We start from the raw sequence: 72,089 nt of genomic DNA on the forward strand, positions 1-72,089 counted from the left end.
TTCTGGAGATTCGTAATTTTAGGAAGCTTGGCAACCCCTTTCCATGAAAGTGTTTCTCGCCAGTTACTGCTTAGGGCTACATCAAGAGGAAACAAAACGTAGAGATAGAACGTGAAACTACTTTATTGTGTCAAGTTTCAAGAAGCTAGCACAAACCCTGTTGGATTTAGAGTTCCAAATACATCTATCAATATAGGAGAAAACAGAGTGAAACCTAAAAATTCAAAGTGTTATTGGAAACGAACGCTTCAACATAGAAGAACGAAATTTGGGGAACCAAGTCGCCTTAGTGTACTGATCATTACCTGAAAGTATCATCCAGTTTGGGTGAAAAAATATTTGCTGAGATTTCTGGAGATTCGTAATTTTAGGAAGCTTGGCAACCCCTTTCCATGAAAGTGTTTCTCGCCAGTCACTGCTTAAGGCTACATCAAGAGGAAACAAAACATAGAGATAGAACGTGAAACTACTTTATTGTGTCAAGTTTCAAGAACGTAGCACAAACCGTGTTGGATTTAGAGTTCCAAACACATCTATCAATATAGGAGAAAACAGAGTGAAACCTAAAAATTCAAACTGTTACTGGAAACGAACGCTTCAACATAGAAGAACGAAATTTGGGGAACCAAGTCGCCTTAGTGTACTGATCATTACCTGAAAGTATCATCCAGTTTGGGTGAAAAAATATTTGCTGAGATTTCTGGAGATTCGTAATTTTGGGAAGCCTGGCAACCCCTTTCCATGAAAGTGTTTCTCGCCAGTCACTGCATTGGGCTACATCAAGAGGAAACAAAACATAGAGATAGAATGTGAAACTACTTTATTGTGTCATGTTTCAAGAAGCCAGCACAAACCGTGTTGGATTTAGAGTTCCAAATACATCTATCAATATAGGAGAAAACAGAGTGAAACCTAAAAATTCAAAGTGTTACTGGAAACGAACCCTTCAACATAGAAGAACGAAATTTGGGGAACCAAGTCGCCTTAGTGTACTGATCATTACCTGAAAGTATCATCCAGTTTGGGTGAAAAAATATTTGCTGAGATTTCTGGAGATTCGTAATTTTAGGAAGCTTGGCAACCCCTTTCCATGAAAGTGTTTCTCGCCAGTAACTGCTTAGGGCTACATCAAGAGGAAACAAAACGTAGAGATAGAACTTGAAACTACTTTATTGTGTCAAGTTTCAAGAAGCTAGCACAAACCCTGTTGGATTTAGAGTTCCAAATACATCTATCAATGTAGGAGAAAACAGAGTGAAACCTAAAAATTCAAACTGTTACTGGAAACGAACGCTTCAACATAGAAGAACGAAATTTGGGGAACCAAGTCGCCTTAGTGTACTGATCATTACCTGAAAGTATCATCCAGTTTGGGTGAAAAAATATTTGCTGAGATTTCTGGAGATTCGTAATTTTGGGAAGCCTGGCAACCCCTTTCCATGAAAGTGTTTCTCGCCAGTCACTGCATTGGGCTACATCAAGAGGAAACAAAACATAGAGATAGAACGTGAAACTACTTTATTGTGTCATGTTTCAAGAAGCTAGCACAAACCGTGTTGGATTTAGAGTTCCAAATACATCTATCAATATAGGAGAAAACAGAGTGAAACCTAAAAATTCAAACTGTTACTGGAAACGAACGCTTCAACATAGAAGAACGAAATTTGGGGAACCAAGTCGCCTTAGTGTACTGATCATTACCTGAAAGTATCATCCAGTTTGGGTGAAAAAATATTTGCTGAGATTTCTGGAGATTCGTAATTTTGGGAAGCCTGGCAACCCCTTTCCATGAAAGTGTTTCTCGCCAGTCACTGCATTGGGCTACATCAAGAGGAAACAAAACATAGAGATAGAACGTGAAACTACTTTATTGTGTCATGTTTCAAGAAGCTAGCACAAACCCTGTTGGATTTAGAGTTCCAAATACATCTATCAATATAGGAGAAAACAGAGTGAAACCTAAAAATTCAAACTGTTACTGGAAACGAACGCTTCAACATAGAAGAACGAAATTTGGGGAACCAAGTCGCCTTAGTGTACTGATCATTACCTGAAAGTATCATCCAGTTTGGGTGAAAAAATATTTGCTGAGATTTCTGGAGATTCGTAATTTTAGGAAGCTTGGCAACCCCTTTCCATGAAAGTGTTTCCCGCCAGTAACTGCTTAGGGCTACATCAAGAGGAAACAAAACGTAGAGATAGAACGTGAAACTACTTTATTGTGTCAAGTTTCAAGAAGCTAGCACAAACCCTGTTGGATTTAGAGTTCCAAATACATCTATCAATATAGGAGAAAACAGAGTGAAACCTAAAAATTCAAACTGTTACTGGAAACGAACGCTTCAACATAGAAGAACGAAATTTGGGGAACCAAGTCGCCTTAGTGTACTGATCATTACCTGAAAGTATCATCCAGTTTGGGTGAAAAAATATTTGCTGAGATTTCTGGAGATTCGTAATTTTGGGAAGCCTGGCAACCCCTTTCCATGAAAGTGTTTCTCGCCAGTCACTGCATTGGGCTACATCAAGAGGAAACAAAACATAGAGATAGAACGTGAAACTACTTTATTGTGTCATGTTTCAAGAAGCTAGCACAAACCGTGTTGGATTTAGAGTTCCAAATACATCTATCAATATAGGAGAAAACAGAGTGAAACCTAAAAATTCAAACTGTTACTGGAAACGAACGCTTCAACATAGAAGAACGAAATTTGGGGAACCAAGTCGCCTTAGTGTACTGATCATTACCTGAAAGTATCATCCAGTTTGGGTGAAAAAATATTTGCTGAGATTTCTGGAGATTCGTAATTTTGGGAAGCCTGGCAACCCCTTTCCATGAAAGTGTTTCTCGCCAGTCACTGCATTGGGCTACATCAAGAGGAAACAAAACATAGAGATAGAACGTGAAACTACTTTATTGTGTCATGTTTCAAGAAGCCAGCACAAACCGTGTTGGATTTAGAGTTCCAAATACATCTATCAATATAGGAGAAAACAGAGTGAAACCTAAAAATTCAAACTGTTACTGGAAACGAACGCTTCAACATAGAAGAACGAAATTTGGGGAACCAAGTCGCATTAGTGTACTGATCATTTCCTGAAAGTATCATCCAGTTTGGGTGAAAAAATATTTGCTGAGATTTCTGGAGATTCGTAATTTTAGGAAGCTTGGCAACCCCTTTCCATGAAAGTGTTTCCCGCCAGTAACTGCTTAGGGCTACATCAAGAGGAAACAAAATGTAGAGATAGAACGTGAAACTACTTTATTGTGTCAAGTTTCAAGAAGCTAGCACAAACCGTGTTGGATTTAGTGTTCCAAATACATCTATCAATATAGGAGAAAACAGAGTGAAACCTAAAAATTCAAACTGTTACTGGAAACGAACGCTTCAACATAGAAGAACGAAATTTGGGGAACCAAGTCGCCTTAGTGTACTGATCATTACCTGAAAGTATCATCCAGTTTGGGTGAAAAAATATTTGCTGAGATTTCTGGAGATTCGTAATTTTAGGAAGCTTGGCAACCCCTTTCCATGAAAGTGTTTCCCGCCAGTCACTGCTTAAGGCTACATCAAGAGGAAACAAAACATAGAGATAGAACGTGAAACTACTTTATTGTGTCAAGTTTCAAGAAGCTAGCACAAACCGTGTTGGATTTAGAGTTCCAAATACATCTATCAATATAGGAGAAAACAGAGTGAAACCTAAAAATTCAAACTGTTACTGGAAACGAACGCTTCAACATAGAAGAACGAAATTTGGGGAACCAAGTCGCCTTAGTGTACTGATCATTACCTGAAAGTATCATCCAGTTTGGGTGAAAAAATATTTGCTGAGATTTCTGGAGATTCGTAATTTTTGGAAGCCTGGCAACCCCTTTCCATGAAAGTGTTTCTCGCCAGTCACTGCTTAGGGCTACATCAAGAGGAAACAAAACATAGAGATAGAACGTGAAACTACTTTATTGTGTCAAGTTTCAAGAAGCTAGCACAAACCGTGTTGGATTTAGAGTTCCAAATACATCTATCAATATAGGAGAAAACAGAGTGAAACCTAAAAATTCAAAGTGTTACTGCAAACGAACGCTTCAACATAGAAGAACGAAATTTGGGGAACCAAGTCGCCTTAGTGTACTGATCATTACCTGAAAGTATCATTAAGTTTGGGTGAAAAAATATTTGCTGAGATTTCTGGAGATTCGTAATTTTAGGAAGCTTGGCAACCCCTTTCCATGAAAGTGTTTCTCGCCAGTTACTGCTTAGGGCTACATCAAGAGGAAACAAAACGTAGAGATAGAACGTGAAACTACTTTATTGTGTCAAGTTTCAAGAAGCTAGCACAAACCCTGTTGGATTTAGAGTTCCAAATACATCTATCAATATAGGAGAAAACAGAGTGAAACCTAAAAATTCAAAGTGTTACTGGAAACGAACGCTTCAACATAGAAGAACGAAATTTGGGGAACCAAGTCGCCTTAGTGTACTGATCATTACCTGAAAGTATCATCCAGTTTGGGTGAAAAAAATATTTGCTGAGATTTCTGGAGATTCGTAATTTTAGGAAGCTTGGCAACCCCTTTCCATGAAAGTGTTTCTCGCCAGTCACTGCTTAAGGCTACATCAAGAGGAAACAAAACATAGAGATAGAACGTGAAACTACTTTATTGTGTCAAGTTTCAAGAACGTAGCACAAACCGTGTTGGATTTAGAGTTCCAAACACATCTATCAATATAGGAGAAAACAGAGTGAAACCTAAAAATTCAAACTGTTACTGGAAACGAACGCTTCAACATAGAAGAACGAAATTTGGGGAACCAAGTCGCCTTAGTGTACTGATCATTACCTGAAAGTATCATCCAGTTTGGGTGAAAAAATATTTGCTGAGATTTCTGGAGATTCGTAATTTTGGGAAGCCTGGCAACCCCTTTCCATGAAAGTGTTTCCCGCCAGTCACTGCTTAGGGCTACATCAAGAGGAAACAAAACATAGAGATAGAACGTGAAACTACTTTATTGTGTCAAGTTTCAAGAAGCTAGCACAAACCGTGTTGGATTTAGAGTTCCAAATACATCTATCAATATAGGAGAAAACAGAGTGAAACCTAAAAATTCAAAGTGTTACTGCAAACGAACGCTTCAACATAGAAGAACGAAATTTGGGGAACCAAGTCGCCTTAGTGTACTGATCATTACCTGAAAGTATCATCCAGTTTGGGTGAAAAAATATTTGCTGAGATTTCTGGAGATTCGTAATTTTAGGAAGCTTGGCAACCCCTTTCCATGAAAGTGTTTCTCGCCAGTTACTGCTTAGGGCTACATCAAGAGGAAACAAAACGTAGAGATAGAACGTGAAACTACTTTATTGTGTCAAGTTTCAAGAAGCTAGCACAAACACTGTTGGATTTAGAGTTCCAAATACATCTATCAATATAGGAGAAAACAGAGTGAAACCTAAAAATTCAAAGTGTTACTGGAAACGAACGCTTCAACATAGAAGAACGAAATTTGGGGAACCAAGTCGCCTTAGTGTACTGATCATTACCTGAAAGTATCATCCAGTTTGGGTGAAAAAATATTTGCTGAGATTTCTGGAGATTCGTAATTTTAGGAAGCTTGGCAACCCCTTTCCATGAAAGTGTTTCTCGCAGTCACTGCTTAAGGCTACATCAAGAGGAAACAAAACGTAGAGATAGAACGTGAAACTACTTTATTGTGTCAAGTTTCAAGAACCTAGCACAAACCGTGTTGGATTTAGAGTTCCAAACACATCTATCAATATAGGAGAAAACAGAGTGAAACCTAAAAATTCAAACTGTTACTGGAAACGAACGCTTCAACATAGAAGAACGAAATTTGGGGAACCAAGTCGCCTTAGTGTTCTGATCATTACCTGAAAGTATCATCCAGTTTGGGTGAAAAAATATTTGCTGAGATTTCTGGAGATTCGTAATTTTGGGAAGCCTGGCAACCCCTTTCCATGAAAGTGTTTCTCGCCAGTCACTGCATTGGGCTACATCAAGAGGAAACAAAACGTAGAGATAGAACGTGAAACTACTTTATTGTGTCATGTTTCAAGAAGCTAGCACAAACCGTGTTGGATTTAGAGTTCCAAATACATCTATCAATATAGGAGAAAACAGAGTGAAACCTAAAAATTCAAACTGTTACTGGAAACGAACGCTTCAACATAGAAGAACGAAATTTGGGGAACCAAGTCGCCTTAGTGTACTGATCATTACCTGAAAGTATCATCCAGTTTGGGTGAAAAAATATTTGCTGAGATTTCTGGAGATTCGTAATTTTGGGAAGCCTGGCAACCCCTTTCCATGAAAGTGTTTCTCGCCAGTCACTGCATTGGGCTACATCAAGAGGAAACAAAACATAGAGATAGAACGTGAAACTAATTTATTGTGTCATGTTTCAAGAAGCCAGCACAAACCGTGTTGGATTTAGAGTTCCAAATACATCTATCAATATAGGAGAAAACAGAGTGAAACCTAAAAATTCAAACTGTTACTGCAAACGAACGCTTCAACATAGAAGAACGAAATTTGGGGAACCAAGTCGCCTTAGTGTACTGATCATTACCTGAAAGTATCATCCAGTTTGGGTGAAAAAATATTTGCTGAGATTTCTGGAGATTCGTAATTTTAGGAAGCTTGGCAACCCCTTTCCATGAAAGTGTTTCCCGCCAGTAACTGCTTAGGGCTACATCAAGAGGAAACAAAACGTAGAGATAGAACGTGAAACTACTTTATTGTGTCAAGTTTCAAGAAGCTAGCACAAACCCTGTTGGATTTAGAGTTCCAAATACATCTATCAATATAGGAGAAAACAGAGTGAAACCTAAAAATTCAAACTGTTACTGGAAACGAACGCTTCAACATAGAAGAACGAAATTTGGGGAACCAAGTCGCCTTAGTGTACTGATCATTACCTGAAAGTATCATCCAGTTTGGGTGAAAAAATATTTGCTGAGATTTCTGGAGATTCGTAATTTTGGGAAGCCTGGCAACCCCTTTCCATGAAAGTGTTTCCCGCCAGTCACTGCTTAGGGCTACATCAAGAGGAAACAAAACATAGAGATAGAACGTGAAACTACTTTATTGTGTCAAGTTTCAAGAAGCTAGCACAAACCGTGTTGGATTTAGAGTTCCAAATACATCTATCAATATAGGAGAAAACAGAGTGAAACCTAAAAATTCAAAGTGTTACTGCAAACGAACGCTTCAACATAGAAGAACGAAATTTGGGGAACCAAGTCGCCTTAGTGTACTGATCATTACCTGAAAGTATCATTCAGTTTGGGTGAAAAAATATTTGCTGAGATTTCTGGAGATTCGTAATTTTAGGAAGCTTGGCAACCCCTTTCCATGAAAGTGTTTCTCGCCAGTTACTGCTTAGGGCTACATCAAGAGGAAACAAAACGTAGAGATAGAACGTGAAACTACTTTATTGTGTCAAGTTTCAAGAAGCTAGCATAAACACTGTTGGATTTAGAGTTCCAAATACATCTATCAATATAGGAGAAAACAGAGTGAAACCTAAAAATTCAAAGTGTTACTGGAAACGAACGCTTCAACATAGAAGAACGAAATTTGGGGAACCAAGTCGCCTTAGTGTACTGATCATTACCTGAAAGTATCATCCAGTTTGGGTGAAAAAATATTTGCTGAGATTTCTGGAGATTCGTAATTTTAGGAAGCTTGGCAACCCCTTTCCATGAAAGTGTTTCTCGCAGTCACTGCTTAAGGCTACATCAAGAGGAAACAAAACGTAGAGATAGAACGTGAAACTACTTTATTGTGTCAAGTTTCAAGAACCTAGCACAAACCGTGTTGGATTTAGAGTTCCAAACACATCTATCAATATAGGAGAAAACAGAGTGAAACCTAAAAATTCAAACTGTTACTGGAAACGAACGCTTCAACATAGAAGAACGAAATTTGGGGAACCAAGTCGCCTTAGTGTACTGATCATTACCTGAAAGTATCATCCAGTTTGGGTGAAAAAATATTTGCTGAGATTTCTGGAGATTCCTAATTTTGGGAAGCCTGGCAACCCCTTTCCATGAAAGTGTTTCTCGCCAGTCACTGCATTGGGCTACATCAAGAGGAAACAAAACATAGAGATAGAACGTGAAACTACTTTATTGTGTCATGTTTCAAGAAGCCAGCACAAACCGTGTTGGATTTAGAGTTCCAAATACATCTATCAATATAGGAGAAAACAGAGTGAAACCTAAAAATTCAAACTGTTACTGCAAACGAACGCTTCAACATAGAAGAACGAAATTTGGGGAACCAAGTCGCCTTAGTGTACTGATCATTACCTGAAAGTATCATCCAGTTTTGGTGAAAAAATATTTGCTGAGATTTCTGGAGATTCGTAATTTTAGGAAGCTTGGCAACCCCTTTCCATGAAAGTGTTTCCCGCCAGTAACTGCTTAGGGCTACATCAAGAGGAAACAAAACGTAGAGATAGAACGTGAAACTACTTTATTGTGTCAAGTTTCAAGAAGCTATAACAAACCGTGTTGGATTTAGTGTTCCAAATACATCTATCAATATAGGAGAAAACAGAGTGAAACCTAAAAATTCAAACTGTTACTGGAAACGAACGCTTCAACATAGAAGAACGAAATTTGGGGAACCAAGTCGCCTTAGTGTACTGATCATTACCTGAAAGTATCATCCAGTTTGGGTGAAAAAATATTTGCTGAGATTTCTGGAGATTCGTAATTTTAGGAAGCTTGGCAACCCCTTTCCATGAAAGTGTTTCTCGCCAGTCACTGCTTAAGGCTACATCAAGAGGAAACAAAACATAGAGATAGAACGTGAAACTACTTTATTGTGTCAAGTTTCAAGAACGTAGCACAAACCGTGTTGGATTTAGAGTTCCAAATACATCTATCAATATAGGAGAAAACAGAGTGAAACCTAAAAATTCAAACTGTTACTGGAAACGAACGCTTCAACATAGAAGAACGAAATTTGGGGAACCAAGTCGCCTTAGTGTACTGATCATTACCTGAAAGTATCATCCAGTTTGGGTGAAAAAATATTTGCTGAGATTTCTGGAGATTCGTAATTTTGGGAAGCCTGGCAACGCCTTTCCATGAAAGTGTTTCTCGCCAGTCACTGCTTAGGGCTACATCAAGAGGAAACAAAACATAGAGATAGAACGTGAAACTACTTTATTGTGTCAAGTTTCAAGAAGCTAGCACAAACCGTGTTGGATTTAGAGTTCCAAATACATCTATCAATATAGGAGAAAACAGAGTGAAACCTAAAAATTCAAAGTGTTACTGCAAACGAACGCTTCAACATAGAAGAACGAAATTTGGGGAACCAAGTCGCCTTAGTGTACTGATCATTACCTGAAAGTATCATTCAGTTTGGGTGAAAAAATATTTGCTGAGATTTCTGGAGATTCGTAATTTTAGGAAGCTTGGCAACCCCTTTCCATGAAAGTGTTTCTCGCCAGTTACTGCTTAGGGCTACATCAAGAGGAAACAAAACGTAGAGATAGAACGTGAAACTACTTTATTGTGTCAAGTTTCAAGAAGCTAGCACAAACCCTGTTGGATTTAGAGTTCCAAATACATCTATCAATATAGGAGAAAACAGAGTGAAACCTAAAAATTCAAACTGTTACTGGAAACGAACGCTTCAACATAGAAGAACGAAATTTGGGGAACCAAGTCGCCTTAGTGTACTGATCATTACCTGAAAGTATCATCCAGTTTGGGTGAAAAAATATTTGCTGAGATTTCTGGAGATTCGTAATTTTAGGAAGCTTGGCAACCCCTTTCCATGAAAGTGTTTCTCGCCAGTCACTGCTTAAGGCTACATCAAGAGGAAACAAAACATAGAGATAGAACGTGAAACTACTTTATTGTGTCAAGTTTCAAGAACCTAGCACAAACCGTGTTGGATTTAGAGTTCCAAACACATCTATCAATATAGGAGAAAACAGAGTGAAACCTAAAAATTCAAACTGTTACTGGAAACGAACGCTTCAACATAGAAGAACGAAATTTGGGGAACCAAGTCGCCTTAGTGTACTGATCATTACCTGAAAGTATCATCCAGTTTGGGTGAAAAAATATTTGCTGAGATTTCTGGAGATTCGTAATTTTGGGAAGCCTGGCATCCCCTTTCCATGAAAGTGTTTCTCGCCAGTCACTGCATTGGGCTACATCAAGAGGAAACAAAACATAGAGATAGAACGTGAAACTACTTTATTGTGTCATGTTTCAAGAAGCTAGCACAAACCGTGTTGGATTTAGAGTTCCAAATACATCTATCAATATAGGAGAAAACAGAGTGAAACCTAAAAATTCAAACTGTTACTGGAAACGAACGCTTCAACATAGAAGAACGAAATTTGGGGAACCAAGTCGCCTTGGTGTACTGATCATTACCTGAAAGTATCATCCAGTTTGGGTGAAAAAATATTTGCTGAGATTTCTGGAGATTCGTAATTTTAGGAAGCTTGGCAACCCCTTTCCATGAAAGTGTTTCTCGCCAGTCACTGCTTAAGGCTACATCAAGAGGAAACAAAACATAGAGATAGAACGTGAAACTACTTTATTGTGTCAAGTTTCAAGAAGCTAGCACAAACCGTGTTGGATTTAGAGTTCCAAATACATCTATCAATATAGGAGAAAACAGAGTGAAACCTAAAAATTCAAACTGTTACTGGAAACGAACGCTTCAACATAGAAGAACGAAATTTGGGGAACCAAGTCGCCTTAGTGTACTGATCATTACCTGAAAGTATCATCCAGTTTGGGTGACAAAATATTTGCTGAGATTTCTGGAGATTCGTAATTTTGGGAAGCCTGGCATCCCCTTTCCATGAAAGTGTTTCTCGCCAGTCACTGCATTGGGCTACATCAAGAGGAAACAAAACATAGAGATAGAACGTGAAACTACTTTATTGTGTCATGTTTCAAGAAGCTAGCACAAACCGTGTTGGATTTAGAGTTCCAAATACATCTATCAATATAGGAGAAAACAGAGTGAAACCTAAAAATTCAAACTGTTACTGCAAACGAACGCTTCAAAATAGAAGAACGAAATTTGGGGAACCAAGTCGCCTTAGTGTACTGATCATTACCTGAAAGTATCATTCAGTTTGGGTGAAAAAATATTTGCTGAGATTTCTGGAGATTCGTAATTTTAGGAAGCTTGGCAACCCCTTTCCATGAAAGTGTTTCTCGCCAGTTACTGCTTAGGGCTACATCAAGAGGAAACAAAACGTAGAGATAGAACGTGAAACTACTTTATTGTGTCAAGTTTCAAGAAGCTAGCACAAACCCTGTTGGATTTAGAGTTCCAAATACATCTATCAATATAGGAGAAAACAGAGTGAAACCTAAAAATTCAAACTGTTACTGGAAACGAACGCTTCAACATAGAAGAACGAAATTTGGGGAACCAAGTCGCCTTAGTGTACTGATCATTACCTGAAAGTATCATCCAGTTTGGGTGAAAAAATATTTGCTGAGATTTCTGGAGATTCGTAATTTTGGGAAGCCTGGCATCCCCTTTCCATGAAAGTGTTTCTCGCCAGTCACTGCATTGGGCTACATCAAGAGGAAACAAAACATAGAGATAGAACGTGAAACTACTTTATTGTGTCATGTTTCAAGAAGCTAGCACAAACCGTGTTGGATTTAGAGTTCCAAATACATCTATCAATATAGGAGAAAACAGAGTGAAACCTAAAAATTCAAACTGTTACTGGAAACGAACGCTTCAACATAGAAGAACGAAATTTGGGGAACCAAGTCGCCTTAGTGTACTGATCATTACCTGAAAGTATCATCCAGTTTGGGTGAAAAAATATTTGCTGAGATTTCTGGAGATTCGTAATTTTAGGAAGCTTGGCAACCCCTTTCCAAGAAAGTGTTTCTCGCCAGTCACTGCTTAAGGCTACATCAAGAGGAAACAAAACATAGAGATAGAACGTGAAACTACTTTATTGTGTCAAGTTTCAAGAAGCTAGCACAAACCGTGTTGGATTTAGTGTTCCAAATACATCTATCAATATAGGAGAAAACAGAGTGAAACCTAAAAATTCAAACTGTTACTGGAAACGAACGCTTCAACATAGAAGAACGAAATTTGGGGAACCAAGTCGCCTTAGTGTACTGATCATTACCTGAAAGTATCATCCAGTTTGGGTGAAAAAATATTTGCTGAGATTTCTGGAGATTCGTAATTTTGGGAAGCCTGGCAACGCCTTTCCATGAAAGTGTTTCTCGCCAGTCACTGCTTAGGGCTACATCAAGAGGAAACAAAACATAGAGATAGAACGTGAAACTACTTTATTGTGTCAAGTTTCAAGAAGCTAGCACAAACCGTGTTGGATTTAGAGTTCCAAATACATCTATCAATATAGGAGAAAACAGAGTGAAACCTAAAAATTCAAAGTGTTACTGCAAACGAACGCTTCAACATAGAAGAACGAAATTTGGGGAACCAAGTCGCCTTAGTGTACTGATCATTACCTGAAAGTATCATTCAGTTTGGGTGAAAAAATATTTGCTGAGATTTCTGGAGATTCGTAATTTTAGGAAGCTTGGCAACCCCTTTCCATGAAAGTGTTTCTCGCCAGTTACTGCTTAGGGCTACATCAAGAGGAAACAAAACGTAGAGATAGAACGTGAAACTACTTTATTGTGTCAAGTTTCAAGAAGCTAGCACAAACCCTGTTGGATTTAGAGTTCCAAATACATCTATCAATATAGGAGAAAACAGAGTGAAACCTAAAAATTCAAAGTGTTACTGGAAACGAACGCTTCAACATAGAAGAACGAAATTTGGGGAACCAAGTCGCCTTAGTGTACTGATCATTACCTGAAAGTATCATCCAGTTTGGGTGAAAAAATATTTGCTGAGATTTCTGGAGATTCGTAATTTTAGGAAGCTTGGCAACCCCTTTCCATGAAAGTGTTTCTCGCCAGTCACTGCTTAAGGCTACATCAAGAGGAAACAAAACATAGAGATAGAACGTGAAACTACTTTATTGTGTCAAGTTTCAAGAACCTAGCACAAACCGTGTTGGATTTAGAGTTCCAAACACATCTATCAATATAGGAGAAAACAGAGTGAAACCTAAAAATTCAAACTGTTACTGGAAACGAACGCTTCAACATAGAAGAACGAAATTTGGGGAACCAAGTCGCCTTAGTGTACTGATCATTACCTGAAAGTATCATCCAGTTTGGGTGACAAAATATTTGCTGAGATTTCTGGAGATTCGTAATTTTGGGAAGCCTGGCATCCCCTTTCCATGAAAGTGTTTCTCGCCAGTCACTGCATTGGGCTACATCAAGAGGAAACAAAACATAGAGATAGAACGTGAAACTACTTTATTGTGTCATGTTTCAAGAAGCTAGCACAAACCGTGTTGGATTTAGAGTTCCAAATACATCTATCAATATAGGAGAAAACAGAGTGAAACCTAAAAATTCAAACTGTTACTGCAAACGAACGCTTCAACATAGAAGAACGAAATTTGGGGAACCAAGTCGCCTTAGTGTACTGATCATTACCTCAAAGTATCATTCAGTTTGGGTGAAAAAATATTTGCTGAGATTTCTGGAGATTCGTAATTTTAGGAAGCTTGGCAACCCCTTTCCATGAAAGTGTTTCTCGCCAGTTACTGCTTAGGGCTACATCAAGAGGAAACAAAACGTAGAGATAGAACGTGAAACTACTTTATTGTGTCAAGTTTCAAGAAGCTAGCACAAACCCTGTTGGATTTAGAGTTCCAAATACATCTATCAATATAGGAGAAAACAGAGTGAAACCTAAAAATTCAAAGTGTTACTGGAAACGAACGCTTCAACATAGAAGAACGAAATTTGGGGAACCAAGTCGCCTTAGTGTACTGATCATTACCTGAAAGTATCATCCAGTTTGGGTGAAAAAATATTTGCTGAGATTTCTGGAGATTCGTAATTTTAGGAAGCTTGGCAACCCCTTTCCATGAAAGTGTTTCTCGCCAGTCACTGCTTAAGGCTACATCAAGAGGAAACAAAACATAGAGATAGAACGTGAAACTACTTTATTGTGTCAAGTTTCAAGAACCTAGCACAAACCGTGTTGGATTTAGAGTTCCAAACACATCTATCAATATAGGAGAAAACAGAGTGAAACCTAAAAATTCAAACTGTTACTGGAAACGAACGCTTCAACATAGAAGAACGAAATTTGGGGAACCAAGTCGCCTTAGTGTACTGATCATTACCTGAAAGTATCATCCAGTTTGGGTGAAAAAATATTTGCTGAGATTTCTGGAGATTCGTAATTTTGGGAAGCCTGGCATCCCCTTTCCATGAAAGTGTTTCTCGCCAGTCACTGCATTGGGCTACATCAAGAGGAAACAAAACATAGAGATAGAACGTGAAACTACTTTATTGTGTCATGTTTCAAGAAGCTAGCACAAACCGTGTTGGATTTAGAGTTCCAAATACATCTATCAATATAGGAGAAAACAGAGTGAAACCTAAAAATTCAAAGTGTTACTGCAAACGAACGCTTCAACATAGAAGAACGAAATTTGGGGAACCAAGTCGCCTTAGTGTACTGATCATTACCTGAAAGTATCATTCAGTTTGGGTGAAAAAATATTTGCTGAGATTTCTGGAGATTCGTAATTTTAGGAAGCTTGGCAACCCCTTTCCATGAAAGTGTTTCTCGCCAGTTACTGCTTAGGGCTACATCAAGAGGAAACAAAACGTAGAGATAGAACGTGAAACTACTTTATTGTGTCAAGTTTCAAGAAGCTAGCACAAACCCTGTTGGATTTAGAGTTCCAAATACATCTATCAATATAGGAGAAAACAGAGTGAAACCTAAAAATTCAAAGTGTTACTGGAAACGAACGCTTCAACATAGAAGAACGAAATTTGGGGAACCAAGTCGCCTTAGTGTACTGATCATTACCTGAAAGTATCATCCAGTTTGGGTGAAAAAATATTTGCTGAGATTTCTGGAGATTCGTAATTTTAGGAAGCTTGGCAACCCCTTTCCATGAAAGTGTTTCTCGCCAGTCACTGCTTAAGGCTACATCAAGAGGAAACAAAACATAGAGACAGAACGTGAAACTACTTTATTGTGTCAAGTTTCAAGAACCTAGCACAAACCGTGTTGGATTTAGAGTTCCAAACACATCTATCAATATAGGAGAAAACAGAGTGAAACCTAAAAATTCAAACTGTTACTGGAAACGAACGCTTCAACATAGAAGAACGAAATTTGGGGAACCAAGTCGCCTTAGTGTACTGATCATTACCTGAAAGTATCATCCAGTTTGGGTGAAAAAATATTTGCTGAGATTTCTGGAGATTCGTAATTTTGGGAAGCCTGGCATCCCCTTTCCATGAAAGTGTTTCTCGCCAGTCACTGCATTGGGCTACATCAAGAGGAAACAAAACATAGAGATAGAACGTGAAACTACTTTATTGTGTCATGTTTCAAGAAGCTAGCACAAACCGTGTTGGATTTAGAGTTCCAAATACATCTATCAATATAGGAGAAAACAGAGTGAAACCTAAAAATTCAAACTGTTACTGGAAACGAACGCTTCAACATAGAAGAACGAAATTTGGGGAACCAAGTCGCCTTAGTGTACTGATCATTACTGAAAGTATCATCCAGTTTGGGTGAAAAAATATTTGCTGAGATTTCTGGAGATTCGTAATTTTAGGAAGCTTGGCAACCCCTTTCCATGAAAGTGTTTCTCGCCAGTCACTGCTTAAGGCTACATCAAGAGGAAACAAAACATAGAGATAGAACGTGAAACTACTTTATTGTGTCAAGTTTCAAGAAGCTAGCACAAACCGTGTTGGATTTAGAGTTCCAAATACATCTATCAATATAGGAGAAAACAGAGTGAAACCTAAAAATTCAAACTGTTACTGGAAACGAACGCTTCAACATAGAAGAACGAAATTTGGGGAACCAAGTCGCCTTAGTGTACTGATCATTACCTGAAAGTATCATCCAGTTTGGGTGAAAAAATATTTGCTGAGATTTCTGGAGATTCGTAATTTTGGGAAGCCTGGCAACCCCTTTCCATGAAAGTGTTTCTCGCCAGTCACTGCTTAGGGCTACATCAAGAGGAAACAAAACATAGAGATAGAACGTGAAACTACTTTATTGTGTCAAGTTTCAAGAAGCTAGCACAAACCGTGTTGGATTTAGAGTTCCAAATACATCTATCAATATAGGAGAAAACAGAGTGAAACCTAAAAATTCAAAGTGTTACTGCAAACGAACGCTTCAACATAGAAGAACGAAATTTGGGGAACCAAGTCGCCTTAGTGTACTGATCATTACCTGAAAGTATCATTCAGTTTGCGTGAAAAAATATTTGCTGAGATTTCTGGAGATTCGTAATTTTAGGAAGCTTGGCAACCCCTTTCCATGAAAGTGTTTCTCGCCAGTTACTGCTTAGGGCTACATCAAGAGGAAACAAAACGTAGAGATAGAACGTGAAACTACTTTATTGTGTCAAGTTTCAAGAAGCTAGCACAAACCCTGTTGGATTTAGAGTTCCAAATACATCTATCAATATAGGAGAAAACAGAGTGAAACCTAAAAATTCAAAGTGTTACTGGAAACGAACGCTTCAACATAGAAGAACGAAATTTGGGGAACCAAGTCGCCTTAGTGTACTGATCATTACCTGAAAGTATCATCCAGTTTGGGTGAAAAAATATTTGCTGAGATTTCTGGAGATTCGTAATTTTAGGAAGCTTGGCAACCCCTTTCCATGAAAGTGTTTCTCGCCAGTCACTGCTTAAGGCTACATCAAGAGGAAACAAAACATAGAGATAGAACGTGAAACTACTTTATTGTGTCAAGTTTCAAGAACGTAGCACAAACCGTGTTGGATTTAGATTTCCAAACACATCTATCAATATAGGAGAAAACAGAGTGAAACCTAAAAATTCAAACTGTTACTGGAAACGAACGCTTCAACATAGAAGAACGAAATTTGGGGAACCAAGTCGCCTTAGTGTACTGATCATTACCTGAAAGTATCATCCAGTTTGGGTGAAAAAATATTTGCTGAGATTTCTGGAGATTCGTAATTTTGGGAAGCTTGGCAACCCCTTTCCATGAAAGTGTTTCTCGCCAGTCACTCCATTGGGCTACATCAAGAGGAAACAAAACATAGAGATAGAATGTGAAACTACTTTATTGTGTCATGTTTCAAGAAGCCAGCACAAACCGTGTTGGATTTAGAGTTCCAAATACATCTATCAATATAGGAGAAAACAGAGTGAAACCTAAAAATTCAAAGTGTTACTGGAAACGAACGCTTCAACATAGAAGAACAAAATTTGGGGAACCAAGTCGCCTTAGTGTACTGATCATTACCTGAAAGTATCATCCAGTTTGGGTGAAAAAATATTTGCTGAGATATCTGGAGATTCGTAATTTTAGGAAGCTTGGCAACCCCTTTCCATGAAAGTTTTTCCCGCCAGTAACTGCTTAGGGCTACATCAAGAGGAAACAAAACGTAGAGATAGAACGTGAAACTACTTTATTGTGTCAAGTTTCAAGAAGCTAGCACAAACCCTGTTGGATTTAGAGTTCCAAATACATCTATCAATATAGGAGAAAACAGAGTGAAACCTAAAAATTCAAACTGTTACTGGAAACGAACGCTTCAACATAGAAGAACGAAATTTGGGGAACTAAGTCGCCTTAGTGTACTGATCATTACCTGAAAGTATCATCCAGTTTGGGTGAAAAAATATTTGCTGAGATTTCTGGAGATTCGTAATTTTGGGAAGCCTGGCAACCCCTTTACATGAAAGTGTTTCCCGCCAGTCACTGCTTAGGGCTACATCAAGAGGAAACAAAACATAGAGATAGAACGTGAAACTACTTTATTGTGTCAATTTTCAAGAAGCTAGCACAAACCGTGTTGGATTTAGAGTTCCAAATACATCTATCAATATAGGAGAAAACAGAGTGAAACCTAAAAATTCAAAGTGTTACTGCAAACGAACGCTTCAACATAGAAGAACGAAATTTGGGGAACCAAGTCGCCTTAGTGTACTGATCATTACCTGAAAGTATCATTCAGTTTGGGTGAAAAAATATTTGCTGAGATTTCTGGAGATTCGTAATTTTAGGAAGCTTGGCAACCCCTTTCCATGAAAGTGTTTCTCGCCAGTTACTGCTTAGGGCTACATCAAGAGGAAACAAAACGTAGAGATAGAACGTGAAACTACTTTATTGTGTCAAGTTTCAAGAAGCTAGCACAAACACTGTTGGATTTAGAGTTCCAAATACATCTATCAATATAGGAGAAAACAGAGTGAAACCTAAAAATTCAAAGTGTTACTGGAAACGAACGCTTCAACATAAAAGAACGAAATTTGGGGAACCAAGTCGCCTTAGTGTACTGATCATTACCTGAAAGTATCATCCAGTTTGGGTGAAAAAATATTTGCTGAGATTTCTGGAGATTCGTAATTTTAGGAAGCTTGGCAACCCCTTTCCATGAAAGTGTTTCTCGCCAGTCACTGCTTAAGGCTACATCAAGAGGAAACAAAACATAGAGATAGAACGTGAAAGTACTTTATTGTGTCAAGTTTCAAGAACCTAGCACAAACCGTGTTGGATTTAGAGTTCCAAACACATCTATCAATATAGGAGAAAACAGAGTGAAACCTAAAAATTCAAACTGTTACTGGAAACGAACGCTTCAACATAGAAGAACGAAATTTGGGGAACCAAGTCGCCTTAGTGTACTGATCATTGCCTGAAAGTATCATCCAGTTTGGGTGAAAAAATATTTGCTGAGATTTCTGGAGATTCGTAATTTTGGGAAGCCTGGCAACCCCTTTCCATGAAAGTGTTTCTCGCCAGTCACTGCATTGGGCTACATCAAGAGGAAACAAAACGTAGAGATAGAACGTGAAACTACTTTATTGTGTCATGTTTCAAGAAGCTAGCACAAACCGTGTTGGATTTAGAGTTCCAAATACATCTATCAATATAGGAGAAAACAGAGTGAAACCTAAAAATTCAAACTGTTACTGGAAACGAACGCTTCAACATAGAAGAACGAAATTTGGGGAACCAAGTCGCCTTAGTGTACTGATCATTACCTGAAAGTATCATCCAGTTTGGGTGAAAAAATATTTGCTGAGATTTCTGGAGATTCGTAATTTTGGGAAGCCTGGCAACCCCTTTCCATGAAAGTGTTTCTCGCCAGTCACTGCTTAGGGCTACATCAAGAGGAAACAAAACATAGAGATAGAACGTGAAACTACTTTATTGTGTCAAGTTTCAAGAAGCTAGCACAAACCGTGTTGGATTTAGAGTTCCAAATACATCTATCAATATAGGAGAAAACAGAGTGAAACCTAAAAATTCAAAGTGTTACTGCAAACGAACGCTTCAACATAGAAGAATGAAATTTGGGGAACCAAGTCGCCTTAGTGTACTGATCATTACCTGAAAGTATCATTCAGTTTGGGTGAAAAAATATTTGCTGAGATTTCTGGAGATTCGTAATTTTAGGAAGCTTGGCAACCCCTTTCCATGAAACTGTTTCTCGCCAGTTACTGCTTAGGGCTACATCAAGAGGAAACAAAACGTAGAGATAGAACGTGAAACTACTTTATTGTGTCAAGTTTCAAGAAGCTTGCACAAACCCTGTTGGATTTAGAGTTCCAAATACATCTATCAATATAGGAGAAAACAGAGTGAAACCTAAAAATTCAAACTGTTACTGGAAACGAACGCTTCAACATAGAAGAACGAAATTTGGGGAACCAAGTCGCCTTAGTGTACTGATCATTACCTGAAAGTATCATCCAGTTTGGGTGAAAAAATATTTGCTGAGATTTCTGGAGATTCGTAATTTTGGGAAGCTTGGCAACCCCTTTCCATGAAAGTGTTTCTCGCCAGTCACTGCATTGGGCTACATCAAGAGGAAACAAAACATAGAGATAGAATGTGAAACTACTTTATTGTGTCATGTTTCAAGAAGCCAGCACAAACCGTGTTGGATTTAGATTTCCAAATACATCTATCAATATAGGAGAAAACAGAGTGAAACCTAAAAATTCAAAGTGTTACTGGAAACGAACGCTTCAACATAGAAGAACAAAATTTGGGGAACCAAGTCGCCTTAGTGTACTGATCATTACCTGAAAGTATCATCCAGTTTGGGTGAAAAAATATTTGCTGAGATTTCTGGAGATTCGTAATTTTAGGAAGCTTGGCAACCCCTTTCCATGAAAGTGTTTCCCGCCAGTAACTGCTTAGGGCTACATCAAGAGGAAACAAAACATAGAGATAGAACGTGAAACTACTTTATTGTGTCAAGTTTCAAGAAGCTAGCACAAACCCTGTTGGATTTAGAGTTCCAAATACATCTATCAATATAGGAGAAAACAGAGTGAAACCTAAAAATTCAAAGTGTTACTGGAAACGAACGCTTCAACATAGAAGAACGAAATTTGGGGAACCAAGTCGCCTTAGTGTACTGATCATTACCTGAAAGTATCATCCAGTTTGGGTGAAAAAATATTTGCTGAGATTTCTGGAGATTCGTAATTTTAGGAAGCTTGGCAACCCCTTTCCATGAAAGTGTTTCCCGCCAGTAACTGCTTAGGGCTACATCAAGAGGAAACAAAACGTAGAGATAGAACGTGAAACTACTTTATTGTGTCAAGTTTCAAGAAGCTAGCACAAACCCTGTTGGATTTAGAGTTCCAAATACATCTATCAATATAGGAGAAAACAGAGTGAAACCTAAAAATTCAAACTGTTACTGGAAACGAACGCTTCAACATAGAAGAACGAAATTTGGGGAACCAAGTCGCCTTTGTGTACTGATCATTACCTGAAAGTATCATCCAGTTTGGGTGAAAAAATATTTGCTGAGATTTCTGGAGATTCGTAATTTTGGGAAGCCTGGCAACCCCTTTCCATGAAAGTGTTTCCCGCCAGTCACTGCTTAGGGCTACATCAAGAGGAAACAAAACGTAGAGATAGAACGTGAAACTACTTTATTGTGTCAAGTTTCAAGAAGCTAGCACAAACCCTGTTGGATTTAGAGTTCCAAATACATCTATCAATATAGGAGAAAACAGAGTGAAACCTAAAAATTCAAACTGTTACTGGAAACGAACGCTTCAACATAGAAGAACGAAATTTGGGGAACCAAGTCGCCTTAGTGTACTGATCATTACCTGAAAGTATCATTCAGTTTGGGTGAAAAAATATTTGCTGAGATTTCTGGAGATTCGTAATTTTAGGAAGCTTGGCAACCCCTTTCCATGAAAGTGTTTCTCGCCAGTTACTGCTTAGGGCTACATCAAGAGGAAACAAAACGTAGAGATAGAACGTGAAACTACTTTATTGTGTCAAGTTTCAAGAAGCTAGCACAAACACTGTTGGATTTAGAGTTCCAAATACATCTATCAATATAGGAGAAAACAGAGTGAAACCTAAAAATTCAAAGTGTTACTGGAAACGAACGCTTCAACATAGAAGAACGAAATTTGGGGAACCAAGTCGCCTTAGTGTACTGATCATTACCTGAAAGTATCATCCAGTTTGGGTGAAAAAATATTTGCTGAGATTTCTGGAGATTCGTAATTTTAGGAAGCTTGGCAACCCCTTTCCATGAAAGTGTTTCTCGCCAGTCACTGCTTAAGGCTACATCAAGAGGAAACAAAACATAGGGATAGAACGTGAAACTACTTTATTGTGTCAAGTTTCATGAACCTAGCACAAACCGTCTTGGATTTAGAGTTCCAAACACATCTATCAATATAGGAGAAAACAGAGTGAAACCTAAAAATTCAAACTGTTACTGGAAACGAACGCTTCAACATAGAAGAACGAAATTTGGGGAACCAAGTCGCCTTAGTGTACTGATCATTACCTGAAAGTATCATCCAGTTTGGGTGAGAGATACAACGTGAAACTACTTTATTGTGTCATGTTTCAAGAAGCCAGCACAAACCGTGTTGGATTTAGAGTTCCAAATACATCTATCAATATAGGAGAAAACAGAGTGAAACCTAAAAATTCAAACTGTTACTGGAAACGAACGCTTCAACATAGAAGAACGAAATTTGGGGAACCAAGTCGCCTTAGTGTACTGATCATTACCTGAAATTATCATCCAGTTTGGGTGAAAAAATATTTGCTGAGATTTCTGGAGATTCGTAATTTTAGGAAGCTTGGCAACCCCTTTCCATGAAAGTGTTTCCCGCCAGTAACTGCTTAGGGCTACATCAAGAGGAAACAAAACGTAGAGATAGAATGTGAAACTACTTTATTGTGTCAAGTTTCAAGAAGCTAGCACAAACCGTGTTGGATTTAGAGTTCCAAATACATCTATCAATATAGGAGAAAACAGAGTGAAACCTAAAAATTCAAACTGTTACTGGAAACGAACGCTTCAACATAGAAGAACGAAATTTGGGGAACCAAGTCGCCTTAGTGTACTGATCATTACCTGAAAGTATCATCCAGTTTGGGTGAAAAAATATTTGCTGAGATTTCTGGAGATTCGTAATTTTGGGAAGCCTGGCAACCCCTTTCCATGAAAGTGTTTCTCGCCAGTCACTGCTTAGGGCTACATCAAGAGGAAACAAAACATAGAGATAGAACGTGAAACTACTTTATTGTGTCAAGTTTCAAGAAGCTAGCACAAACCGTGTTGGATTTAGAGTTCCAAATATATCTATCAATATAGGAGAAAACGGAGTGAAACCTAAAAATTCAAACTGTTACTGGAAACGAACGCTTCAACATAGAAGAACGAAATTTGGGGAACCAAGTCGCCTTAGTGTACTGATCATTACCTGAAAGTATCATCCAGTTTGGGTGAAAAAATATTTGCTGAGATTTCTGGAGATTCGTAATTTTGGGAAGCCTGGCAACCCCTTTCCATGAAAGTGTTTCTCGCCAGTCACTGCATTGGGCTACATCAAGAGGAAACAAAACATAGAGATAGAACGTGAAACTACTTTATTGTGTCATGTTTCAAGAAGCCAGCACAAACCGTGTTGGATTTAGAGTTCCAAATACATCTATCAATATAGGAGAAAACAGAGTGAAACCTAAAAATTCAAACTGTTACTGGAAACGAACGCTTCAACATAGAAGAACGAAATTTGGGGAACCAAGTCGCCTTAGTGTACTGATCATTACCTGAAAGTATCATCCAGTTTGGATGAAAAAATATTTGCTGAGATTTCTGGAGATTCGTAATTTTAGGAAGCTTGGCAACCCCTTTCCATGAAAGTGTTTCCCGCCAGTAACTGCTTAGGGCTACATCAAGAGGAAACAAAACATAGAGATAGAACGTGAAACTACTTTATTGTGTCAAGTTTCAAGAAGCTAGCACAAACCGTGTTGGATTTAGAGTTCCAAATACATCTATCAATATAGGAGAAAACAGAGTGAAACCTAAAAATTCAAAGTGTTACTGCAAACGAACGCTTCAACATAGAAGAACGAAATTTGGGGAACCAAGTCACCTTAGTGTACTGATCATTACCTGAAAGTATCATCCAGTTTGGGTGAAAAAATATTTGCTGAGATTTCTGGAGATTCGTAATTTTAGGAAGCTTGGCAACCCCTTTCCATGAAAGTGTTTCTCGCCAGTCACTGCTTAAGGCTACATCAAGAGGAAACAAAACATAGAGATAGAACGTGAAACTACTTTATTGTGTCAAGTTTCAAGAAGCTAGCACAAACCGTGTTGGATTTAGAGTTCCAAATACATCTATCAATATAGGAGAAAACAGAGTGAAACCTAAAAATTCAAACTGTTACTGGAAACGAACGCTTCAACATAGAAGAACGAAATTTGGGGAACCAAGTCGCCTTAGTGTACTGATCATTACCTGAAAGTATCATCCAGTTTGGGTGAAAAAATATTTGCTGAGATTTCTGGAGATTCGTAATTTTGGGAAGCCTGGCAACCCCTTTCCATGAAAGTGTTTCTCGCCAGTCACTGCTTAGGGCTACATCAAGAGGAAACAAAACATAGAGATAGAACGTGAAACTACTTTATTGTGTCAAGTTTCAAGAAGCTAGCACAAACCGTGTTGGATTTAGAGTTCCAAATACATCTATCAATATAGGAGAAAACAGAGTGAAACCTAAAAATTCAAAGTGTTACTGGAAACGAACGCTTCAACATAAAAGAACGAAATTTGGGGAACCAAGTCGCCTTAGTGTACTGATCATTACCTGAAAGTATCATCCAGTTTGGGTGAAAAAATATTTGCTGAGATTTCTGGAGATTCGTAATTTTAGGAAGCTTGGCAACCCCTTTCCATGAAAGTGTTTCTCGCCAGTCACTGCTTAAGGCTACATCAAGAGGAAACAAAACATAGAGATAGAACGTGAAACTACTTTATTGTGTCAAGTTTCAAGAACCTAGCACAAACCGTGTTGGATTTAGAGTTCCAAACACATCTATCAATATAGGAGAAAACAGAGTGAAACCTAAAAATTCAAACTGTTACTGGAAACGAACGCTTCAACATAGAAGAACGAAATTTGGGGAACCAAGTCGCCTTAGTGTACTGATCATTGCCTGAAAGTATCATCCAGTTTGGGTGAAAAAATATTTGCTGAGATTTCTGGAGATTCGTAATTTTGGGAAGCCTGGCAACCCCTTTCCATGAAAGTGTTTCTCGCCAGTCACTGCATTGGGCTACATCAAGAGGAAACAAAACGTAGAGATAGAACGTGAAACTACTTTATTGTGTCATGTTTCAAGAAGCTAGCACAAACCGTGTTGGATTTAGAGTTCCAAATACATCTATCAATATAGGAGAAAACAGAGTGAAACCTAAAAATTCAAACTGTTACTGGAAACGAACGCTTCAACATAGAAGAACGAAATTTGGGGAACCAAGTCGCCTTAGTGTACTGATCATTACCTGAAAGTATCATCCAGTTTGGGTGAAAAAAAATTTGCTGAGATTTCTGGAGATTCGTAATTTTGGGAAGCCTGGCAACCCCTTTCCATGAAAGTGTTTCTCGCCAGTCACTGCATTGGGCTACATCAAGAGGAAACAAAACGTAGAGATAGAACGTGAAACTACTTTATTGTGTCAAGTTTCAAGAAGCTAGCACAAACCGTGTTGGATTTAGTGTTCCAAATACATCTATCAATATAGGAGAAAACAGAATGAAACCTAAAAATTCAAACTGTTACTGGAAACGAACGCTTCAACATAGAAGAACGAAATTTGGGGAACCAAGTCGCCTTAGTGTACTGATCATTACCTGAAAGTATCATCCAGTTTGGGTGAAAAAATATTTGCTGAGATTTCTGGAGATTCGTAATTTTGGGAAGCCTGGCAACCCCTTTCCATGAAAGTGTTTCTCGCCAGTCACTGCTTAGGGCTACATCAAGAGGAAACAAAACATAGAGATAGAACGTGAAACTACTTTATTGTGTCAAGTTTCAAGAAGCTAGCACAAACCGTGTTGGATTTAGAGTTCCAAATACATCTATCAATATAGGAGAAAACAGAGTGAAACCTAAAAATTCAAAGTGTTACTGCAAACGAACGCTTCAACATAGAAGAACGAAATTTGGGGAACCAAGTCGCCTTAGTGTACTGATCATTACCTGAAAGTATCATTCAGTTTGGGTGAAAAAATATTTGCTGAGATTTCTGGAGATTCGTAATTTTAGGAAGCTTGGCAACCCCTTTCCATGAAAGTGTTTCTCGCCAGTTACTGCTTAGGGCTACATCAAGAGGAAACAAAACGTAGAGATAGAACGTGAAACTACTTTATTGTGTCAAGTTTCAAGAAGCTTGCACAAACCCTGTTGGATTTAGAGTTCCAAATACATCTATCAATATAGGAGAAAACAGAGTGAAACCTAAAAATTCAAAGTGTTACTGGAAACGAACGCTTCAACATAGAAGAACGAAATTTGGGGAACCAAGTCGCCTTAGTGTACTGATCATTACCTGAAAGTATCATCCAGTTTGGGTGAAAAAATATTTGCTGAGATTTCTGGAGATTCGTAATTTTGGGAAGCTTGGCAACCCCTTTCCATGAAAGTGTTTCTCGCCAGTCACTGCATTGGGCTACATCAAGAGGAAACAAAACATAGAGATAGAATGTGAAACTACTTTATTGTGTCATGTTTCAAGAAGCCAGCACAAACCGTGTTGGATTTAGATTTCCAAATACATCTATCAATATAGGAGAAAACAGAGTGAAACCTAAAAATTCAAAGTGTTACTGGAAACGAACGCTTCAACATAGAAGAACAAAATTTGGGGAACCAAGTCGCCTTAGTGTACTGATCATTACCTGAAAGTATCATCCAGTTTGGGTGAAAAAATATTTGCTGAGATTTCTGGAGATTCGTAATTTTAGGAAGCTTGGCAACCCCTTTCCATGAAAGTGTTTCCCGCCAGTAACTGCTTAGGGCTACATCAAGAGGAAACAAAACATAGAGATAGAACGTGAAACTACTTTATTGTGTCAAGTTTCAAGAAGCTAGCACAAACCCTGTTGGATTTAGAGTTCCAAATACATCTATCAATATAGGAGAAAACAGAGTGAAACCTAAAAATTCAAACTGTTACTGGAAACGAACGCTTCAACATAGAAGAACGAAATTTGGGGAACCAAGTCGCCTTAGTGTACTGATCATTACCTGAAAGTATCATCCAGTTTGGGTGAAAAAATATTTGCTGAGATTTCTGGAGATTCGTAATTTTGGGAAGCCTGGCAACCCCTTTCCATGAAAGTGTTTCTCGCCAGTCACTGCATTGGGCTACATCAAGAGGAAACAAAACATAGAGATAGAACGTGAAACTACTTTATTGTGTCATGTTTCAAGAAGCCAGCACAAACCGTGTTGGATTTAGAGTTCCAAATACATCTATCAATATAGGAGAAAACAGAGTGAAACCTAAAAATTCAAACTGTTACTGGAAACGAACGCTTCAACATAGAAGAACGAAATTTGGGGAACCAAGTCGCCTTAGTGTACTGATCATTACCTGAAAGTATCATCCAGTTTGGGTGAAAAAATATTTGCTGAGATTTCTAGAGATTCGTAATTTTAGGAAGCTTGGCAACCCCTTTCCATGAAAGTGTTTCCCGCCAGTAACTGCTTAGGGCTACATCAAGAGGAAACAAAACGTAGAGATAGAACGTGAAACTACTTTATTGTGTCAAGTTTCAAGAAGCTAGCACAAACCGTGTTGGATTTAGAGTTCCAAATACATCTATCAATATAGGAGAAAACAGAGTGAAACCTAAAAATTCAAACTGTTACTGGAAACGAACGCTTCAACATAGAAGAACGAAATTTGGGGAACCAAGTCGCCTTAGTGTACTGATCATTACCTGAAAGTATCATCCAGTTTGGGTGAAAAAATATTTGCTGAGATTTCTGGAGATTCGTAATTTTGGGAAGCCTGGCAACCCCTTTCCATGAAAGTGTTTCTCGCCAGTCACTGCTTAGGGCTACATCAAGAGGAAACAAAACATAGAGATAGAACGTGAAACTACTTTATTGTGTCAAGTTTCAAGAAGCTAGCACAAACCGTGTTGGATTTAGAGTTCCAAATACATCTATCAATATAGGAGAAAACAGAGTGAAACCTAAAAATTCAAACTGTTACTGGAAACGAACGCTTCAACATAGAAGAACGAAATTTGGGGAACCAAGTCGCCTTAGTGTACTGATCATTACCTGAAAGTATCATCCAGTTTGGGTGAAAAAATATTTGCTGAGATTTCTGGAGATTCGTAATTTTGGGAAGCCTGGCAACCCCTTTCCATGAAAGTGTTTCTCGCCAGTCACTGCATTGGGCTACATCAAGAGGAAACAAAACATAGAGATAGAACGTGAAACTACTTTATTGTGTCATGTTTCAAGAAGCCAGCACAAACCGTGTTGGATTTAGAGTTCCAAATACATCTATCAATATAGGAGAAAACAGAGTGAAACCTAAAAATTCAAACTGTTACTGGAAACGAACGCTTCAACATAGAAGAACGAAATTTGGGGAACCAAGTCGCCTTAGTGTACTGATCATTACCTGAAAGTATCATCCAGTTTGGGTGAAAAAATATTTGCTGAGATTTCTGGAGATTCGTAATTTTAGGAAGCTTGGCAACCCCTTTCCATGAAAGTGTTTCCCGCCAGTAACTGCTTAGGGCTACATCAAGAGGAAACAAAACATAGAGATAGAACGTGAAACTACTTTATTGTGTCAAGTTTCAAGAAGCTAGCACAAACCGTGTTGGATTTAGAGTTCCAAATACATCTATCAATATAGGAGAAAACAGAGTGAAACCTAAAAATTCAAAGTGTTACTGCAAACGAACGCTTCAACATAGAAGAACGAAATTTGGGGAACCAAGTCGCCTTAGTGTACTGATCATTACCTGAAAGTATCATCCAGTTTGGGTGAAAAAATATTTGCTGAGATTTCTGGAGATTCGTAATTTTAGGAAGCTTGGCAACCCCTTTCCATGAAAGTGTTTCTCGCCAGTCACTGCTTAAGGCTACATCAAGAGGAAACAAAACATAGAGATAGAACGTGAAACTACTTTATTGTGTCAAGTTTCAAGAAGCTAGCACAAACCGTGTTGGATTTAGAGTTCCAAATACATCTATCAATATAGGAGAAAACAGAGTGAAACCTAAAAATTCAAACTGTTACTGGAAACGAACGCTTCAACATAGAAGAACGAAATTTGGGGAACCAAGTCGCCTTAGTGTACTGATCATTACCTGAAAGTATCATCCAGTTTGGGTGAAAAAATATTTGCTGAGATTTCTGGAGATTCGTAATTTTGGGAAGCCTGGCAACCCCTTTCCATGAAAGTGTTTCTCGCCAGTCACTGCTTAGGGCTACATCAAGAGGAAACAAAACATAGAGATAGAACGTGAAACTACTTTATTGTGTCAAGTTTCAAGAAGCTAGCACAAACCGTGTTGGATTTAGAGTTCCAAATACATCTATCAATATAGGAGAAAACAGAGTGAAACCTAAAAATTCAAACTGTTACTGGAAACGAACGCTTCAACATAGAAGAACGAAATTTGGGGAACCAAGTCGCCTTAGTGTACTGATCATTACCTGAAAGTATCATTCAGTTTGGGTGAAAAAATATTTGCTGAGATTTCTGGAGATTCGTAATTTTAGGAAGCTTTGCAACCCCTTTCCATGAAAGTGTTTCTCGCCAGTCACTGCATTGGGCTACATCAAGAGGAAACAAAACATAGAGATAGAACGTGAAACTACTTTATTGTGTCACGTTTCAAGAAGCTAGCACAAACCGTGTTGGATTTAGAGTTCCAAATACATCTATCAATATATGAGAAAACAGAGTGAAACCTAAAAATTCAAACTGTTACTGGAAACGAACGCTTCAACATAGAAGAACGAAATTTGGGGAACCAAGTCGCCTTAGTGTACTGATCATTACCTGAAAGTATCATCCAGTTTGGGTGAAAAAATATTTGCTGAGATTTCTGGAGATTCGTAATTTTGGGAAGCCTGGCAACCCCTTTCCATGAAAGTGTTTCTCGCCAGTCACTGCATTGGGCTACATCAAGAGGAAACAAAACATAGAGATAGAACGTGAAACTACTTTATTGTGTCATGTTTCAAGAAGCCAGCACAAACCGTGTTGGATTTAGAGTTCCAAATACATCTATCAATATAGGAGAAAACAGAGTGAAACCTAAAAATTCAAACTGTTACTGCAAACGAACGCTTCAACATAGAAGAACGAAATTTGGGGAACCAAGTCGCCTTAGTGTACTGATCATTACCTGAAAGTATCATCCAGTTTGGGTGAAAAAATATTTGCTGAGATTTCTGGAGATTCGTAATTTTAGGAAGCTTGGCAACCCCTTTCCATGAAAGTGTTTCCCGCCAGTAACTGCTTAGGGCTACATCAAGAGGAAACAAAACGCAGAGATAGAACGTGAAACTACTTTATTGTGTCAAGTTTCAAGAAGCTAGCACAAACCGTGTTGGATTTAGAGTTCCAAATACATCTATCAATATAGGAGAAAACAGAGTGAAACCTAAAAATTCAAACTGTTACTGGAAACGAACGCTTCAACATAGAAGAACGAAATTTGGGGAACCAAGTCGCCTTAGTGTACTGATCATTACCTGAAAGTATCATCCAGTTTGGGTGAAAAAATATTTGCTGAGATTTCTGGAGATTCGTAATTTTAGGAAGCTTGGCAACCCCTTTCCATGAAAGTGTTTCTCGCCAGTCACTGCTTAAGGCTACATCAAGAGGAAACAAAACATAGAGATAGAACGTGAAACTACTTTATTGTGTCAAGTTTCAAGAAGCTAGCACAAACCGTGTTGGATTTAGAGTTCCAAATACATCTATCAATATAGGAGAAAACAGAGTGAAACCTAAAAATTCAAACTGTTACTGGAAACGAACGCTTCAACATAGAACGAAATTTGGGGAACCAAGTCGCCTTAGTGTACTGATCATTACCTGAAAGTATCATCCAGTTTGGGTGAAAAAATATTTGCTGAGATTTCTGGAGATTCGTAATTTTGGGAAGCCTGGCAACCCCTTTCCATGAAAGTGTTTCTCGCCAGTCACTGCTTAGGGCTACATCAAGAGGAAACAAAACATAGAGATAGAACGTGAAACTACTTTATTGTGTCAAGTTTCAAGAAGCTAGCACAAACCGTGTTGGATTTAGAGTTCCAAATACATCTATCAATATAGGAGAAAACAGAGTGAAACCTAAAAATTCAAACTGTTACTGGAAACGAACGCTTCAACATAGAAGAACGAAATTTGGGGAACCAAGTCGCCTTAGTGTACTGATCATTACCTGAAAGTATCATCCAGTTTGGGTGAAAAAATATTTGCTGAGATTTCTGGAGATTCGTAATTTTGGGAAGCCTGGCAACCCCTTTCCATGAAAGTGTTTCTCGCCAGTCACTGCATTGGGCTACATCAAGAGGAAACAAAACATAGAGATAGAACGTGAAACTACTTTATTGTGTCATGTTTCAAGAAGCCAGCACAAACCGTGTTGGATTTAGAGTTCCAAATACATCTATCAATATAGGAGAAAACAGAGTGAAACCTAAAAATTCAAACTGTTACTGCAAACGAACGCTTCAACATAGAAGAACGAAATTTGGGGAACCAAGTCGCCTTAGTGTACTGATCATTACCTGAAAGTATCATCCAGTTTGGGTGAAAAAATATTTGCTGAGATTTCTGGAGATTCGTAATTTTAGGAAGCTTGGCAACCCCTTTCCATGAAAGTGTTTCCCGCCAGTAACTGCTTAGGGCTACATCAAGAGGAAACAAAACGTAGAGATAGAACGTGAAACTACTTTATTGTGTCAAGTTTCAAGAAGCTAGCACAAACCGTGTTGGATTTAGAGTTCCAAATACATCTATCAATATAGGAGAAAACAGAGTGAAACCTAAAAATTCAAACTGTTACTGGAAACGAACGCTTCAACATAGAAGAACGAAATTTGGGGAACGAAGTCGCCTTAGTGTACTGATCATTACCTGAAAGTATCATCCAGTTTGGGTGAAAAAATATTTGCTGAGATTTCTGGAGATTCGTAATTTTGGGAAGCCTGGCAACCCCTTTCCATGAAAGTGTTTCTCGCCAGTCACTGCTTAGGGCTACATCAAGAGGAAACAAAACATAGAGATAGAACGTGAAACTACTTTATTGTGTCAAGTTTCAAGAAGCTAGCACAAACCGTGTTGGATTTAGAGTTCCAAATACATCTATCAATATAGGAGAAAACAGAGTGAAACCTAAAAATTCAAACTGTTACTGGAAACGAACGCTTCAACATAGAAGAACGAAATTTGGGGAACCAAGTCGCCTTAGTGTACTGATCATTACCTGAAAGTATCATCCAGTTTGGGTGAAAAAATATTTGCTGAGATTTCTGGAGATTCGTAATTTTAGGAAGCTTGGCAACCCCTTTCCATGAAAGTGTTTCCCGCCAGTAACTGCTTAGGGCTACATCAAGAGGAAACAAAACGTAGAGATAGAACGTGAAACTACTTTATTGTGTCAAGTTTCAAGAAGCTAGCACAAACCCTGTTGGATTTAGAGTTCCAAATACATCTATCAATATAGGAGAAAACAGAGTGAAACCTAAAAATTCAAACTGTTACTGGAAACGAACGCTTCAACATAGAAGAACGAAATTTGGGGAACCAAGTCGCCTTAGTGTACTGATCATTACCTGAAAGTATCATCCAGTTTGGGTGAAAAAATATTTGCTGAGATTTCTGGAGATTCGTAATTTTGGGAAGCCTGGCAACACCTTTCCATGAAAGTGTTTCTCGCCAGTCACTGCTTAGGGCTACATCAAGAGGAAACAAAACATAGAGATAGAACGTGAAACTACTTTATTGTGTCAAGTTTCAAGAAGCTAGCACAAACCGTGTTGGATTTAGAGTTCCAAATACATCTATCAATATAGGAGAAAACAGAGTGAAACCTAAAAATTCAAAGTGTTACTGCAAACGAACGCTTCAACATAGAAGAACGAAATTTGGGGAACCAAGTCGCCTTAGTGTACTGATCATTACCTGAAAGTATCATTCAGTTTGGGTGAAAAAATATTTGCTGAGATTTCTGGAGATTCGTAATTTTAGGAAGCTTGGCAACCCCTTTCCATGAAAGTGTTTCTCGCCAGTTACTGCTTAGGGCTACATCAAGAGGAAACAAAACGTAGAGATAGAACGTGAAACTACTTTATTGTGTCAAGTTTCAAGAAGCTAGCACAAACCATGTTGGATTTAGAGTTCCGAATACATCTATCAATATAGGAGAAAACAGAGTGAAACCTAAAAATTCAAAGTGTTACTGGAAACGAACGCTTCAACATAGAAGAACGAAATTTGGGGAACCAAGTCGCCTTAGTGTACTGATCATTACCTGAAAGTATCATCCAGTTTGGGTGAAAAAATGTTTGCTGAGATTTCTGGAGATTCGTAATTTTAGGAAGCTTGGCAACCCCTTTCCATGAAAGTGTTTCTCGCCAGTCACTGCTTAAGGCTACATCAAGAGGAAACAAAACATAGAGATAGAACGTGAAACTACTTTATTGTGTCAAGTTTCAAGAAGCTAGCACAAACCGTGTTGGATTTAGAGTTCCAAATACATCTATCAATATAGGAGAAAACAGAGTGAAACCTAAAAATTCAAACTGTTACTGGAAACGAACGCTTCAACATAGAAGAACGAAATTTGGGGAACCAAGTCGCCTTAGTGTACTGATCATTACCTGAAAGTATCATCCAGTTTGGGTGAAAAAATATTTGCTGAGATTTCTGGAGATTCGTAATTTTAGGAAGCTTGGCAACCCCTTTCCATGAAAGTGTTTCCCGCCAGTAACTGCTTAGGGCTACATCAAGAGGAAACAAAACGCAGAGATAGAACGTGAAACTACTTTATTGTGTCAAGTTTCAAGAAGCTAGCACAAACCGTGTTGGATTTAGAGTTCCAAATACATCTATCAATATAGGAGAAAACAGAGTGAAACCTAAAAATTCAAACTGTTACTGGAAACGAACGCTTCAACATAGAAGAACGAAATTTGGGGAACCAAGTCGCATTAGTGTACTGATCATTACCTGAAAGTACCATCCAGTTTGGGTGAAAAAATATTTGCTGAGATTTCTGGAGATTCGTAATTTTGGGAAGCCTGGCAACCCCTTTCCATAAAAGTGTTTCTCGCCAGTCACTGCTTAGGGCTACATCAAGAGGAAACAAAACGTAGAGATAGAACGTGAAACTACTTTATTGTGTCAAGTTTCAAGAAGCTAGCACAAACCCTGTTGGATTTAGAGTTCCAAATACATCTATCAATATAGGAGAAAACAGAGTGAAACCTAAAAATTCAAACTGTTACTGGAAATGAACGCTTCAACATAGAAGAACGAAATTTGGGGAACCAAGACGCCTTAGTGTACTGATCATTACCTGAAAGTATCATCCAGTTTGGGTGAAAAAATATTTGCTGAGATTTCTGGAGATTCGTAATTTTAGGAAGCTTGGCAACCCCTTTCCATGAAAGTGTTTCTCGCCAGTCACTGCTTAAGGCTACATCAAGAGGAAACAAAACATAGAGATAGAACGTGAAACTACTTTATTGTGTCAAGTTTCAAGAAGCTAGCACAAACCGTGTTGGATTTAGAGTTCCAAATACATCTATCAATATAGGAGAAAACAGAGTGAAACCTAAAAATTCAAACTGTTACTGGAAACGAACGCTTCAACATAGAACGAAATTTGGGGAACCAAGTCGCCTTAGTGTACTGATCATTACCTGAAAGTATCATCCAGTTTGGGTGAAAAAATATTTGCTGAGATTTCTGGAGATTCGTAATTTTGGGAAGCCTGGCAACCCCTTTCCATGAAAGTGTTTCTCGCCAGTCACTGCTTAGGGCTACATCAAGAGGAAACAAAACATAGAGATAGAACGTGAAACTACTTTATTGTGTCATGTTTCAAGAAGCCAGCACAAACCGTGTTGGATTTAGAGTTCCAAATACATCTATCAATATAGGAGAAAACAGAGTGAAACCTAAAAATTCAAACTGTTACTGCAAACGAACGCTTCAACATAGAAGAACGAAATTTGGGGAACCAAGTCGCCTTAGTGTACTGATCATTACCTGAAAGTATCATCCAGTTTGGGTGAAAAAATATTTGCTGAGATTTCTGGAGATTCGTAATTTTGGGAAGCCTGGCAACCCCTTTCCATGAAAGTGTTTCTCGCCAGTCACTGCATTGGGCTACATCAAGAGGAAACAAAACATAGAGATAGAACGTGAAACTACTTTATTGTGTCATGTTTCAAGAAGCCAGCACAAACCGTGTTGGATTTAGAGTTCCAAATACATCTATCAATATAGGAGAAAACAGAGTGAAACCTAAAAATTCAAACTGTTACTGCAAACGAACGCTTCAACATAGAAGAACGAAATTTGGGGAACCAAGTCGCCTTAGTGTACTGATCATTACCTGAAAGTATCATCCAGTTTGGGTGAAAAAATATTTGCTGAGATTTCTGGAGATTCGTAATTTTAGGAAGCTTGGCAACCCCTTTCCATGAAAGTGTTTCCCGCCAGTAACTGCTTAGGGCTACATCAAGAGGAAACAAAACGTAGAGATAGAACGTGAAACTACTTTATTGTGTCAAGTTTCAAGAAGCTAGCACAAACCGTGTTGGATTTAGAGTTCCAAATACATCTATCAATATAGGAGAAAACAGAGTGAAACCTAAAAATTCAAACTGTTACTGGAAACGAACGCTTCAACATAGAAGAACGAAATTTGGGGAACGAAGTCGCCTTAGTGTACTGATCATTACCTGAAAGTATCATCCAGTTTGGGTGAAAAAATATTTGCTGAGATTTCTGGAGATTCGTAATTTTGGGAAGCCTGGCAACCCCTTTCCATGAAAGTGTTTCTCGCCAGTCACTGCTTAGGGCTACATCAAGAGGAAACAAAACATAGAGATAGAACGTGAAACTACTTTATTTTGTCAAGTTTCAAGAAGCTAGCACAAACCGTGTTGGATTTAGAGTTCCAAATACATCTATCAATATAGGAGAAAACAGAGTGAAACCTAAAAATTCAAACTGTTACTGGAAACGAACGCTTCAACATAGAAGAACGAAATTTGGGGAACCAAGTCGCCTTAGTGTACTGATCATTACCTGAAAGTATCATCCAGTTTGGGTGAAAAAATATTTGCTGAGATTTCTGGAGATTCGTAATTTTAGGAAGCTTGGCAACCCCTTTCCATGAAAGTGTTTCCCGCCAGTAACTGCTTAGGGCTACATCAAGAGGAAACAAAACGTAGAGATAGAACGTGAAACTACTTTATTGTGTCAAGTTTCAAGAAGCTAGCACAAACCCTGTTGGATTTAGAGTTCCAAATACATCTATCAATATAGGAGAAAACAGAGTGAAACCTAAAAATTCAAACTGTTACTGGAAACGAACGCTTCAACATAGAAGAACGAAATTTGGGGAACCAAGTCGCCTTAGTGTACTGATCATTACCTGAAAGTATCATTCAGTTTGGGTGAAAAAATATTTGCTGAGATTTCTGGAGATTCGTAATTTTGGGAAGCCTGGCAACACCTTTCCATGAAAGTGTTTCTCGCCAGTCACTGCTTAGGGCTACATCAAGAGGAAACAAAACATAGAGATAGAACGTGAAACTACTTTATTGTGTCAAGTTTCAAGAAGCTAGCACAAACCGTGTTGGATTTAGAGTTCCAAATACATCTATCAATATAGGAGAAAACAGAGTGAAACCTAAAAATTCAAAGTGTTACTGCAAACGAACGCTTCAACATAGAAGAACGAAATTTGGGGAACCAAGTCGCCTTAGTGTACTGATCATTACCTGAAAGTATCATTCAGTTTGGGTGAAAAAATATTTGCTGAGATTTCTGGAGATTCGTAATTTTAGGAAGCTTGGCAACCCCTTTCCATGAAAGTGTTTCTCGCCAGTTACTGCTTAGGGCTACATCAAGAGGAAACAAAACGTAGAGATAGAACGTGAAACTACTTTATTGTGTCAAGATTCAAGAAGCTAGCACAAACCATGTTGGATTTAGAGTTCCGAATACATCTATCAATATAGGAGAAAACAGAGTGAAACCTAAAAATTCAAAGTGTTACTGGAAACGAACGCTTCAACGTAGAAGAACGAAATTTGGGGAACCAAGTCGCCTTAGTGTACTGATCATTACCTGAAAGTATCATCCAGTTTGGGTGAAAAAATATTTGCTGAGATTTCTGGAGATTCGTAATTTTAGGAAGCTTGGCAACCCCTTTCCATGAAAGTGTTTCTCGCCAGTCACTGCTTAAGGCTACATCAAGAGGAAACAAAACATAGAGATAGAACGTGAAACTACTTTATTGTGTCAAGTTTCAAGAAGCTAGCACAAACCGTGTTGGATTTAGAGTTCCAAATACATCTATCAATATAGGAGAAAACAGAGTGAAACCTAAAAATTCAAACTGTTACTGGAAACGAACGCTTCAACATAGAAGAACGAAATTTGGGGAACCAAGTCGCCTTAGTGTACTGATCATTACCTGAAAGTATCATCCAGTTTGGGTGAAAAAATATTTGCTGAGATTTCTGGAGATTCGTAATTTTGGGAAGCCTGGCAACCCCTTTCCATGAAAGTGTTTCTCGCCAGTCACTGCTTAGGGCTACATCAAGAGGAAACAAAACATAGAGATAGAACGTGAAACTACTTTATTGTGTCAAGTTTCAAGAAGCTAGCACAAACCGTGTTGGATTTAGAGTTCCAAATACATCTATCAATATAGGAGAAAACAGAGTGAAACCTAAAAATTCAAACTGTTACTGGAAACGAACGCTTCAACATAGAAGAACGAAATTTGGGGAACCAAGTCGCCTTAGTGTACTGATCATTACCTGAAAGTATCATCCAGTTTGGGTGAAAAAATATTTGCTGAGATTTCTGGAGATTCGTAATTTTGGGAAGCCTGGCAACCCCTTTCCATGAAAGTGTTTCTCGCCAGTCACTGCATTGGGCTACATCAAGAGGAAACAAAACATAGAGATAGAACGTGAAACTGCTTTATTGTGTCATGTTTCAAGAAGCCAGCACAAACCGTGTTGGATTTAGAGTTCCAAATACATCTATCAATATAGGAGAAAACAGAGTGAAACCTAAAAATTCAAACTGTTACTGCAAACGAACGCTTCAACATAGAAGAACGAAATTTGGGGAACCAAGTCGCCTTAGTGTACTGATCATTACCTGAAAGTATCATCCAGTTTGGGTGAAAAAATATTTGCTGAGATTTCTGGAGATTCGTAATTTTAGGAAGCTTGGCAACCCCTTTCCATGAAAGTGTTTCCCGCCAGTAACTGCTTAGGGCTACATCAAGAGGAAACAAAACGTAGAGATAGAACGTGAAACTACTTTATTGTGTCAAGTTTCAAGAAGCTAGCACAAACCGTGTTGGATTTAGAGTTCCAAATACATCTATCAATATAGGAGAAAACAGAGTGAAACCTAAAAATTCAAACTGTTACTGGAAACGAACGCTTCAACATAGAAGAACGAAATTTGGGGAACGAAGTCGCCTTAGTGTACTGATCATTACCTGAAAGTATCATCCAGTTTGGGTGAAAAAATATTTGCTGAGATTTCTGGAGATTCGTAATTTTGGGAAGCCTGGCAACCCCTTTCCATGAAAGTGTTTCTCGCCAGTCACTGCTTAGGGCTACATCAAGAGGAAACAAAACATAGAGATAGAACGTGAAACTACTTTATTGTGTCAAGTTTCAAGAAGCTAGCACAAACCGTGTTGGATTTAGAGTTCCAAATACATCTATCAATATAGGAGAAAACAGAGTGAAACCTAAAAATTCAAACTGTTACTGGAAACGAACGCTTCAACATAGAAGAACGAAATTTGGGGAACCAAGTCGCCTTAGTGTACTGATCATTACCTGAAAGTATCATCCAGTTTGGGTGAAAAAATATTTGCTGAGATTTCTGGAGATTCGTAATTTTAGGAAGCTTGGCAACCCCTTTCCATGAAAGTGTTTCCCGCCAGTAACTGCTTAGGGCTACATCAAGAGGAAACAAAACGTAGAGATAGAACGTGAAACTACTTTATTGTGTCAAGTTTCAAGAAGCTAGCACAAACCCTGTTGGATTTAGAGTTCCAAATACATCTATCAATATAGGAGAAAACAGAGTGAAACCTAAAAATTCAAACTGTTACTGGAAACGAACGCTTCAACATAGAAGAACGAAATTTGGGGAACCAAGTCGCCTTAGTGTACTGATCATTACCTGAAAGTATCATCCAGTTTGGGTGAAAAAATATTTGCTGAGATTTCTGGAGATTCGTAATTTTGGGAAGCCTGGCAACACCTTTCCATTAAAGTGTTTCTCGCCAGTCACTGCTTAGGGCTACATCAAGAGGAAACAAAACATAGAGATAGAACGTGAAACTACTTTATTGTGTCAAGTTTCAAGAAGCTAGCACAAACCGTGTTGGATTTAGAGTTCCAAATACATCTATCAATATAGGAGAAAACAGAGTGAAACCTAAAAATTCAAAGTGTTACTGCAAACGAACGCTTCAACATAGAAGAACGAAATTTGGGGAACCAAGTCGCCTTAGTGTACTGATCATTACCTGAAAGTATCATTCAGTTTGGGTGAAAAAATATTTGCTGAGATTTCTGGAGATTCGTAATTTTAGGAAGCTTGGCAACCCCTTTCCATGAAAGTGTTTCTCGCCAGTTACTGCTTAGGGCTACATCAAGAGGAAACAAAACGTAGAGATAGAACGTGAAACTACTTTATTGTGTCAAGTTTCAAGAAGCTAGCACAAACCATGTTGGATTTAGAGTTCCGAATACATCTATCAATATAGGAGAAAACAGAGTGAAACCTAAAAATTCAAAGTGTTACTGGAAACGAACGCTTCAACATAGAAGAACGAAATTTGGGGAACCAAGTCGCCTTAGTGTACTGATCATTACCTGAAAGTATCATCCAGTTTGGGTGAAAAAATATTTGCTGAGATTTCTGGAGATTCGTAATTTTAGGAAGCTTGGCAACCCCTTTCCATGAAAGTGTTTCCCGCCAGTAACTGCTTAGGGCTACATCAAGAGGAAACAAAACGCAGAGATAGAACGTGAAACTACTTTATTGTGTCAAGTTTCAAGAAGCTAGCACAAACCGTGTTGGATTTAGAGTTCCAAATACATCTATCAATATAGGAGAAAACAGAGTGAAACCTAAAAATTCAAACTGTTACTGGAAACGAACGCTTCAACATAGAAGAACGAAATTTGGGGAACCAAGTCGCATTAGTGTACTGATCATTACCTGAAAGTACCATCCAGTTTGGGTGAAAAAATATTTGCTGAGATTTCTGGAGATTCGTAATTTTGGGAAGCCTGGCAACCCCTTTCCATAAAAGTGTTTCTCGCCAGTCACTGCTTAGGGCTACATCAAGAGGAAACAAAACGTAGAGATAGAACGTGAAACTACTTTATTGTGTCAAGTTTCAAGAAGCTAGCACAAACCCTGTTGGATTTAGAGTTCCAAATACATCTATCAATATAGGAGAAAACAGAGTGAAACCTAAAAATTCAAACTGTTACTGGAAACGAACGCTTCAACATAGAAGAAGGAAATTTGGGGAACCAAGTCGCCTTAGTGTACTGATCATTACCTGAAAGTATCATCCAGTTTGGGTGAAAAAATATTTGCTGAGATTTCTGGAGATTCGTAATTTTAGGAAGCTTGGCAACCCCTTTCCATGAAAGTGTTTCTCGCCAGTCACTGCTTAAGGCTACATCAAGAGGAAACAAAACATAGAGATAGAACGTGAAACTACTTTATTGTGTCAAGTTTCAAGAAGCTAGCACAAACCGTGTTGGATTTAGAGTTCCAAATACATCTATCAATATAGGAGAAAACAGAGTGAAACCTAAAAATTCAAACTGTTACTGGAAACGAACGCTTCAACATAGAAGAACGAAATTTGGGGAACCAAGTCGCCTTAGTGTACTGATCATTACCTGAAAGTATCATCCAGTTTGGGTGAAAAAATATTTGCTGAGATTTCTGGAGATTCGTAATTTTGGGAAGCCTGGCAACCCCTTTCCATGAAAGTGTTTCTCGCCAGTCACTGCTTAGGGCTACATCAAGAGGAAACAAAACATAGAGATAGAACGTGAAACTACTTTATTGTGTCAAGTTTCAAGAAGCTAGCACAAACCGTGTTGGATTTAGAGTTCCAAATACATCTATCAATATAGGAGAAAACAGAGTGAAACCTAAAAATTCAAAGTGTTACTGCAAAGGAACGCTTCAACATAGAAGAACGAAATTTGGGGAACCAAGTCGCCTTAGTGTACTGATCATTACCTGAAAGTATCATTCAGTTTGGGTGAAAAAATATTTGCTGAGATTTCTGGAGATTCGTAATTTTAGGAAGCTTGGCAACCCCTTTCCATGAAAGTGTTTCTCGCCAGTTACTGCTTAGGGCTACATCAAGAGGAAACAAAACGTAGAGATAGAACGTGAAACTACTTTATTGTGTCAAGTTTCAAGAAGCTAGCACAAACCATGTTGGATTTAGAGTTCCGAATACATCTATCAATATAGGAGAAAACAGAGTGAAACCTAAAAATTCAAAGTGTTACTGGAAACGAACGCTTCAACATAGAAGAACGAAATTTGGGGAACCAAGTCGCCTTAGTGTACTGATCATTACCTGAAAGTATCATCCAGTTTGGGTGAAAAAATATTTGCTGAGATTTCTGGAGATTCGTAATTTTAGGAAGCTTGGCAACCCCTTTCCATGAAAGTGTTTCCCGCCAGTAACTGCTTAGGGCTACATCAAGAGGAAACAAAACGCAGAGATAGAACGTGAAACTACTTTATTGTGTCAAGTTTCAAGAAGCTAGCACAAACCGTGTTGGATTTAGAGTTCCAAATACATCTATCAATATAGGAGAAAACAGAGTGAAACCTAAAAATTCAAACTGTTACTGGAAACGAACGCTTCAACATAGAAGAACGAAATTTGGGGAACCAAGTCGCATTAGTGTACTGATCATTACCTGAAAGTACCATCCAGTTTGGGTGAAAAAATATTTGCTGAGATTTCTGGAGATTCGTAATTTTGGGAAGCCTGGCAACCCCTTTCCATAAAAGTGTTTCTCGCCAGTCACTGCTTAGGGCTACATCAAGAGGAAACAAAACGTAGAGATAGAACGTGAAACTACTTTATTGTGTCAAGTTTCAAGAAGCTAGCACAAACCCTGTTGGATTTAGAGTTCCAAATACATCTATCAATATAGGAGAAAACAGAGTGAAACCTAAAAATTCAAACTGTTACTGGAAACGAACGCTTCAACATAGAAGAAGGAAATTTGGGGAACCAAGTCGCCTTAGTGTACTGATCATTACCTGAAAGTATCATCCAGTTTGGGTGAAAAAATATTTGCTGAGATTTCTGGAGATTCGTAATTTTAGGAAGCTTGGCAACCCCTTTCCATGAAAGTGTTTCTCGCCAGTCACTGCTTAAGGCTACATCAAGAGGAAACAAAACATAGAGATAGAACGTGAAACTACTTTATTGTGTCAAGTTTCAAGAAGCTAGCACAAACCGTGTTGGATTTAGAGTTCCAAATACATCTATCAATATAGGAGAAAACAGAGTGAAACCTAAAAATTCAAACTGTTACTGGAAACGAACGCTTCAACATAGAAGAACGAAATTTGGGGAACCAAGTCGCCTTAGTGTACTGATCATTACCTGAAAGTATCATCCAGTTTGGGTGAAAAAATATTTGCTGAGATTTCTGGAGATTCGTAATTTTGGGAAGCCTGGCAACCCCTTTCCATGAAAGTGTTTCTCGCCAGTCACTGCTTAGGGCTACATCAAGAGGAAACAAAACATAGAGATAGAACGTGAAACTACTTTATTGTGTCAAGTTTCAAGAAGCTAGCACAAACCGTGTTGGATTTAGAGTTCCAAATACATCTATCAATATAGGAGAAAACAGAGTGAAACCTAAAAATTCAAACTGTTACTGGAAACGAACGCTTCAACATAGAAGAACGAAATTTGGGGAACCAAGTCGCCTTAGTGTACTGATCATTACCTGAAAGTATCATCCAGTTTGGGTGAAAAAATATTTGCTGAGATTTCTGGAGATTCGTAATTTTGGGAAGCCTGGCAACCCCTTTCCATGAAAGTGTTTCTCGCCAGTCACTGCATTGGGCTACATCAAGAGGAAACAAAACATAGAGATAGAACGTGAAACTACTTTATTGTGTCATGTTTCAAGAAGCCAGCACAAACCGTGTTGGATTTAGAGTTCCAAATACATCTATCAATATAGGAGAAAACAGAGTGAAACCTAAAAATTCAAACTGTTACTGCAAACGAACGCTTCAACATAGAAGAACGAAATTTGGGGAACCAAGTCGCCTTAGTGTACTGATCATTACCTGAAAGTATCATCCAGTTTGGGTGAAAAAATATTTGCTGAGATTTCTGGAGATTCGTAATTTTAGGAAGCTTGGCAACCCCTTTCCATGAAAGTGTTTCCCGCCAGTAACTGCTTAGGGCTACATCAAGAGGAAACAAAACGTAGAGATAGAACGTGAAACTACTTTATTGTGTCAAGTTTCAAGAAGCTAGCACAAACCGTGTTGGATTTAGAGTTCCAAATACATCTATCAATATAGGAGAAAACAGAGTGAAACCTAAAAATTCAAACTGTTACTGGAAACGAACGCTTCAACATAGAAGAACGAAATTTGGGGAACGAAGTCGCCTTAGTGTACTGATCATTACCTGAAAGTATCATCCAGTTTGGGTGAAAAAATATTTGCTGAGATTTCTGGAGATTCGTAATTTTGGGAAGCCTGGCAACCCCTTTCCATGAAAGTGTTTCTCGCCAGTCACTGCTTAGGGCTACATCAAGAGGAAACAAAACATAGAGATAGAACGTGAAACTACTTTATTGTGTCAAGTTTCAAGAAGCTAGCACAAACCGTGTTGGATTTAGAGTTCCAAATACATCTATCAATATAGGAGAAAACAGAGTGAAACCTAAAAATTCAAACTGTTACTGGAAACGAACGCTTCAACATAGAAGAACGAAATTTGGGGAACCAAGTCGCCTTAGTGTACTGATCATTACCTGAAAGTATCATCCAGTTTGGGTGAAAAAATATTTGCTGAGATTTCTGGAGATTCGTAATTTTAGGAAGCTTGGCAACCCCTTTCCATGAAAGTGTTTCCCGCCAGTAACTGCTTAGGGCTACATCAAGAGGAAACAAAACGTAGAGATAGAACGTGAAACTACTTTATTGTGTCAAGTTTCAAGAAGCTAGCACAAACCGTGTTGGATTTAGAGTTCCAAATACATCTATCAATATAGGAGAAAACAGAGTGAAACCTAAAAATTCAAACTGTTACTGGAAACGAACGCTTCAACATAGAAGAACGAAATTTGGGGAACGAAGTCGCCTTAGTGTACTGATCATTACCAGAAAGTATCATCCAGTTTGGGTGAAAAAATATTTGCTGAGATTTCTGGAGATTCGTAATTTTGGGAAGCCTGGCAACACCTTTCCATGAAAGTGTTTCTCGCCAGTCACTGCTTAGGGCTACATCAAGAGGAAACAAAACATAGAGATAGAACGTGAAACTACTTTATTGTGTCAAGTTTCAAGAACCTAGCACAAACCGTGTTGGATTTAGAGTTCCAAATACATCTATCAATATAGGAGAAAACAGAGTGAAACCTAAAAATTCAAAGTGTTACTGGAAACGAACGCTTCAACATAGAAGAACGAAATTTGGGGAACCAAGTCGCCTTAGTGTACTGATCATTACCTGAAAGTATCATTCAGTTTGGGTGAAAAAATATTTGCTGAGATTTCTGGAGATTCGTAATTTTAGGAAGCTTGGCAACCCCTTTCCATGAAAGTGTTTCTCGCCAGTTACTGCTTAGGGCTACATCAAGAGGAAACAAAACGTAGAGATAGAACGTGAAACTACTTTATTGTGTCAAGTTTCAAGAAGCTAGCACAAACCATGTTGGATTTAGAGTTCCGAATACATCTATCAATATAGGAGAAAACAGAGTGAAACCTAAAAATTCAAAGTGTTACTGGAAACGAACGCTTCAACATAGAAGAACGAAATTTGGGGAACCAAGTCGCCTTAGTGTACTGATCATTACCTGAAAGTATCATCCAGTTTGGGTGAAAAAATATTTGCTGAGATTTCTGGAGATTCGTAATTTTAGGAAGCTTGGCAACCCCTTTCCATGAAAGTGTTTCTCGCCAGTCACTGCTTAAGGCTACATCAAGAGGAAACAAAACATAGAGATAGAACGTGAAACTACTTTATTGTGTCAAGTTTCAAGAACCTAGCACAAACCGTGTTGGATTTAGAGTTCCAAACACATCTATCAATATAGGAGAAAACAGAGTGAAACCTAAAAATTCAAACTGTTACTGGAAACGAACGCTTCAACATAGAAGAACGAAATTTGGGGAACCAAGTCGCCTTAGTGTACTGATCATTACCTGAAAGTATCATCCAGTTTGGGTGAAAAAATATTTGCTGAGATTTCTGGAGATTCGTAATTTTGGGAAGCCTGGCAACCCCTTTCCATGAAAGTGTTTCTCGCCAGTCACTGCATTGGGCTACATCAAGAGGAAACAAAACATAGAGATAGAACGTGAAACTACTTTATTGTGTCATGTTTCAAGAAGCTAGCACAAACCGTGTTGGATTTAGAGTTCCAAATACATCTATCAATATAGGAGAAAACAGAGTGAAACCTAAAAATTCAAAGTGTTACTGGAAACGAACGCTTCAACATAGAAGAACGAAATTTGGGGAACCAAGTCGCCTTAGTGTACTGATCATTACCTGAAAGTATCATCCAGTTTGGGTGAAAAAATATTTGCTGAGATTTCTGGAGATTCGTAATTTTAGGAAGCTTGGCAACCCCTTTCCATGAAAGTGTTTCTCGCCAGTCACTGCTTAAGGCTACATCAAGAGGAAACAAAACATAGAGATAGAACGTGAAACTACTTTATTGTGTCAAGTTTCAAGAACCTAGCACAAACCGTGTTGGATTTAGAGTTCCAAACACATCTATCAATATAGGAGAAAACAGAGTGAAACCTAAAAATTCAAACTGTTACTGGAAACGAACGCTTCAACATAGAAGAACGAAATTTGGGGAACCAAGTCGCCTTAGTGTACTGATCATTACCTGAAAGTATCATCCAGTTTGGGTGAAAAAATATTTGCTGAGATTTCTGGAGATTCGTAATTTTGGGAAGCCTGGCAACCCCTTTCCATGAAAGTGTTTCTCGCCAGTCACTGCATTGGGCTACATCAAGAGGAAACAAAACATAGAGATAGAACGTGAAACTACTTTATTGTGTCATGTTTCAAGAAGCTAGCACAAACCGTGTTGGATTTAGAGTTCCAAATACATCTATCAATATAGGAGAAAACAGAGTGAAACCTAAAAATTCAAACTGTTACTGGAAACGAACGCTTCAACATAGAAGAACGAAATTTGGGGAACCAAGTCGCCTTAGTGTACTGATCATTACCTGAAAGTATCATCCAGTTTGGGTGAAAAAATATTTGCTGAGATTTCTGGAGATTCGTAATTTTGGGAAGCCTGGCAACCCCTTTCCATGAAAGTGTTTCTCGCCAGTCACTGCTTAGGGCTACATCAAGAGGAAACAAAACATAGAGATAGAACGTGAAACTACTTTATTGTGTCAAGTTTCAAGAAGCTAGCACAAACCGTGTTGGATTTAGAGTTCCAAATACATCTATCAATATAGGAGAAAACAGAGTGAAACCTAAAAATTCAAACTGTTACTGGAAACGAACGCTTCAACATAGAAGAACGAAATTTGGGGAACCAAGTCGCCTTAGTGTACTGATCATTACCTGAAAGTATCATCCAGTTTGGGTGAAAAAATATTTGCTGAGATTTCTGGAGATTCGTAATTTTGGGAAGCCTGGCAACCCCTTTCCATGAAAGTGTTTCTCGCCAGTCACTGCATTGGGCTACATCAAGAGGAAACAAAACATAGAGATAGAACGTGAAACTACTTTATTGTGTCATGTTTCAAGAAGCCAGCACAAACCGTGTTGGATTTAGAGTTCCAAATACATCTATCAATATAGGAGAAAACAGAGTGAAACCTAAAAATTCAAACTGTTACTGCAAACGAACGCTTCAACATAGAAGAACGAAATTTGGGGAACCAAGTCGCCTTAGTGTACTGATCATTACCTGAAAGTATCATCCAGTTTGGGTGAAAAAATATTTGCTGAGATTTCTGGAGATTCGTAATTTTAGGAAGCTTGGCAACCCCTTTCCATGAAAGTGTTTCCCGCCAGTAACTGCTTAGGGCTACATCAAGAGGAAACAAAACGTAGAGATAGAACGTGAAACTACTTTATTGTGTCAAGTTTCAAGAAGCTAGCACAAACCGTGTTGGATTTAGAGTTCCAAATACATCTATCAATATAGGAGAAAACAGAGTGAAACCTAAAAATTCAAACTGTTACTGGAAACGAACGCTTCAACATAGAAGAACGAAATTTGGGGAACGAAGTCGCCTTAGTGTACTGATCATTACCTGAAAGTATCATCCAGTTTGGGTGAAAAAATATTTGCTGAGATTTCTGGAGATTCGTAATTTTGGGAAGCCTGGCAACCCCTTTCCATGAAAGTGTTTCTCGCCAGTCACTGCTTAGGGCTACATCAAGAGGAAACAAAACATAGAGATAGAACGTGAAACTACTTTATTGTGTCAAGTTTCAAGAAGCTAGCACAAACCGTGTTGGATTTAGAGTTCCAAATACATCTATCAATATAGGAGAAAACAGAGTGAAACCTAAAAATTCAAACTGTTACTGGAAACGAACGCTTCAACATAGAAGAACGAAATTTGGGGAACCAAGTCGCCTTAGTGTACTGATCATTACCTGAAAGTATCATCCAGTTTGGGTGAAAAAATATTTGCTGAGATTTCTGGAGATTCGTAATTTTAGGAAGCTTGGCAACCCCTTTCCATGAAAGTGTTTCCCGCCAGTAACTGCTTAGGGCTACATCAAGAGGAAACAAAACGTAGAGATAGAACGTGAAACTACTTTATTGTGTCAAGTTTCAAGAAGCTAGCACAAACCCTGTTGGATTTAGAGTTCCAAATACATCTATCAATATAGGAGAAAACAGAGTGAAACCTAAAAATTCAAACTGTTACTGGAAACGAACGCTTCAACATAGAAGAACGAAATTTGGGGAACCAAGTCGCCTTAGTGTACTGATCATTACCTGAAAGTATCATCCAGTTTGGGTGAAAAAATATTTGCTGAGATTTCTGGAGATTCGTAATTTTGGGAAGCCTGGCAACACCTTTCCATGAAAGTGTTTCTCGCCAGTCACTGCTTAGGGCTACATCAAGAGGAAACAAAACATAGAGATAGAACGTGAAACTACTTTATTGTGTCAAGTTTCAAGAAGCTAGCACAAACCGTGTTGGATTTAGAGTTCCAAATACATCTATCAATATAGGAGAAAACAGAGTGAAACCTAAAAATTCAAAGTGTTACTGGAAACCAACGCTTCAACATAGAAGAACGAAATTTGGGGAACCAAGTCGCCTTAGTGTACTGATCATTACCTGAAAGTATCATTCAGTTTGGGTGAAAAAATATTTGCTGAGATTTCTGGAGATTCGTAATTTTAGGAAGCTTGGAAACCCCTTTCCATGAAAGTGTTTCTCGCCAGTTACTGCTTAGGGCTACATCAAGAGGAAACAAAACGTAGAGATAGAACGTGAAACTACTTTATTGTGTCAAGTTTCAAGAAGCTAGCACAAACCATGTTGGATTTAGAGTTCCGAATACATCTATCAATATAGGAGAAAACAGAGTGAAACCTAAAAATTCAAAGTGTTACTGGAAACGAACGCTTCAACATAGAAGAACGAAATTTGGGGAACCAAGTCGCCTTAGTGTACTGATCATTACCTGAAAGTATCATCCAGTTTGGGTGAAAAAATATTTGCTGAGATTTCTGGAGATTCGTAATTTTAGGAAGCTTGGCAACCCCTTTCCATGAAAGTGTTTCTCGCCAGTCACTGCTTAAGGCTACATCAAGAGGAAACAAAACATAGAGATAGAACGTGAAACTACTTTATTGTGTCAAGTTTCAAGAACCTAGCACAAACCGTGTTGGATTTAGAGTTCCAAACACATCTATCAATATAGGAGAAAACAGAGTGAAACCTAAAAATTCAAACTGTTACTGGAAACGAACGCTTCAACATAGAAGAACGAAATTTGGGGAACCAAGTCGCCTTAGTGTACTGATCATTACCTGAAAGTATCATCCAGTTTGGGTGAAAAAATATTTGCTGAGATTTCTGGAGATTCGTAATTTTGGGAAGCCTGGCAACCCCTTTCCATGAAAGTGTTTCTCGCCAGTCACTGCATTGGGCTACATCAAGAGGAAACAAAACATAGAGATAGAACGTGAAACTACTTTATTGTGTCATGTTTCAAGAAGCTAGCACAAACCGTGTTGGATTTAGAGGTCCAAATACATCTATCAATATAGGAGAAAACAGAGTGAAACCTAAAAATTCAAACTGTTACTGGAAACGAACGCTTCAACATAGAAGAACGAAATTTGGGGAACCAAGTCGCCTTAGTGTACTGATCATTACCTGAAAGTATCATCCAGTTTGGGTGAAAAAATATTTGCTGAGATTTCTGGAGATTCGTAATTTTAGGAAGCTTGGCAACCCCTTTCCATGAAAGTGTTTCCCGCCAGTAACTGCTTAGGGCTACATCAAGAGGAAACAAAACGTAGAGATAGAACGTGAAACTACTTTATTGTGTCAAGTTTCAAGAACCTAGCACAAACCGTGTTGGATTTAGAGTTCCAAATACATCTATCAATATAGGAGAAAACAGAGTGAAACCTAAAAATTCAAACTGTTACTGGAAACGAACGCTTCAACATAGAAGAACGAAATTTGGGGAACCAAGTCGCCTTAGTGTACTGATCATTACCTGAAAGTATCATCCAGTTTGGGTGAAAAAATATTTGCTGAGATTTCTGGAGATTCGTAATTTTGGGAATCCTGGCAACCCCTTTCCATGAAAGTGTTTCTCGCCAGTCACTGCTTAGGGCTACATCAAGAGGAAACAAAACATAGAGATAGAACGTGAAACTACTTTATTGTGTCAAGTTTCAAGAAGCTAGCACAAACCGTGTTGGATTTAGAGTTCCAAATACATCTATCAATATAGGAGAAAACAGAGTGAAACCTAAAAATTCAAACTGTTACTGGAAACGAACGCTTCAACATAGAAGAACGAAATTTGGGGAAGCAAGTCGCCTTAGTGTACTGATCATTACCTGAAAGTATCATCCAGTATGGGTGAAAAAATATTTGCTGAGATTTCTGGAGATTCGTAATTTTAGGAAGCTTGGCAACCCCTTTCCATGAAAGTGTTTCTCGCCAGTTACTGCTTAGGGCTACATCAAGAGGAAACAAAACGTAGAGATAGAACGTGAAACTACTTTATTGTGTCAAGTTTCAAGAAGCTAGCACAAACCCTGTTGGATTTAGAGTTCCAAATACATCTATCAATATAGGAGAAAACAGAGTGAAACCTAAAAATTCAAAGTGTTACTGGAAACGAACGCTTCAACATAGAAGAACGAAATTTGGGGAACCAAGTCGCCTTAGTGTACTGATCATTACCTGAAAGTATCATCCAGTTTGGGTGAAAAAATATTTGCTGAGATTTCTGGAGATTCGTAATTTTAGGAAGCTTCCCAACCCCTTTCCATGAAAGTGTTTCTCGCCAGTTACTGCTTAGGGCTACATCAAGAGGAAACAAAACATAGAGATAGAACGTGAAACTACTTTATTGTGTCAAGTTTCAAGAAGCTAGCACAAACCGTGTTGGATTTAGAGTTCCAAATACATCTATCAATATAGGAGAAAACAGAGTGAAACCTAAAAATTCAAACTGTTACTGGAAACGAACGCTTCAACATAGAAGAACGAAATTTGGGGAACCAAGTCGCCTTAGTGTACTGATCATTACCTGAAAGTATCATCCAGTTTGGGTGAAAAAATATTTGCTGAGATTTCTGGAGATTCGTAATTTTAGGAAGCTTGGCAACCCCTTTCCATGAAAGTGTTTCCCGCCAGTAACTGCTTAGGGCTACATCAAGAGGAAACAAAACGTAGAGATAGAACGTGAAACTACTTTATTGTGTCAAGTTTCAAGAAGCTAGCACAAACCCTATTGGATTTAGAGTTCCAAATACATCTATCAATATAGGAGAAAACAGAGTGAAACCTAAAAATTCAAACTGTTACTGGAAACGAACGCTTCAACATAGAAGAACGAAATTTGGGGAACCAAGTCGCCTTAGTGTACTGATCATTACCTGAAAGTATCATCCAGTTTGGGTGAAAAAATATTTGCTGAGATTTCTGGAGATTCGTAATTTTGGGAAGCCTGGCAACACCTTTCCATGAAAGTGTTTCTCGCCAGTCACTGCTTAGGGCTACATCAAGAGGAAACAAAACATAGAGATAGAACGTGAAACTACTTTATTGTGTCAAGTTTCAAGAAGCTAGCACAAACCGTGTTGGATTTAGAGTTCCAAATACATCTATCAATATAGGAGAAAACAGAGTGAAACCTAAAAATTCAAAGTGTTACTGGAAACGAACGCTTCAACATAGAAGAACGAAATTTGGGGAACCAAGTCGCCTTAGTGTACTGATCATTACCTGAAAGTATCATTCAGTTTGGGTGAAAAAATATTTGCTGAGATTTCTGGAGATTCGTAATTTTAGGAAGCTTGGCAACCCCTTTCCATGAAAGTGTTTCTCGCCAGTTACTGCTTAGGGCTACATCAAGAGGAAACAAAACGTAGAGATAGAACGTGAAACTACTTTATTGTGTCAAGTTTCAAGAAGCTAGCACAAACCATGTTGGATTTAGAGTTCCGAATACATCTATCAATATAGGAGAAAACAGAGTGAAACCTAAAAATTCAAAGTGTTACTGGAAACGAACGCTTCAACATAGAAGAACGAAATTTGGGGAACCAAGTCGCCTTAGTGTACTGATCATTACCTGAAAGTATCATCCAGTTTGGGTGAAAAAATATTTGCTGAGATTTCTGGAGATTCGTAATTTTAGGAAGCTTGGCAACCCCTTTCCATGAAAGTGTTTCTCGCCAGTCACTGCTTAAGGCTACATCAAGAGGAAACAAAACATAGAGATAGAACGTGAAACTACTTTATTGTGTCAAGTTTCAAGAACCTAGCACAAACCGTGTTGGATTTAGAGTTCCAAACACATCTATCAATATAGGAGAAAACAGAGTGAAACCTAAAAATTCAAACTGTTACTGGAAACGAACGCTTCAACATAGAAGAACGAAATTTGGGGAACCAAGTCGCCTTAGTGTACTGATCATTACCTGAAAGTATCATCCAGTTTGGGTGAAAAAATATTTGCTGAGATTTCTGGAGATTCGTAATTTTGGGAAGCCTGGCAACCCCTTTCCATGAAAGTGTTTCTCGCCAGTCACTGCATTGGGCTACATCAAGAGGAAACAAAACATAGAGATAGAACGTGAAACTACTTTATTGTGTCATGTTTCAAGAAGCTAGCACAAACCGTGTTGGATTTAGAGTTCCAAATACATCTATCAATATAGGAGAAAACAGAGTGAAACCTAAAAATTCAAACTGTTACTGGAAACGAACGCTTCAACATAGAAGAACGAAATTTGGGGAACCAAGTCGCCTTAGTGTACTGATCATTACCTGAAAGTATCATCCAGTTTGGGTGAAAAAATATTTGCTGAGATTTCTGGAGATTCGTAATTTTGGGAAGCCTGGCAACCCCTTTCCATGAAAGTGTTTCTCGCCAGTCACTGCTTAGGGCTACATCAAGAGGAAACAAAACATAGAGATAGAACGTGAAACTACTTTATTGTGTCAAGTTTCAAGAAGCTAGCACAAACCCTGTTGGATTTAGAGTTCCAAATACATCTATCAATATAGGAGAAAACAGAGTGAAACCTAAAAATTCAAACTGTTACTGGAAACGAACGCTTCAACATAGAAGAACGAAATTTGGGGAACCAAGTCGCCTTAGTGTACTGATCATTACCTGAAAGTATCATCCAGTTTGGGTGAAAAAATATTTGCTGAGATTTCTGGAGATTCGTAATTTTGGGAAGCCTGGCAACCCCTTTCCATGAAAGTGTTTCTCGCCAGTCACTGCATTGGGCTACATCAAGAGGAAACAAAACATAGAGATAGAACGTGAAACTACTTTATTGTGTCATGTTTCAAGAAGCCAGCACAAACCGTGTTGGATTTAGAGTTCCAAATACATCTATCAATATAGGAGAAAACAGAGTGAAACCTAAAAATTCAAACTGTTACTGCAAACGAACGCTTCAACATAGAAGAACGAAATTTGGGGAACCAAGTCGCCTTAGTGTACTGATCATTACCTGAAAGTATCATCCAGTTTGGGTGAAAAAATATTTGCTGAGATTTCTGGAGATTCGTAATTTTAGGAAGCTTGGCAACCCCTTTCCATGAAAGTGTTTCCCGCCAGTAACTGCTTAGGGCTACATCAAGAGGAAACAAAACGTAGAGATAGAACGTGAAACTACTTTATTGTGTCAAGTTTCAAGAAGCTAGCACAAACCCTGTTGGATTTAGAGTTCCAAATACATCTATCAATATAGGAGAAAACAGAGTGAAACCTAAAAATTCAAACTGTTACTGGAAACGAACGCTTCAACATAGAAGAACGAAATTTGGGGAACCAAGTCGCCTTAGTGTACTGATCATTACCTGAAAGTATCATCCAGTTTGGGTGAAAAAATATTTGCTGAGATTTCTGGAGATTCGTAATTTTGGGAAGCCTGGCAACACCTTTCCATGAAAGTGTTTCTCGCCAGTCACTGCTTAGGGCTACATCAAGAGGAAACAAAACATAGAGATAGAACGTGAAACTACTTTATTGTGTCAAGTTTCAAGAAGCTAGCACAAACCGTGTTGGATTTAGAGTTCCAAATACATCTATCAATATAGGAGAAAACAGAGTGAAACCTAAAAATTCAAAGTGTTACTGGAAACGAACGCTTCAACATAGAAGAACGAAATTTGGGGAACCAAGTCGCCTTAGTGTACTGATCATTACCTGAAAGTATCATTCAGTTTGGGTGAAAAAATATTTGCTGAGATTTCTGGAGATTCGTAATTTTAGGAAGCTTGGCAACCCCTTTCCATGAAAGTGTTTCTCGCCAGTTACTGCTTAGGGCTACATCAAGAGGAAACAAAACGTAGAGATAGAACGTGAAACTACTTTATTGTGTCAAGTTTCAAGAAGCTAGCACAAACCATGTTGGATTTAGAGTTCCGAATACATCTATCAATATAGGAGAAAACAGAGTGAAACCTAAAAATTCAAAGTGTTACTGGAAACGAACGCTTCAACATAGAAGAACGAAATTTGGGGAACCAAGTCGCCTTAGTGTACTGATCATTACCTGAAAGTATCATCCAGTTTGGGTGAAAAAATATTTGCTGAGATTTCTGGAGATTCGTAATTTTAGGAAGCTTGGCAACCCCTTTCCATGAAAGTGTTTCTCGCCAGTCACTGCTTAAGGCTACATCAAGAGGAAACAAAACATAGAGATAGAACGTGAAACTACTTTATTGTGTCAAGTTTCAAGAACCTAGCACAAACCGTGTTGGATTTAGAGTTCCAAACACATCTATCAATATAGGAGAAAACAGAGTGAAACCTAAAAATTCAAACTGTTACTGGAAACGAACGCTTCAACATAGAAGAACGAAATTTGGGGAACCAAGTCGCCTTAGTGTACTGATCATTACCTGAAAATATCATCCAGTTTGGGTGAAAAAATATTTGCTGAGATTTCTGGAGATTCGTAATTTTGGGAAGCCTGGCAACCCCTTTCCATGAAAGTGTTTCTCGCCAGTCACTGCATTGGGCTACATCAAGAGGAAACAAAACATAGAGATAGAACGTGAAACTACTTTATTGTGTCATGTTTCAAGAAGCTAGCACAAACCGTGTTGGATTTAGAGGTCCAAATACATCTATCAATATAGGAGAAAACAGAGTGAAACCTAAAAATTCAAACTGTTACTGGAAACGAACGCTTCAACATAGAAGAACGAAATTTGGGGAACCAAGTCGCCTTAGTGTACTGATCATTACCTGAAAGTATCATCCAGTTTGGGTGAAAAAATATTTGCTGAGATTTCTGGAGATTCGTAATTTTAGGAAGCTTGGCAACCCCTTTCCATGAAAGTGTTTCCCGCCAGTAACTGCTTAGGGCTACATCAAGAGGAAACAAAACGTAGAGATAGAACGTGAAACTACTTTATTGTGTCAAGTTTCAAGAACCTAGCACAAACCGTGTTGGATTTAGAGTTCCAAATACATCTATCAATATAGGAGAAAACAGAGTGAAACCTAAAAATTCAAACTGTTACTGGAAACGAACGCTTCAACATAGAAGAACGAAATTTGGGGAACCAAGTCGCCTTAGTGTACTGATCATTACCTGAAAGTATCATCCAGTTTGGGTGAAAAAATATTTGCTGAGATTTCTGGAGATTCGTAATTTTGGGAATCCTGGCAACCCCTTTCCATGAAAGTGTTTCTCGCCAGTCACTGCTTAGGGCTACATCAAGAGGAAACAAAACATAGAGATAGAACGTGAAACTACTTTATTGTGTCAAGTTTCAAGAAGCTAGCACAAACCGTGTTGGATTTAGAGTTCCAAATACATCTATCAATATAGGAGAAAACAGAGTGAAACCTAAAAATTCAAACTGTTACTGGAAACGAACGCTTCAACATAGAAGAACGAAATTTGGGGAACCAAGTCGCCTTAGTGTACTGATCATTACCTGAAAGTATCATCCAGTATGGGTGAAAAAATATTTGCTGAGATTTCTGGAGATTCGTAATTTTAGGAAGCTTGGCAACCCCTTTCCATGAAAGTGTTTCTCGCCAGTTACTGCTTAGGGCTACATCAAGAGGAAACAAAACGTAGAGATAGAACGTGAAACTACTTTATTGTGTCAAGTTTCAAGAAGCTAGCACAAACCCTGTTGGATTTAGAGTTCCAAATACATCTATCAATATAGGAGAAAACAGAGTGAAACCTAAAAATTCAAAGTGTTACTGGAAACGAACGCTTCAACATAGAAGAACGAAATTTGGGGAACCAAGTCGCCTTAGTGTACTGATCATTACCTGAAAGTATCATCCAGTTTGGGTGAAAAAATATTTGCTGAGATTTCTGGAGATTCGTAATTTTAGGAAGCTTGGCAACCCCTTTCCATGAAAGTGTTTCTCGCCAGTCACTGCTTAAGGCTACATCAAGAGGAAACAAAACATAGAGATAGAACGTGAAACTACTTTATTGTGTCAAGTTTCAAGAACCTAGCACAAACCGTGTTGGATTTAGATTTCCAAACACATCTATCAATATAGGAGAAAACAGAGTGAAACCTAAAAATTCAAACTGTTACTGGAAACGAACGCTTCAACATAGAAGAACGAAATTTGGGGAACCAAGTCGCCTTAGTGTACTGATCATTACCTGAAAGTATCATCCAGTTTGGGTGAAAAAATATTTGCTGAGATTTCTGGAGATTCGTAATTTTGGGAAGCCTGGCATCCCCTTTCCATGAAAGTGTTTCTCGCCAGTCACTGCATTGGGCTACATCAAGAGGAAACAAAACATAGAGATAGAACGTGAAACTACTTTATTGTGTCATGTTTCAAGAAGCTAGCACAAACCGTGTTGGATTTAGAGTTCCAAATACATCTATCAATATAGGAGAAAACAGAGTGAAACCTAAAAATTCAAACTGTTACTGGAAACGAACGCTTCAACATAGAAGAACGAAATTTGGGGAACCAAGTCGCCTTAGTGTACTGATCATTACCTGAAAGTATCATCCAGTTTGGGTGAAAAAATATTTGCTGAGATTTCTGGAGATTCGTAATTTTGGGAAGCCTGGCAACCCCTTTCCATGAAAGTGTTTCTCGCCAGTCACTGCATTGGGCTACATCAAGAGGAAACAAAACATAGAGATAGAACGTGAAACTACTTTATTGTGTCATGTTTCAAGAAGCCAGCACAAACCGTGTTGGATTTAGAGTTCCAAATACATCTATCAATATAGGAGAAAACAGAGTGAAACCTAAAAATTCAAACTGTTACTGGAAACGAACGCTTCAACATAGAAGAACGAAATTTGGGGAACCAAGTCGCCTTAGTGTACTGATCATTACCTGAAAGTATCATCCAGTTTGGGTGAAAAAATATTTGCTGAGATTTCTGGAGATTCGTAATTTTAGGAAGCTTGGCAACCCCTTTCCATGAAAGTGTTTCCCGCCAGTAACTGCTTAGGGCTACATCAAGAGGAAACAAAACGTAGAGATAGAACGTGAAACTACTTTATTGTGTCAAGTTTCAAGAAGCTAGCACAAACCGTGTTGGATTTAGAGTTCCAAATACATCTATCAATATAGGAGAAAACAGAGTGAAACCTAAAAATTCAAACTGTTACTGGAAACGAACGCTTCAACATAGAAGAACGAAATTTGGGGAACGAAGTCGCCTTAGTGTACTGATCATTACCTGAAAGTATCATCCAGTTTGGGTGAAAAAATATTTGCTGAGATTTCTGGAGATTCGTAATTTTGGGAAGCCTGGCAACCCCTTTCCATGAAAGTGTTTCTCGCCAGTCACTGCTTAGGGCTACATCAAGAGGAAACAAAACATAGAGATAGAACGTGAAACTACTTTATTGTGTCAAGTTTCAAGAAGCTAGCACAAACCGTGTTGGATTTAGAGTTCCAAATACATCTATCAATATAGGAGAAAACAGAGTGAAACCTAAAAATTCAAACTGTTACTGGAAACGAACGCTTCAACATAGAAGAACGAAATTTGGGGAACCAAGTCGCCTTAGTGTACTGATCATTACCTGAAAGTATCATCCAGTTTGGGTGAAAAAATATTTGCTGAGATTTCTGGAGATTCGTAATTTTAGGAAGCTTGGCAACCCCTTTCCATGAAAGTGTTTCCCGCCAGTAACTGCTTAGGGCTACATCAAGAGGAAACAAAACGTAGAGATAGAACGTGAAACTACTTTATTGTGTCAAGTTTCAAGAAGCTAGCACAAACCCTGTTGGATTTAGAGTTCCAAATACATCTATCAATATAGGAGAAAACAGAGTGAAACCTAAAAATTCAAACTGTTACTGGAAACGAACGCTTCAACATAGAAGAACGAAATTTGGGGAACCAAGTCGCCTTAGTGTACTGATCATTACCTGAAAGTATCATCCAGTTTGGGTGAAAAAATATTTGCTGAGATTTCTGGAGATTCGTAATTTTGGGAAGCCTGGCAACACCTTTCCATGAAAGTGTTTCTCGCCAGTCACTGCTTAGGGCTACATCAAGAGGAAACAAAACATAGAGATAGAACGTGAAACTACTTTATTGTGTCAAGTTTCAAGAAGCTAGCACAAACCGTGTTGGATTTAGAGTTCCAAATACATCTATCAATATAGGAGAAAACAGAGTGAAACCTAAAAATTCAAAGTGTTACTGCAAACGAACGCTTCAACATAGAAGAACGAAATTTGGGGAACCAAGTCGCCTTAGTGTACTGATCATTACCTGAAAGTATCATTCAGTTTGGATGAAAAAATATTTGCTGAGATTTCTGGAGATTCGTAATTTTAGGAAGCTTGGCAACCCCTTTCCATGAAAGTGTTTCTCGCCAGTTACTGCTTAGGGCTACATCAAGAGGAAACAAAACGTAGAGATAGAACGTGAAACTACTTTATTGTGTCAAGTTTCAAGAAGCTAGCACAAACCGTGTTGGATTTAGAGTTCCAAACACATCTATCAAGATAGGAGAAAACAGAGTGAAACCTAAAAATTCAAACTGTTACTGGAAACGAACGCTTCAACATAGAAGAACGAAATTTGGGGAACCAAGTCGCCTTAGTGTACTGATCATTACCTGAAAGTATCATCCAGTTTGGGTGAAAAAATATTTGCTGAGATTTCTGGAGATTCGTAATTTTGGGAAGCCTGGCAACCCCTTTCCATGAAAGTGTTTCTCGCCAGTCACTGCATTGGGCTACATCAAGAGGAAACAAAACATAGAGATAGAACGTGAAACTACTTTATTGTGTCATGTTTCAAGAAGCTAGCACAAACCGTGTTGGATTTAGAGGTCCAAATACATCTATCAATATAGGAGAAAACAGAGTGAAACCTAAAAATTCAAACTGTTACTGGAAACGAACGCTTCAACATAGAAGAACGAAATTTGGGGAACCAAGTCGCCTTAGTGTACTGATCATTACCTGAAAGTATCATCCAGTTTGGGTGAAAAAATATTTGCTGAGATTTCTGGAGATTCGTAATTTTGGGAAGCCTGGCAACCCCTTTCCATGAAAGTGTTTCCCGCCAGTAACTGCTTAGGGCTACATCAAGAGGAAACAAAACGTAGAGATAGAACGTGAAACTACTTTATTGTGTCAAGTTTCAAGAACCTAGCACAAACCGTGTTGGATTTAGAGTTCCAAATACATCTATCAATATAGGAGAAAACAGAGTGAAACCTAAAAATTCAAACTGTTACTGGAAACGAACGCTTCAACATAGAAGAACGAAATTTGGGGAACCAAGTCGCCTTAGTGTACTGATCATTACCTGAAAGTATCATCCAGTTTGGGTGAAAAAATATTTGCTGAGATTTCTGGAGATTCGTAATTTTGGGAAGCCTGGCAACCCCTTTCCATGAAAGTGTTTCTCGCCAGTCACTGCTTAGGGCTACATCAAGAGGAAACAAAACATAGAGATAGAACGTGAAACTACTTTATTGTGTCAAGTTTCAAGAAGCTAGCACAAACCGTGTTGGATTTAGAGTTCCAAATACATCTATCAATATAGGAGAAAACAGAGTGAAACCTAAAAATTCAAACTGTTACTGGAAACGAACGCTTCAACATAGAAGAACGAAATTTGGGGAACCAAGTCGCCTTAGTGTACTGATCATTACCTGAAAGTATCATCCAGTTTGGGTGAAAAAATATTTGCTGAGATTTCTGGAGATTCGTAATTTTAGGAAGCTTGGCAACCCCTTTCCATGAAAGTGTTTCTCGCCAGTTACTGCTTAGGGCTACATCAAGAGGAAACAAAACGTAGAGATAGAACGTGAAACTACTTTATTGTGTCAAGTTTCAAGAAGCTAGCACAAACCCTGTTGGATTTAGAGTTCCAAATACATCTATCAATATAGGAGAAAACAGAGTGAAACCTAAAAATTCAAAGTGTTACTGGAAACGAACGCTTCAACATAGAAGAACGAAATTTGGGGAACCAAGTCGCCTTAGTGTACTGATCATTACCTGAAAGTATCATCCAGTTTGGGTGAAAAAATATTTGCTGAGATTTCTGGAGATTCGTAATTTTAGGAAGCTTGGCAACCCCTTTCCATGAAAGTGTTTCTCGCCAGTCACTGCTTAAGGCTACATCAAGAGGAAACAAAACATAGAGATAGAACGTGAAACTACTTTATTGTGTCAAGTTTCAAGAACCTAGCACAAACCGTGTTGGATTTAGAGTTCCAAACACATCTATCAATATAGGAGAAAACAGAGTGAAACCTAAAAATTCAAACTGTTACTGGAAACGAACGCTTCAACATAGAAGAACGAAATTTGGGGAACCAAGTCGCCTTAGTGTACTGATCATTACCTGAAAGTATCATCCAGTTTGGGTGAAAAAATATTTGCTGAGATTTCTGGAGATTCGTAATTTTGGGAAGCCTGGCATCCCCTTTCCATGAAAGTGTTTCTCGCCAGTCACTGCATTGGGCTACATCAAGAGGAAACAAAACATAGAGATAGAACGTGAAACTACTTTATTGTGTCATGTTTCAAGAAGCTAGCACAAACCGTGTTGGATTTAGAGTTCCAAATACATCTATCAATATAGGAGAAAACAGAGTGAAACCTAAAAATTCAAACTGTTACTGGAAACGAACGCTTCAACATAGAAGAACGAAATTTGGGGAACCAAGTCGCCTTAGTGTACTGATCATTACCTGAAAGTATCATCCAGTTTGGGTGAAAAAATATTTGCTGAGATTTCTGGAGATTCGTAATTTTGGGAAGCTTGGCAACCCCTTTCCATGAAAGTGTTTCCCGCCAGTCACTGCTTAGGGCTACATCAAGAGGAAACAAAACATAGAGATAGAACGTGAAACTACTTTATTGTGTCAAGTTTCAAGAAGCTAGCACAAACCCTGTTGGATTTAGAGTTCCAAATACATCTATCAATATAGGAGAAAACAGAGTGAAACCTAAAAATTCAAACTGTTACTGGAAACGAACGCTTCAACATAGAAGAACGAAATTTGGGGAACCAAGTCGCCTTAGTGTACTGATCATTACCTGAAAGTATCATCCAGTTTGGGTGAAAAAATATTTGCTGAGATTTCTGGAGATTCGTAATTTTGGGAAGCCTGGCAACCCCTTTCCATGAAAGTGTTTCCCGCCAGTCACTGCTTAGGGCTACATCAAGAGGAAACAAAACATAGAGATAGAACGTGAAACTACTTTATTGTGTCAAGTTTCAGGAAGCTAGCACAAACCGTGTTGGATTTAGAGTTCCAAATACATCTATCAATATAGGAGAAAACAGAGTGAAACCTAAAAATTCAAAGTGTTACTGCAAACGAACGCTTCAACATAGAAGAACGAAATTTGGGGAACCAAGTCGCCTTAGTGTACTGATCATTACCTGAAAGTATCATTCAGTTTGGGTGAAAAAATATTTGCTGAGATTTCTGGAGATTCGTAATTTTAGGAAGCTTGGCAACCCCTTTCCATGAAAGTGTTTCTCGCCAGTTACTGCTTAGGGCTACATCAAGAGGAAACAAAACGTAGAGATAGAACGTGAAACTACTTTATTGTGTCAAGTTTCAAGAAGCTAGCACAAACACTGTTGGATTTAGAGTTCCAAATACATCTATCAATATAGGAGAAAACAGAGTGAAACCTAAAAATTCAAAGTGTTACTGGAAACGAACGCTTCAACATAGAAGAACGAAATTTGGGGAACCAAGTCGCCTTAGTGTACTGATCATTACCTGAAAGTATCATCCAGTTTGGGTGAAAAAATATTTGCTGAGATTTCTGGAGATTCGTAATTTTGGGAAGCCTGGCAACCCCTTTCCATGAAAGTGTTTCTCGCCAGTCACTGCATTGGGCTACATCAAGAGGAAACAAAACATAGAGATAGAACGTGAAACTAATTTATTGTGTCATGTTTCAAGAAGCCAGCACAAACCGTGTTGGATTTAGAGTTCCAAATACATCTATCAATATAGGAGAAAACAGAGTGAAACCTAAAAATTCAAACTGTTACTGGAAACGAACGCTTCAACATAGAAGAACGAAATTTGGGGAACCAAGTCGCCTTAGTGTACTGATCATTACCTGAAAGTATCATCCAGTTTGGGTGAAAAAATATTTGCTGAGATTTCTGGAGATTCGTAATTTTAGGAAGCTTGGCAACCCCTTTCCATGAAAGTGTTTCCCGCCAGTAACTGCTTAGGGCTACATCAAGAGGAAACAAAACATAGAGATAGAACGTGAAACTACTTTATTGTGTCAAGTTTCAAGAAGCTAGCACAAACCGTGTTGGATTTAGAGTTCCAAATACATCTATCAATATAGGAGAAAACTGAGTGAAACCTAAAAATTCAAAGTGTTACTGGAAACGAACGCTTCAACATAGAAGAACGAAATTTGGGGAACGAAGTCGCCTTAGTGTACTGATCATTACCTGAAAGTATCATCCAGTTTGGGTGAAAAAATATTTGCTGAGATTTCTGGAGATTCGTAATTTTGGGAAGCCTGGCAACCCCTTTCCATGAAAGTGTTTCTCGCCAGTCACTGCTTAGGGCTACATCAAGAGGAAACAAAACATAGAGATAGAACGTGAAACTACTTTATTGTGTCAAGTTTCAAGAAGCTAGCACAAACCGTGTTGGATTTAGAGTTCCAAATACATCTATCAATATAGGAGAAAACAGAGTGAAACCTAAAAATTCAAACTGTTACTGGAAACGAACGCTTCAACATAGAAGAACGAAATTTGGGGAACCAAGTCGCCTTAGTGTACTGATCATTACCTGAAAGTATCATCCAGTTTGGGTGAAAAAATATTTGCTGAGATTTCTGGAGATTCGTAATTTTAGGAAGCTTGGCAACCCCTTTCCATGAAAGTGTTTCCCGCCAGTAACTGCTTAGGGCTACATCAAGAGGAAACAAAACGTAGAGATAGAACGTGAAACTACTTTATTGTGTCAAGTTTCAAGAAGCTAGCACAAACCCTGTTGGATTTAGAGTTCCAAATACATCTATCAATATAGGAGAAAACAGAGTGAAACCTAAAAATTCAAACTGTTACTGGAAACGAACGCTTCAACATAGAAGAACGAAATTTGGGGAACCAAGTCGCCTTAGTGTACTGATCATTACCTGAAAGTATCATCCAGTTTGGGTGAAAAAATATTTGCTGAGATTTCTGGAGATTCGTAATTTTGGGAAGCCTGGCAACACCTTTCCATGAAAGTGTTTCTCGCCAGTCACTGCTTAGGGCTACATCAAGAGGAAACAAAACATAGAGATAGAACGTGAAACTACTTTATTGTGTCAAGTTTCAAGAAGCTAGCACAAACCGTGTTGGATTTAGAGTTCCAAATACATCTATCATTATAGGAGAAAACAGAGTGAAACCTAAAAATTCAAAGTGTTACTGCAAACGAACGCTTCAACATAGAAGAACGAAATTTGGGGAACCAAGTCGCCTTAGTGTACTGATCATTACCTGAAAGTATCATTCAGTTTGGGTGAAAAAATATTTGCTGAGATTTCTGGAGATTCGTAATTTTAGGAAGCTTGGCAACCCCTTTCCATGAAAGTGTTTCTCGCCAGTTACTGCTTAGGGCTACATCAAGAGGAAACAAAACGTAGAGATAGAACGTGAAACTACTTTATTGTGTCAAGTTTCAAGAAGCTAGCACAAACCATGTTGGATTTAGAGTTCCGAATACATCTATCAATATAGGAGAAAACAGAGTGAAACCTAAAAATTCAAAGTGTTACTGGAAACGAACGCTTCAACATAGAAGAACGAAATTTGGGGAACCAAGTCGCCTTAGTGTACTGATCATTACCTGAAAGTATCATCCAGTTTGGGTGAAAAAATATTTGCTGAGATTTCTGGAGATTCGTAATTTTAGGAAGCTTGGCAACCCCTTTCCATGAAAGTGTTTCTCGCCAGTCACTGCTTAAGGCTACATCAAGAGGAAACAAAACATAGAGATAGAACGTGAAACTACTTTATTGTGTCAAGTTTCAAGAACCTAGCACAAACCGTGTTGGATTTAGAGTTCCAAACACATCTATCAATATAGGAGAAAACAGAGTGAAACCTAAAAATTCAAACTGTTACTGGAAACGAACGCTTCAACATAGAAGAACGAAATTTGGGGAACCAAGTCGCCTTAGTGTACTGATCATTACCTGAAAGTATCATCCAGTTTGGGTGAAAAAATATTTGCTGAGATTTCTGGAGATTCGTAATTTTGGGAAGCCTGGCAACCCCTTTCCATGAAAGTGTTTCTCGCCAGTCACTGCATTGGGCTACATCAAGAGGAAACAAAACATAGAGATAGAACGTGAAACTACTTTATTGTGTCATGTTTCAAGAAGCTAGCACAAACCGTGTTGGATTTAGAGGTCCAAATACATCTATCAATATAGGAGAAAACAGAGTGAAACCTAAAAATTCAAACTGTTACTGGAAACGAACGCTTCAACATAGAAGAACGAAATTTGGGGAACCAAGTCGCCTTAGTGTACTGATCATTACCTGAAAGTATCATCCAGTTTGGGTGAAAAAATATTTGCTGAGATTTCTGGAGATTCGTAATTTTGGGAAGCCTGGCAACCCCTTTCCATGAAAGTGTTTCCCGCCAGTAACTGCTTAGGGCTACATCAAGAGGAAACAAAACGTAGAGATAGAACGTGAAACTACTTTATTGTGTCAAGTTTCAAGAACCTAGCACAAACCGTGTTGGATTTAGAGTTCCAAATACATCTATCAATATAGGAGAAAACAGAGTGAAACCTAAAAATTCAAACTGTTACTGGAAACGAACGCTTCAACATAGAAGAACGAAATTTGGGGAACCAAGTCGCCTTAGTGTACTGATCATTACCTGAAAGTATCATCCAGTTTGGGTGAAAAAATATTTGCTGAGATTTCTGGAGATTCGTAATTTTGGGAAGCCTGGCAACCCCTTTCCATGAAAGTGTTTCTCGCCAGTCACTGCTTAGGGCTACATCAAGAGGAAACAAAACATAGAGATAGAACGTGAAACTACTTTATTGTGTCAAGTTTCAAGAAGCTAGCACAAACCGTGTTGGATTTAGAGTTCCAAATACATCTATCAATATAGGAGAAAACAGAGTGAAACCTAAAAATTCAAACTGTTACTGGAAACGAACGCTTCAACATAGAAGAACGAAATTTGGGGAACCAAGTCGCCTTAGTGTACTGATCATTACCTGAAAGTATCATCCAGTTTGGGTGAAAAAATATTTGCTGAGATTTCTGGAGATTCGTAATTTTAGGAAGCTTGGCAACCCCTTTCCATGAAAGTGTTTCTCGCCAGTTACTGCTTAGGGCTACATCAAGAGGAAACAAAACGTAGAGATAGAACGTGAAACTACTTTATTGTGTCAAGTTTCAAGAAGCTAGCACAAACCCTGTTGGATTTAGAGTTCCAAATACATCTATCAATATAGGAGAAAACAGAGTGAAACCTAAAAATTCAAAGTGTTACTGGAAACGAACGCTTCAACATAGAAGAACGAAATTTGGGGAACCAAGTCGCCTTAGTGTACTGATCATTACCTGAAAGTATCATCCAGTTTGGGTGAAAAAATATTTGCTGAGATTTCTGGAGATTCGTAATTTTAGGAAGCTTGGCAACCCCTTTCCATGAAAGTGTTTCTCGCCAGTCACTGCTTAAGGCTACATCAAGAGGAAACAAAACATAGAGATAGAACGTGAAACTACTTTATTGTGTCAAGTTTCAAGAACCTAGCACAAACCGTGTTGGATTTAGAGTTCCAAACACATCTATCAATATAGGAGAAAACAGAGTGAAACCTAAAAATTCAAACTGTTACTGGAAACGAACGCTTCAACATAGAAGAACGAAATTTGGGGAACCAAGTCGCCTTAGTGTACTGATCATTACCTGAAAGTATCATCCAGTTTGGGTGAAAAAATATTTGCTGAGATTTCTGGAGATTCGTAATTTTGGGAAGCCTGGCATCCCCTTTCCATGAAAGTGTTTCTCGCCACTCACTGCATTGGGCTACATCAAGAGGAAACAAAACATAGAGATAGAACGTGAAACTACTTTATTGTGTCATGTTTCAAGAAGCTAGCACAAACCGTGTTGGATTTAGAGTTCCAAATACATCTATCAATATAGGAGAAAACAGAGTGAAACCTAAAAATTCAAACTGTTACTGGAAACGAACGCTTCAACATAGAAGAACGAAATTTGGGGAACCAAGTCGCCTTAGTGTACTGATCATTACCTGAAAGTATCATCCAGTTTGGGTGAAAAAATATTTGCTGAGATTTCTGGAGATTCGTAATTTTGGGAAGCTTGGCAACCCCTTTCCATGAAAGTGTTTCCCGCCAGTCACTGCTTAGGGCTACATCAAGAGGAAACAAAACATAGAGATAGAACGTGAAACTACTTTATTGTGTCAAGTTTCAAGAAGCTAGCACAAACCCTGTTGGATTTAGAGTTCCAAATACATCTATCAATATAGGAGAAAACAGAGTGAAACCTAAAAATTCAAACTGTTACTGGAAACGAACGCTTCAACATAGAAGAACGAAATTTGGGGAACCAAGTCGCCTTAGTGTACTGATCATTACCTGAAAGTATCATCCAGTTTGGGTGAAAAAATATTTGCTGAGATTTCTGGAGATTCGTAATTTTGGGAAGCCTGGCAACCCCTTTCCATGAAAGTGTTTCCCGCCAGTCACTGCTTAGGGCTACATCAAGAGGAAACAAAACATAGAGATAGAACGTGAAACTACTTTATTGTGTCAAGTTTCAGGAAGCTAGCACAAACCGTGTTGGATTTAGAGTTCCAAATACATCTATCAATATAGGAGAAAACAGAGTGAAACCTAAAAATTCAAAGTGTTACTGCAAACGAACGCTTCAACATAGAAGAACGAAATTTGGGGAACCAAGTCGCCTTAGTGTACTGATCATTACCTGAAAGTATCATTCAGTTTGGGTGAAAAAATATTTGCTGAGATTTCTGGAGATTCGTAATTTTAGGAAGCTTGGCAACCCCTTTCCATGAAAGTGTTTCTCGCCAGTTACTGCTTAGGGCTACATCAAGAGGAAACAAAACGTAGAGATAGAACGTGAAACTACTTTATTGTGTCAAGTTTCAAGAAGCTAGCACAAACACTGTTGGATTTAGAGTTCCAAATACATCTATCAATATAGGAGAAAACAGAGTGAAACCTAAAAATTCAAAGTGTTACTGGAAACGAACGCTTCAACATAGAAGAACGAAATTTGGGGAACCAAGTCGCCTTAGTGTACTGATCATTACCTGAAAGTATCATCCAGTTTGGGTGAAAAAATATTTGCTGAGATTTCTGGAGATTCGTAATTTTGGGAAGCCTGGCAACCCCTTTCCATGAAAGTGTTTCTCGCCAGTCACTGCATTGGGCTACATCAAGAGGAAACAAAACATAGAGATAGAACGTGAAACTAATTTATTGTGTCATGTTTCAAGAAGCCAGCACAAACCGTGTTGGATTTAGAGTTCCAAATACATCTATCAATATAGGAGAAAACAGAGTGAAACCTAAAAATTCAAACTGTTACTGGAAACGAACGCTTCAACATAGAAGAACGAAATTTGGGGAACCAAGTCGCCTTAGTGTACTGATCATTACCTGAAAGTATCATCCAGTTTGGGTGAAAAAATATTTGCTGAGATTTCTGGAGATTCGTAATTTTGGGAAGCTTGGCAACCCCTTTCCATGAAAGTGTTTCCCGCCAGTAACTGCTTAGGGCTACATCAAGAGGAAACAAAACATAGAGATAGAACGTGAAACTACTTTATTGTGTCAAGTTTCAAGAAGCTAGCACAAACCGTGTTGGATTTAGAGTTCCAAATACATCTATCAATATAGGAGAAAACTGAGTGAAACCTAAAAATTCAAAGTGTTACTGGAAACGAACGCTTCAACATAGAAGAACGAAATTTGGGGAACGAAGTCGCCTTAGTGTACTGATCATTACCTGAAAGTATCATCCAGTTTGGGTGAAAAAATATTTGCTGAGATTTCTGGAGATTCGTAATTTTGGGAAGCCTGGCAACCCCTTTCCATGAAAGTGTTTCTCGCCAGTCACTGCTTAGGGCTACATCAAGAGGAAACAAAACATAGAGATAGAACGTGAAACTACTTTATTGTGTCAAGTTTCAAGAAGCTAGCACAAACCGTGTTGGATTTAGAGTTCCAAATACATCTATCAATATAGGAGAAAACAGAGTGAAACCTAAAAATTCAAACTGTTACTGGAAACGAACGCTTCAACATAGAAGAACGAAATTTGGGGAACCAAGTCGCCTTAGTGTACTGATCATTACCTGAAAGTATCATCCAGTTTGGGTGAAAAAATATTTGCTGAGATTTCTGGAGATTCGTAATTTTAGGAAGCTTGGCAACCCCTTTCCATGAAAGTGTTTCCCGCCAGTAACTGCTTAGGGCTACATCAAGAGGAAACAAAACGTAGAGATAGAACGTGAAACTACTTTATTGTGTCAAGTTTCAAGAAGCTAGCACAAACCCTGTTGGATTTAGAGTTCCAAATACATCTATCAATATAGGAGAAAACAGAGTGAAACCTAAAAATTCAAACTGTTACTGGAAACGAACGCTTCAACATAGAAGAACGAAATTTGGGGAACCAAGTCGCCTTAGTGTACTGATCATTACCTGAAAGTATCATCCAGTTTGGGTGAAAAAATATTTGCTGAGATTTCTGGAGATTCGTAATTTTGGGAAGCCTGGCAACACCTTTCCATGAAAGTGTTTCTCGCCAGTCACTGCTTAGGGCTACATCAAGAGGAAACAAAACATAGAGATAGAACGTGAAACTACTTTATTGTGTCAAGTTTCAAGAAGCTAGCACAAACCGTGTTGGATTTAGAGTTCCAAATACATCTATCAATATAGGAGAAAACAGAGTGAAACCTAAAAATTCAAAGTGTTACTGCAAACGAACGCTTCAACATAGAAGAACGAAATTTGGGGAACCAAGTCGCCTTAGTGTACTGATCATTACCTGAAAGTATCATTCAGTTTGGGTGAAAAAATATTTGCTGAGATTTCTGGAGATTCGTAATTTTAGGAAGCTTGGCAACCCCTTTCCATGAAAGTGTTTCTCGCCAGTTACTGCTTAGGGCTACATCAAGAGGAAACAAAACGTAGAGATAGAACGTGAAACTACTTTATTGTGTCAAGTTTCAAGAAGTTAGCACAAACCATGTTGGATTTAGAGTTCCGAATACATCTATCAATATAGGAGAAAACAGAGTGAAACCTAAAAATTCAAAGTGTTACTGGAAACGAACGCTTCAACATAGAAGAACGAAATTTGGGGAACCAAGTCGCCTTAGTGTACTGATCATTACCTGAAAGTATCATCCAGTTTGGGTGAAAAAATATTTGCTGAGATTTCTGGAGATTCGTAATTTTAGGAAGCTTGGCAACCCCTTTCCATGAAAGTGTTTCTCGCCAGTCACTGCTTAAGGCTACATCAAGAGGAAACAAAACATAGAGATAGAACGTGAAACTACTTTATTGTGTCAAGTTTCAAGAACCTAGCACAAACCGTGTTGGATTTAGAGTTCCAAACACATCTATCAATATAGGAGAAAACAGAGTGAAACCTAAAAATTCAAACTGTTACTGGAAACGAACGCTTCAACATAGAAGAACGAAATTTGGGGAACCAAGTCGCCTTAGTGTACTGATCATTACCTGAAAGTATCATCCAGTTTGGGTGAAAAAATATTTGCTGAGATTTCTGGAGATTCGTAATTTTAGGAAGCTTGGCAACCCCTTTCCATGAAAGTGTTTCTCGCCAGTTACTGCTTAGGGCTACATCAAGAGGAAACAAAACGTAGAGATAGAACGTGAAACTACTTTATTGTGTCAAGTTTCAAGAAGCTAGCACAAACCCTGTTGGATTTAGAGTTCCAAATACATCTATCAATATAGGAGAAAACAGAGTGAAACCTAAAAATTCAAAGTGTTACTGGAAACGAACGCTTCAACATAGAAGAACGAAATTTGGGGAACCAAGTCGCCTTAGTGTACTGATCATTACCTGAAAGTATCATCCAGTTTGGGTGAAAAAATATTTGCTGAGATTTCTGGAGATTCGTAATTTTAGGAAGCTTGGCAACCCCTTTCCATGAAAGTGTTTCTCGCCAGTCACTGCTTAAGGCTACATCAAGAGGAAACAAAACATAGAGATAGAACGTGAAACTACTTTATTGTGTCAAGTTTCAAGAACCTAGCACAAACCGTGTTGGATTTAGAGTTCCAAACACATCTATCAATATAGGAGAAAACAGAGTGAAACCTAAAAATTCAAACTGTTACTGGAAACGAACGCTTCAACATAGAAGAACGAAATTTGGGGAACCAAGTCGCCTTAGTGTACTGATCATTACCTGAAAGTATCATCCAGTTTGGGTGAAAAAATATTTGCTGAGATTTCTGGAGATTCGTAATTTTGGGAAGCCTGGCATCCCCTTTCCATGAAAGTGTTTCTCGCCAGTCACTGCATTGGGCTACATCAAGAGGAAACAAAACATAGAGATAGAACGTGAAACTACTTTATTGTGTCATGTTTCAAGAAGCTAGCACAAACCGTGTTGGATTTAGAGTTCCAAATACATCTATCAATATAGGAGAAAACAGAGTGAAACCTAAAAATTCAAACTGTTACTGGAAACGAACGCTTCAACATAGAAGAACGAAATTTGGGGAACCAAGTCGCCTTAGTGTACTGATCATTACCTGAAAGTATCATCCAGTTTGGGTGAAAAAATATTTGCTGAGATTTCTGGAGATTCGTAATTTTGGGAAGCTTGGCAACCCCTTTCCATGAAAGTGTTTCCCGCCAGTCACTGCTTAGGGCTACATCAAGAGGAAACAAAACATAGAGATAGAACGTGAAACTACTTTATTGTGTCAAGTTTCAAGAAGCTAGCACAAACCGTGTTGGATTTAGAGTTCCAAATACATCTATCAATATAGGAGAAAACAGAGTGAAACCTAAAAATTCAAACTGTTACTGGAAACGAACGCTTCAACATAGAAGAACGAAATTTGGGGAACCAAGTCGCCTTAGTGTACTGATCATTACCTGAAAGTATCATCCAGTTTGGGTGAAAAAATATTTGCTGAGATTTCTGGAGATTCGTAATTTTGGGAAGCCTGGCAACCCCTTTCCATGAAAGTGTTTCCCGCCAGTCACTGCTTAGGGCTACATCAAGAGGAAACAAAACATAGAGATAGAACGTGAAACTACTTTATTGTGTCAAGTTTCAGGAAGCTAGCACAAACCGTGTTGGATTTAGAGTTCCAAATACATCTATCAATATAGGAGAAAACAGAGTGAAACCTAAAAATTCAAAGTGTTACTGCAAACGAACGCTTCAACATAGAAGAACGAAATTTGGGGAACCAAGTCGCCTTAGTGTACTGATCATTACCTGAAAGTATCATTCAGTTTGGGTGAAAAAATATTTGCTGAGATTTCTGGAGATTCGTAATTTTAGGAAGCTTGGCAACCCCTTTCCATGAAAGTGTTTCTCGCCAGTTACTGCTTAGGGCTACATCAAGAGGAAACAAAACGTAGAGATAGAACGTGAAACTACTTTATTGTGTCAAGTTTCAAGAAGCTAGCACAAACACTGTTGGATTTAGAGTTCCAAATACATCTATCAATATAGGAGAAAACAGAGTGAAACCTAAAAATTCAAAGTGTTACTGGAAACGAACGCTTCAACATAGAAGAACGAAATTTGGGGAACCAAGTCGCCTTAGTGTACTGATCATTACCTGAAAGTATCATCCAG

The sequence above is a fragment of the Spermophilus citellus genome (assembly GCF_964194105.1).
Source record: "Spermophilus citellus genome assembly, chromosome: 11".
In the NCBI taxonomy this organism is placed as follows: Eukaryota; Metazoa; Chordata; class Mammalia; order Rodentia; family Sciuridae; genus Spermophilus; species Spermophilus citellus.